The following is a 72,089-nucleotide window of genomic DNA, read 5'->3' as shown; positions in this document are numbered from 1 at the left end:
CCTTGACGCACGCACACCCACATAGAAAAAGAAAAATAAGGTACCAAACAGCGGTATTTTTTTTTTCTCGCTATAGATATACAGTATCAGAGACAATTAACTGTTATCGGATGCATGCACCCGCCACAATGCGCACGAGCTCGCCAGAGGCGGGCAAGGGCCACACAAAACAAGTTCAAGGTGCATTTGCAGTTAGCAATTTGTATAACAGCAATAATAATGGCAGGAGTAAACAGCTCGCGCGGCGTACACAGGTTTAGTGCAAGCTAAGCGCTCTTGTGATACGGCTGTGAAACTAGTTAGGCAGGCTTACCTCCGAGGGCGACGACGAAAGAGGGTAGTAGCCTTCAACGTTTCCGTCTTCACTGATCCAAAACGCTTACACTCGCTTTGTTGGAGTGAAATCCTCTTCGGGTTTAGGTGACGACCCTTTTATGAGATTGATAGGCGAAATTGCCTTGAGTTTGTTTTCATATTTAATGTATGCTAGCATCTTGAACGCCGTGGTGCACGTAGCTAGAGTGAAATCGCGTGGCTGAACAATTAGGTTACGGCTCTATCTGCTAATGACTCCACTTAGTCGACTTAGTTTTCGGGGCCGAAAACGTTCCTTGTTTTGATTCCCCGTTTTTAATTGTAAAGCAAAACAGCTGCTCAATGCTCGCAGCGCTACTCGAATAAGCAATAATAATAATAACAATAACAGAATTAGATAACTGAGTGCTAATATCGCCCGCTGGTGCAGGAAAATGTTCGGTCATGTGCGAAACGCGCTCGCGGCCAGTGCTTTTGTACGTTCGTCTGCTAAGCTTCAGGACGCGCAACAGCCGTTATCTGCGAAATCTATTTCAATCGCTCCGTCCAACACAGTGCGGTTCGTCCTTGGCAGAAGTTTGCTGACATTCACAATTTCTGGATCTCTTCCCAAGAAACGGCGCAAGCATAATCTGGAAGCTAATACATAATTTGATGCGCCGTGCACAACATTGTACAGAGCGCTAAAGCGCCATTCTACGGCCATCGCTTTAACTACGAACACTCGAGGAGTCTCCAGCAGTCAGCCTAGTGCGGCACCCGCTGAAAGTATTGCGCCTGACAACGTAAACGATTCAGCGAATGAGACGGAGCCGAGTGGTGCAGTGAGCTCTATAAACAGACACACAGACGTTCCACCCATCAAAGGCACTGCGCTAGACACGAGCAGCGACGCAACGACAGACGTAGAGCTTTCTATCTACGCCTCCCAAGTCGAGTTGCAGTCAGAACTCGATGATTTCAGTGACGCCAGCTCAGACGCGAGTGATGACATTAGTATCAACAGTGAGAGTCTCAGTGAAAACTCTGGAAGTTCCCAAGATGACATTCGTGGGCTGCGATAATTCTTTGGTCAGTTTAGCAATGAAAAGTTGCCTAATTCTGGAGCCACAAAGATGAGCGCAATAGGAGCTGTTATTGCATTTTCAGTATCACATGGACTAACACGGACTGCACTAGGCAACCTTACAAGGCTCATCAATTTTATTTTTGGACGTAATGTACTGCTCCAAAGCACATATGCCTTTCGGAAAATTTGGTGCAATGAAACGCATGACATAGTGCAGTACCATTATTTCTGCTAGACGTGCAGGGGCCTAGTAAATGTGGATGGGGATGCACCACAGCGCCCCAAATGCCTGGAGACCAGTGCCTTGCCGACACTTAAAGACTGCGGGTCATTTTTCATTATTCTGAATTTGTGTAGGCCGCTCAGCTTTACAATTGAAAGCACAAAACCTGATCTTCACGCATACCTGGCAAAGCTTCAAGATCCGAGCTCCAGTATTTGTGATAAAACAAGTGCTGAGTGCTACGATAAAATGAAGAAATTGAGAGGACTCTCAAATGACGACATAACCGTAACAATAAATACTGACGGCAGTCCAATTTAGAAGTCCTAAAAAAACTGAGTATGGCTTTTAGAGTTTCTCATAAATTAATTTCCACCACACTTGCGGTTAAAACATCCGGTACTTGCTGGGTTGTGGTTCGGCAAGACATATTCGAACATGCAGCTTTCTTTTTTGAAGAGTTTGTTACTGAAGTCAATGCTACTGGACCGGTAAAGTGGACATACGAGTCGACAACGCACTACTCGAAGCCACTTGTGTTGTGCTGCTCAGCTGATTCACCAGCAAGGGCAGCAGTACTCAATATGGTCTCCTTCAATGGTTACTTCGGATGCCCATGGTGTTACGTACGAGGGGAACATGTTGAAGGTGGCTGCTACTTCATGGTTCTTGATGCATTGACAGTAGTTTGGGAAACTGCATAATGGTTAATGACTATCAGCAGAGCCAACATCTAAAAAGTAGAATGTTTAGAGAAGTAGAAGCACATGTAGAAGTAATCTTTATGTATACCTTTTTGCCTGAAGGGAGCATGCGGTACATAATGAAGGAACAGCCAGAGGCCAGAGCCACGCACATGGTGAAGCAAAACATGAACCTTGATGCGGATTACGAAGACATAAACCATGGATTTAAAGGGCCCTCTGCACTCATCAGTTTGAAAGGTAAGGATATTCTTCTCCTTTCTTCTTGTTAAAATTTCTCTTTGGGTTTCCTTAGCTGGTACGGACTGATATATATGGTAGGATATGTTTGAGATGTGGACAAATGACTTGCCTTGTAAGGTCAAGAGGAAAATGAGGACAATGGTCGTATTGTCATGTGGTGGTGACCCTCCAACCAGCACCTCCACCAGATGCCACGTGATGGTGACCAGGGTCGATGACACAAATGAAGACACAGGCTTGATAGTACGGAAATTAACTCATTATTGGGCTGACTTGCGCCCGCAAAAGAACTAAGCAACTCGGCGGCGGCGATAGCAATAAACGTGTTGGTCGGTCGTCGAACAAAGAATGCCCGTCACACTCGGCAACGCTCAATTTAAAGGCTGCACAGAACAATCTAGATAACGTCGCAAACAGCTACCAGCACGGGCTGGAACATTGTGGAAAGACACACGAGTGGCCGGAATCTTCGAGATAGATCTCGGTGCATCTTGCGCTACAACGAAACTGATAAAGGTGTGACTCGCGACATCGAGCATTAGCAAACAAAGATTACGGAACTGATACGCGATCCAGAACCAGAGTGATAAGCCTGTATGCCGGCGGCTGTTGAAAAACAACAAATACAGTTTTGAAGGTTTCGCGGCATTATGTTGAAGTACCTGCATAATCATATTTACAGCATTACAAACATTGATCAAAGCACATCAATTTAGATAACTGGAACTAATATGTAACTCACGTATTCCTGTCTGTTTATTTGTAGAAACTGGTTTGAGGGATAGTACTTCACTTAATGTGCGCGGTTCTTCGATGCTTTTCTGCTTGGTCTAGCGGGGATTAATATTGGAGACAGCCAAGCTAGTTGTATACCTAGGCCATTTACTTTCTGGTTTTAACTGGAAAAACGGTAAGAGAAAGTTAAATCTATCCGTCGAGGACGGCGTCGAGGTCGGCAAGGAAGCGCCCGATGATCAAACCAGCACGATGATCTGTGCGATCACAATTCCACAGACTGCTTCCTCTTCATCAGCGTCCAGCAAAACGGGCTCATCTTCTTCACAATGCCCCCCAGAGAAAAAGGAGCCATCCTGGCTACTTACGGGGACGAAGTTACAATTGGATCGTAGAACGGCTTAAGACGCTGCACATGTACAGTCTCGCGGCCACGGCGTCGCAAATCGGAAGATGGCTTAAGCGGCTCAACAATATAGTTCACTGGTGAAGTGCGCTTGACGATACGGTAGGGCCCGTGATACTTTGAGATCAGCTTTGCGGGGAGACCGGAGCTACCGGATGGAACCCATAGCCACACAAGTGAGCCGGGCTCACAGTGGTGCATTCTCCTGATCGGTGTCATGGCGATATTTTTGGCGCCACTGAGAGTCGGTCGTAAACGTGCGGGCAATCTGGCGGCATTCTTCGGTATACTTTTCAGCTTTTGTCACTGTAGTGTATTCTGATGGATCAGGGTTGTAGGGGAGGGCAGTATGAAGGGGAGCAGATGGATGCCGACCGTAAAGCAAAAAGAACGGAGAGAAGCCCGTGCTAGATTGCGTAGCAGTATTGCACGCATAGATGATATAAGGAAGGACAATGTCCCAGTTCGTGTGGTTGGATACGACGTACTTTGCGAGCATGTCGCCGAGGGTGTGATTAAATCGTTCAACAATTAGGCCGTTCGGTTGCAGGTGGTAAGCGGTGCATGTCCGATGAATGATTTTGCACTGATCGAGCAGGGCTTGAACGACTTCGGATAAGAAAGCACGGACTCTGTCGCTGAGCAATTCAAGTGAAGCACCGCGACGGAGAATAAAGTTCTTCAATAAGAAACCGGCCACATCTCGGGCTGTTGTAACTGGGAGCGCGGCGGTTTAGGCATATCGCGTCAGGTGGTCGACGGCGACAATGACCCAGCGATTGCCATCGGGTGTGTACGAAGAGGGCCATATAGGTCAATTCCAATGCGGTCGAAGGGTCTAAGCGGGCATGTGAGAGGCTGCAACTCACCAGCCGAACGGGGAGAGGCAGGTTTGGCACGTCAGGCACGATCGAATGTACCCGAGAACCGAGTTGTACATACCGCGCCAATAGTAACGAAGACGGATTCGTGTGTACGTCTTGAAAGCTCCGGCGTGTCCGCACTGTAGATCGGCATGAAAAGCTGTACATATTTAAGTCCGGAAATGGCGCGCAATCACGAGGAGCCATTTCCGTCCACTTGAGCTGTAGTTGCGCCGGTAAAGGAGGTTATCCCGAATCTCATAGAGCTTGGCGGCGAAGGGCGCGTGAATGGGTAATCGCTGATTGGTTTGAAAGGCAGTCAATAAGAGAGGCGATCCATGGATCCTTCCGTTGTTCGGCAAGCATGTCACTGACGTCGAAGATGCCACGGTGTTTAAGACGGAGAGGCTGGCAAGGTCGGCTAGAAGCGGTGAGCGAGATAAAGCGTCGGCGTCTTTATGTTTGTGAGCAGATCGGTAAATAAAGCGTATACCGTATTCTTGTAAACGCAGAGCCCACCGTGCCAAGCGGCCGGATGGGTCCTTGAGCGATGAAAGCCAGCATAGGGCATGATGGTCCGTGCCTACGTCAAAAGAACGGCCGTAAAGGTAAGGGCCAAACTTTGTGATTGCTCAGACAATGTCCCAAAATGGTCAGATCACGAAGAGCGAAACACTTCTTCAAGTTGAGCTGCAGACCGGCGTTCGGAAGTCATGTCAAGACCTGCTTCAGTCGAGAGAGGTGGGTCGCAAAGTCCGGTGAGAATACCAAGTTTTCGTTAAGGTAACAGAGGCACGTCTTCCATTTTAGGCCATGCAGAATTGTATCCATCATACGCTCGAATGTAGCAGGAGCATTGCAGAGACCGAACGGCATGATGGTAAATTCAAAGAGGCCATCGGGGGTGACAAACGCGGTTTTAGGGCGATCGTCCGCAGCCATGGGCACCTGCCAGTAATCGGATCGTAAATCAAGCGAAGAAAAAAGTTCAGCACCTTCTAAGCAGTCCAATGCATCATCTATACGTGGAAGAGGGTAGGCGTCTTTCCTCGTGATTTTGTTTAGGCGACGGTAGTCAACGCAGAAGCAAATAGAACCTTCTTTCTTCCGAACTAGGACAAGAGGGGAGGACCAGGGACTATTAGAGGACTCAATCACTCCATTCTGTAACATTGTTTGAACTTGGCCTTCAATTATTCGGCGCTCGGTGGCCGACACTCGATAGGGGCGCTGACGCAGAGGAGCATGGGAACCGGTGAAAATGTGGTGGGCAACAGTTGATGTGCTGCTCAAAGCAGGCTGGTGAGAGTCGAATGAAGAACAGAACTGATGAAGCAGCGCGAGAAGTTCAGAGCATTGAAGTTTAGGAAGACTGGCATCGATGGAGCGGAGGAAAACGTCGGCAGAAGACTGGTTCAGCGCAAGAACAGGCGGTGTGAGTGCAGCCAAGTCAGCGGGTTGTGAAGCGGGTGTTGCGTCACCAGGGAGAATAGAATCAATGAGCTGGATGGTGCCGAGGCATTCACCGCGACGCAGGGATGCGGGAAATGAGAACGGCTTACAAATCCAGAGCGCGGTGAGGCCAGCTGACACAGAAAGTACGGCGTACGACAGGAGAAGATTTTTCGCGGCTTAGGAAGATAGCGATGGGATGAAAAGTACATCAGTACGGCGGGAAAAAGCACAAGCGGTGGGCACAAGAACGAAAGAGCACGCAGGGAGATCAGTATCTTTGACAACGAGGACTTTGGGTAAAGGAACGTCCGGCGACGGCTCGTCTAGCGCAAAAAACTCCAGCTCGGCACGTGCACAGTTGATCACAGCATTATGACGCGACAGAAAATCCCAACCCAAGATAAGATCATGAGAGCGGGACGCAAAACTACGAACTCTATTGCATACAAAACTTCTTGAATGATGACTCGAGCGGTGCACACGGCTATAGGCCCTACAGGCTGGCCACTTGCCGTGCATAGCGAGAATCCTGAAATAGGTATCGTCACTTTGCGCAGTAAACGGCAAAGACTTGCAACCATGGCAGCAACAGCAGCGCTGGTGTCGACAAGAGCCAATACTATAACCCCCTCAACAGAAACTGCAAGCAGATTTGCAGGAGATACATGAGGCCTTTTACAGTTCGCTCGTTGCGCAGTTCTCGCCTCAGGAACTGCGGTATTCAGTTTTCCTCTTGCGCAAGATAGGGACGCCGACGCAGAGGAGATAAGGAGCAGCGACGCGGCGAGGTTGAGCGGCGAGTAGAAAAGGTAGTACGGTCATTCGCAACGGAACCTGCAGATGAATCGGCGGCTGCGTACTGATCCCGGGTTGGCTGCCAGGAAGGTGATGTTCGGCGCGATAGAATTAAACTCATCGGGAGTGCGATTTCGGCAGTACTGGGCAATATGGCCAGCACATCCACAAGAATAACGTATGGGACGGTTATCACTTGTTCGCCATGGATTGCAGCGCTGCGGTCGAGGCGGAACGAAAGGCTGTGGCGCCTGAAGATATTCCTGTACAGGCGCTGGAGGCGTAGCGTACACCACAGGGTAGCTAGGTAGCAGCGGTCGGGCAGCGACCGCAGCGTAAATCAGAGGTGCGACAGGAGGGGGGGGGGGGGCGCATGTCATTGGTGGAGTGACAGGTGGAGCGACGTCGGCGTATGCGAGGGTCTCAATGGCTTGTGCGGGCTGAGGAATGGGCGCTGGCGGATGGACAGGGGGAAGGGCGTCCGCCACGCGGTCGGTGATGACCTGTCGAAGGGGCGCCAAATTGCGGGACAGCTCGCAGTTTGTGGGCAGTAGTGCTATTTGGCGGGCAACTTCCTTTCGGATGAAATATTTGAGCTGCTGCAGCAGCGATGAGGTCTCAGATGTAGTGGAGAGGCCAGAAAGTGATTCCACAGGCGCGGAAGGCTGTCGAGCGAATAGTCGCTACTTGCGCAACTCATCGTAGCTTTGACAAAGGTTGACAACTTGTGCAACAGTTGTCAAATGCCGGGATGTTAATATGAGGAAGGTGGCATATTCGATGCCCTTCAGGATGTGCTTGATTTTTTCTGCCTCAGGAATCTGGGCGTTTGTGCGACTGCATAGATGGAGCACATCTTCAATGTAGCTGATAAACGTCTCGCCGTGCCGCTGCGTTCGATCGTGCAAGCGTTGCTCGGCGCGGAGCTTCGTACAGTAGGACGATCAAACACAGGGGTAAGGTTCGCCTTAAATGAGTCCCAATTCGTGATTTCGGCTTCGTGGTTACGATACCACAGGTTGGCGACTCCGGTCAAATAAAAGATAACGTTCGTTAACTTTGTTGCATCGTCCCACATATTGTACGAACTCACTCGCTCGTATGACGCAAGCCAGTCGTCACAGTCGGTGTCGTCTGTCCTACTGAAGAGCGCAGGGTTTCGCTGGCGCAAAGAGCCAGAGCAGACGACCGGCGGGGTAATTGGGGCAGTTGGTGGGTGTTCGTCTTCGGCCATGTGAATTACCGGTAGCGTACGGGTGCGAAGCTCCAGCGTGAGGCAAGGGTATCAGGCCGCACCTCAACCAAGTGTAAGAGACGGTTTATCTATACGTCAAGAACGGCGTCGAGGTCGGCAAGGAAGCGCACGATGATCAAACCAGCACGATGATCTGCGCGATCACAATTCCACAGCCTGCTTCCTCTTCATCAGCGTCCAGCAAAAAGGGCTCATCTTCTTCACAAAACTGATAAGAATCGACCAGTGAAAACATTACGGAGTCGATTCAAGCCAAACAATGTCACTTTTTGGTATGTTCACTCTAGCCTAGGGCTCATCGTTGATAAAAAAAATCCGCCCATTTCCATCCTTCCCTTCAGAGTACACAAATGGAGCATCGGGCACTAAAAAAGCATCCAAAGTGGGAAAGGGGGGGGAGATACCATATTGCACCCGCTAGCATTTTCCTTGCAGTAGCAATGTAGCATTTGCGGAAATTTAACTTGGCTTCCCCCCAAAGCTTGGTTTGAAAAAATGAATTCGTTCCCAAACAACATTCCCGCATTTTTCATGGAAGTAGTAGTAGTAGGCCTGCTTTGGTTGTAGCTTGTTCGTCCGGGGTGGTGTATGAGATTCCCCTGTCATGTGGCTCGAGGTACATCAGCCAAACTGGCCGATGTGTCAATGAGAGATTATTGGAGCACAGGAGGAACGTGGGCAACTACAGGGATGGTAATCTATCTGTGCATTGTCACGATTGTGCTGGAAAGAATAAAAAAGCGTGCAAACCATTTTTTTAACGCGTGCAAGATAGTAGCCAAACATGTATGTAAAGATGTCAGGGAACTAATCGAGGCCGATCTGATTATAAAAGCGGGTGCATCCTGTGTCAGCACACCATCTGTTTCTTTGACGGCCAAAGAGTTAAATTTTTTGTCCGGGGCCACGTGATGTCGGCGTTTATGTCGGGTGACGTCATGATGCAGGTTGTATTTAATGTGCAATGGTGTCAATAAATCATCAGTTGAAAGTTAGCGCTCGTGTTGTCTACATCTCTCTCGTCCTCGTTCATATGAGCTAGAACGTATCTGCAATGCACCAACTCGCCCAACAATCTGTGCTCTTCTGCTTTGGTTACTGTCCTGCGAGGAGTGGACAGTTCGTTGTTAGCTTTTGGTACCAAGGGGTAAAGGGGGAATTTGTTTAGGAGAAAGGTTTAAGAAGGTTTTGTGTGGTGTAGGACCACACATCCTGGATACAAAGGCCATTTCCCTCGATTTCCTGCCTAACATCTGCTGGAAGCCATACTGCAGTCAAGTGGCCGTATTGCCGAGTTTTTGCAGAAAGGGAACCTGCCTGTTTGTTATTCTGTGCCTTTTTGCTTCTATGATCTTTTGTGCTTTGGGAATTTCGTTTTCACTCTTAATAGCTATACTTTGCAGTCTCCATCATGCAACTAGTCGTAAAATAACACAATAATTTCAAACAATTATATAAATGCCAAAACAGGCCTACCAAATTTTAGAAAACTAAGTGCTGGAAAATACACAGCTTATATACGCATGGCCTAGACGTACACTAGCCTGTGTCGGTGTTGTACTTATATAAGCACAAGGACTTGGCGTAGCAGAGGGCAGCAAGAAATAGGCAGCAAGAAAATAAGCGTAGCAGAGGGCAGCAAGAAATAGGTGGGTGGTTAGGTTAACAGCCCTGCAAAAGTCAAATGGATACAGCTAGCACAGGAGTGGGTGAAGTGGAAGAATATGAAACAGAAGAATATGAAGATTATGGAAGAAAATGCTTTACCTGATAATAACAATGACACGTACGAATATTTATGTAGCTTTTAGATTAATACTATTTCCATTCATTTGTTCTCACTCATTTGTGACGTTTATTGCCATAGTGTATTCTCAACTTAGGTCATTTTCTCTCTACTCACAACAAAAGCATGATTTTTTTACAGGTTTTTTTTCTCTTTACTTGAAAGAGTCGAATCCCTGCTTTTGGTTATCAAGCCTCCGCCCTGTGCGACAAGACTGCCTCGTTCAATAAAATATGGGGCACACTGGAAGGCATTGGAGTGGAGGCAGTGGATATTCTATGCTCCGCATTGTTTACATGGCATCCTGCACCCAGTCTACTGGAGACACACCTCCAAGCTGTCAGAAGCCCTGCCCATTCTTTTGCGAGAAAAAATCCCTCTAACTGATATTGCGAAAGTAGGGAACATATCACAGGTGTCGTCATTGCTTATAGCATAGCTGTCAAGTATCTAAGGTAAACATGTAAAGAAGATTTTGACTTGTTTATACTGTTATACAAATGTTGGAAAATAGTGTGCTGAAACACATTTAGAACTAAAGATGGCAGCTCTCCAGAGTGTATTTGGGGTGGTTGATGTCATGAGCTGGGCTACTAAAAACTTAGTATGCACCACTTGGTTGCGACAAGACAATGCAAAAGTGTTTTCACTCTTGCATCTCTTTCATATTATGTTTCACATGCTGTGACCCCATAGTGCCTGTCACCTGTTAAGTGCAGCCCTATTCTTGGGTCGTTTTTTTTCTTGCAGTTGACTATAATTCTCCTGAAACAACTACTATTGCTTAAACTAAAATTGTAGGAGTGTAAATTAGATAATTATTATGCTTAAGAATATTGTCATATGCCTTTCCAGGAATGGAGACATTACATGTTTTAGAGAATGGATCGGAGTTGTTTATTTTCAATGAACCTCAATACAGAAGCTTAAACAAAAAATTTTGTTACTTGCATTGGCAGTGCCTCTGCTGAATTAGCTGATGTTTTTTTTTTGGTTGCCCTCTTATGTAATAATATTTATTCTCTTTATTTTCAGAGCTGCTTCTGGAGACTTTTGTCGTTCAGTGACAGAGTTTGTATGGTGTTGCCAGTATGATATTTAATGTTCATGTTTTGCTTCAGTTGGCCAACTGTGTTCGGTCACTTGGGCCATTATGGGCGCATTTCGCTTTTGTGTTTGAAAGTGGGAATGGAAGCATAGTTCGGCAGGTGTCAGCTACTAAAGGCATCCCTCAGCAAATAGTCGAAACAATTGTCATGTACCAACAACTGCAGAAGGTGATGAACAGCAGCTTGCTACCTCTCCAGGAGAAAAGTTTGCATGAAAAGCTTTGGCTATCCCCGTTTACAAAATGCTACATATGTAGAAAATTTGCGCCTTTTAGGTAAGGGAAAAGATGTTGCCCTCAGTACTGAAGAGCAGGATGCTCTAGACAGTCGCTTAGGTGTCATTGCGTCGACAGCACTTCAGTATGAGCGCTTCATAGAGGCAAAGCAGGTTTTTCACAGCGCCACATACAAGCGACCATCGCGCTCTGATACAACATTCATCAAAATTTGCAGTGCCGCATATGAGCGTATTGAAAAAATATTGCTACTGAAAGAGGTCAACACTTGTGTCTTGATGTGCAGACCTATAATTATTGCACACACAGCTGCTATACCACTGCACTTCAAAGAATGCTTTGTCTTATTTGGCAGAGCACCTAATGTGATACTGCCAGATGAAGCAGCCGACTGCTGCTTATTCATTGAATTTTTGGAGGAAGAAAAGACATTTATTTGGTACCTCCCCAATAAGATAGAAAGGGACTAAATCCAGCAGCAACCATTTAAGCCTGTGATATGATACTTATGTGGTTAGAAAGCCTCAATCCAACGTAAAAAGATGTGTGAGCATAACAGAGCTGCAAACTGTATGGTATATAATTGGTCGTGAATGGCTATCTTGAATGTTTAGGCCACCAAAGGCAAGATTCACTGTGCATTAGCGGTGTGAAGCAAAACGGTACGTAAAGGATTCATCACTTTTCATAGCTTGTGTTAGTTTTCACCCATTAAATACAGGACAGCTTTACCGAGGAGGATCTGTTGCGCAAAAAAAATTATTTGCTTCATAAAAATCATTTTAGCTCTGTGTGCAATTGTAAGAGTGATGCCTTGTCGTTGGTGCTTATTGGCAGGAGGTATCAGTCATAGTCCAAGCAATATCAAGAAATAGAAACTTGAATGCTGTCTATTTATCTCTTGTCACTAAGGGGGATCGACGGGATAAAGAGACAGGCAGTCTGCATCCTGGCGGAGCCGACTGGGTTTGCATAGAACGGAAAAGGTATACTCTTGCAAGCGCAGTGCCCAGCGGCCGAGGCAGCCAGCAGGATTCTCGAGGGAAGAGAGCCAACATAAGTCATGGTGATCGGTAATAACAATCAAAAACGGCAAAACAAGTAGGGTTCAAATTTTCTAGTGGCCCAAACGAGAGCCACGTACTACCGTTCCGTAATAGAATAGCCCTGTTACGCTGACGACAGGAGACGACTGGCGTAGGCAGTTCCGCAGTGTTGACCGCGTTGTCGCTGCGCAAGAATGGCACCAATCCCGCGGTCGCTGGCGTCGGTGCGAAGTTCGGTTGGGGCAGACAGGTTGAAATGGGCCAACACAGGAGGATTGGTGAGAACAGCGATGAGGGTAGAGAATGAGGTAGCCTGTTCTGGTCCCCAATAGAAAGGAACGCCTTTCTTCAGCAGACTGGTGAGAGGGCGAGCAACGGCGGCAAAGTTTGGCACTAACCGGCGAAAATGAGAGCACAGTCTTATAAAACTGCGGACATCATGGGGTCAATGGGGAGATCGAAAAGCACTGACAGCGTGAACTTTGCCGGGATCGGCTTGCACGCCGGAGGCATTCACCAAATGGCCAAACACGTTAAGTGCGCGGCGAAAAAAAAACAAGTCTTTTTTAGTTCAGTTGCAGTCTGGCACGGCGGAAAAGTGCCAAGATGGAAGAAAGGCGACGGGGCTGGCTATTGAACGAGGGCGAGAAGACAATCGCGTAATCCAAGTAACAGGGACCAGCCGTCCATTTGAAGCCGCGGAGTAAGGAGTCCATCATCCGTTCAAACGTGACAGGGGCGTTATAAAGTCCAAAAAGGCATAACTTTAAATTGGTAAAGTTCATCGGGTGTGGTGAAAGCTGTCTTCTCGTGGTCTTGTTCGTCAACAGAGGTTTGCTAGTAGCCGCTACAAAGGTCGATGGAGGAAAAGTAGCGGGCTCCATGTAAACAATCCAAGGCATCGTCTATCCGCGGAAGAGTGCAAACATCTTTCCTTGTAATCTTGTTGAGATGATGATCGTCGACGCAAAAGCACCAACTGTTGTTTTGCTTTCTAACGAGCATGACAGGAGATGCCCAGGGGCTGTTGGAAGGTTCGATGATATCGTTGGTCAACCTCTTGTAGACCTCGCGCTGGATGAATTGGCGCTCAGAAAGCGGCACACGATAATGCCTCCATGTACAGGTCTTACAGCGCCGGTGTTAGTGCGGTGGGTCACAACTAATGTTTGGCCCAGAGAACCGGTGGCAAAGTAAAAAGTGTCGGGGAAGGACAACAAAAGGTTGTGCAGGAACTAAGCGACTGTTGGAGTTGCGGAGGTAGATGGTGCCGCGGCGGTTGTCATCGTGATGGTTCCGAGGTGACGGCCGCTGCGGAGATCCAGCGTCAGATCGTGTTGAACCCTCGACCTCTGCCAAGATATTATGGGGATCTATTTAATGTAACTGGCGCTGCGATGGGCGGAACACGGCGGAAAGACTTCAGGCGCCGTGCAGCATCCACTCTGTCAGCGTCGTCGTCTTTCAGAAAACTTCGTCGTCCACGCGTTCCTCCGTCGTCGTCGTTGACTATGAGCACACCATTTCGGTTACGCGTTTCCCTGTAACAATATCATAAACCAGCCCATCATCATACTCGGCGGTGTAGAGATAGACCGCGTCCTGTCGTTCCTGCTTTTTTCTTCCTTCTTTCCTGTGATGCTCTGGATGCCTTTTCTGGGGTAGCGGGATGATTTCTAGTCGCTTCCTGACTTCCATCGGGACATCCGTCTTCTTGTACCCTTCGCTTTCATAAATAATACCTAGGCTTAGCAGTATGCTTCTTGCCGTCTGGTCTTTGCACGTTTTTCGTAATGGGAGATTTGGTTGGCCTCTATCACTTCTGCCAGCATATTGTGCACCCCTAGCTTCATTATCTTGTTCGTAGACATAGTAATGGGGAGACCAAGGGTTATTTTTATGCTCTTCTTGATGATTGCTTCTATCGTACCTTTCTCGCGGTTGGACAGGTGTAAGTGCGTCTAATCAGTGACGCGTCTAATCAGACGCATCGTTTATTGAGTGCAACCTTCGTGCTTCCTTAAGGCGTCTGCGTGACGAACGTTTACCGGTAGCCACATTCCTAGGATCCTAATCTATTCAAAGTTGGATATTGATCATTCGTCTGCCTTTAGTTTGATTCTTCGTTGTTTTTTGTACAATCTGCGTGTGGTGGCTGGTACATGAGCATCTCGGACTTTTCAGGAGCGTATTTGAGGCTGGGATAACGTATTCTTCTACCATTTTCACAGCTGCCTCAAGAGTGCCTTCAATGTGCTCATCACTATCGAATTTCAGCCCTGACTTCTGTTTCTCGTATGGGTCTATCCAGGTCCTCGTTTGGCGGTTCATAGTAGTCCGGGAGCACAAAGGGCAGGATTCCCCACATAGCGTGCCTCCATCTCTTTGAGGAGTTCATTTTCCGTCCCAAAATAGGAATGACAATCTTTTGCCTGCTTTGCTTTCGCGCTACGTTGCAACTTTTCGAATCGAACAGGTAGTGTATTAACTGCCAGATGTGCGCTAGGCCTATAAATCTTTCCATCTTATTGCATATAGATTCCCAATTGTGTCTAAATAGATGAAGCGCATATTCTTTAATTTCTTTGTTGAGGCTGGCCAGTCTGCGGCGAACGGTCCTGTTAAATTCTTGTTGCTTTAGCTTCTTCTCCAATCCTTTTTTGGCCTGTCATAAGTGCACAATACGGCTGTCTATCTCCTCCAGACCTGCATCTTCGGGTACCTCTGTGGTGGCTTCTATAACATTTACACGAAGCGTTGTTGACCACTGTGCTATATTTGTAATTTATCCACGTTTTTGGCTTCAGATTTCCCTGAAGGTTTCCCGCTCCACTAGTATAGCTTTCTTGCTTTTGACTCTTCACGGTCCTTCTTCCACCACCGTTTCGATGACATAGTGGTCACTGCCTGGGGTTTCGTGAGTAGAAGCCACCATGTGGCTTCTTTTACATGGCTGAGAAAGGCTCAATCTGGAGAAGTGTCTCATCTTACGCTGTTTCCGCTTCTGTGGATCCGTTAGCAGCGTTAGACCTGCCTGTTGCGCTTCTTGGCAGAGTTCCTTGCCCGATATATCTTCTTGCCTGTAGCCCCACGATGAGAGTTTGCTTTTTGGCGATTTTTAGTTTTTGGAAAAGTGTTTCGAATTTGGCCTTTTTTGCAGCGGACGGTTGTAGACATTAAGAATAAAAAGGCATCCTTCTGTCATCTTGTTTGGTATGAGTTCGACAAGAACATGGTCAATGTTTTCAACCCCCGCGTCATGCCTGACTGCTGTCATGCTTCTCTTCATTAGTATAGCCACCCGCGGTTTCTCCAATTCCGTACAGAAAGCTCGATACCTGCTTCACTTGCATTCTTGTTTCTTGTAACGCGATTGCTTCCGGTCTGCCCTTGTCATAAAGGAGTTGCTACAGAAGCGGCCTTTTACGGCGGTATCCGCGACAGTTTCAGTGCCAAATAGTATTCTTGTTGTTTTTGATGGCCATGATTAATATGTATCTGTTTCTTGGCGTCTTTTCCGAATCCAGCGAAATGAAGCAAGGATCTGTTTTATTAAATTTGACTGTGAATGAGTTTAGTGGAGCCCTGACTGCCGAAAATTCTGCAGCCATTTCCATGATCAAGACATCGACGTTCTGCTCTAGCTTCTGGTCGACAATTCTACTGACCTTCTCTAACATTATGTGCTCATCGTTCGGTTCTTTCGTCTTCATCTCTACCATCCTGCACTTCTTTGGAGTTCGGGCTAACCTGAGTTCCTACGGCGTTCTGTTGCTGTGATGCATTAAGGTTTTTTAGTTTTTCAGTCTGATTTTTTAGAGTTTCGTTTTCTCGGAGTAGTCTGTCTACTTAATGCCTAAGTTTATTATCTCCTCGGTATACTGCTTATCCTTTTGGGAGACTATCTACCCAGCTCACCTTGTTGTCTTTTGCCGTCTCATGTGGTTTTCCCCTGGATTGGGTCCTACATCTAGTGCGACATCCGGATTGGTTCCTGGAACTCAACCGACCCGCGGATTGCTTCGTCTAGTCCGCGAAACTAAATATGGATTGAGATCCGCTAAAATGCTTATTCCAATACACTGTGGGAAGAAACAGCTTGTCACGGCGCATGGGTTCCCACTGAAACCACGACAAGAAATTTGGAAATATTCTGATTATAGCCTGCACTTTATGTCTGGCCACTGACCTAACCCGCAACATTTTTCGAGAGGTGTCATGCTCTATCGGTCAAAATATATACCGAAAAAAGGATGCGGGGTTTTTTTATGACACCATATATCCCCTCACCTCCCCCTAGCCATGTCCGGTTTCAGCACAACGCAGAACTTTCAGGACGTAGGCAACGTTTTCAAAAAATAACACTGTGCAGATTTGCTTGCGACAGGACACAGAAGATTCCTCAGCCATCCAAGCCTGAGTTTGTCGCCTCATAGCTGGGGCTCCTAAATATCAATATGCTCTAATGTTATGCACCTGATGTAGATGAACCGCTAGACGGTGTAGAGGACACAATCTGCTGCCCTCACAAAAGGTTCAAACATTTTGTGAGGGCAGCAGATTGTGTACCCAATGGGTACCCAATGCACCCAACCAAGACATTTTAGATTTTTCTTAAGAGCCGCATCTGTCGCCATGCAAAACTGTTCCGTTAAATGCAAAGCCTCATGCCGGGCTCATGAAAAACAGGTCATAATTCTCCTTATCTAGCGCGAGATTAATGGCAGTGATGAAAATGGCAATGCAATCCGTAAAATGGCAATAGCGATGACAATAATGGTGCATTTGGTTATTATTGATGACTGTAGTGATATTGACGATAATGACGCTTTTCAATGGAGCCGAAAAGCAAGGTGCCTGTGTGCTGTACGATGTCAGTGCACGTTAAAGAACCCCAGGTGGTCGAAATCTCCAGATCCCTCCACTACGGCGTCTCTGATAGCCTGAGTTTCTTTGGGACATTAAACCCACAAACCAAACCAAACCAGACGATGATGATAATAGTAGAGATGACAATGACGATACAGTTATTGAAAACCGTCCTGTAAATAAGATTTGCCGGACTAGGTGGTTCATATTAAAATTGGGCTAACTGCGCGAAAAAGTAGAGCAACAGGAAACACATACGACACTCTCGTATGTGTTTCTTCCCGTTGTCCTACTTTTTCGCGCAGTTAACCCAATGTCCTGTAAAGTAGTTTTCGAGATTGCCGCTCTTAAGAAAGCAAGCGCAATCCTGTAATTTCGTAATGCTTGCTTCTCTTTGTTGTTGTTGTCCAAATAACTTATGGCACATACCCACAGAGGGGGATCGGCCAAGAATTGGGTAGCAAAGAATTTTTTTTAATATACTTGCAAAAAAAAATGATTTGAGGGGTAGAGGAAAGGAAACAAAACGGGAAATAAGTGAAATATAAAATGAAAAGTGGCAAAAAAAAATGATTTGAGGGGTAGAGGAAAGGAAACAAAACGGGAAATAAGTGAAATATAAAATGAAAAGTGGTAATACTCACGGGAGATTGACACTATAATTGTAGAACAAGTGATGTTTAAATATTTAGCAAGGCAAACGATTTGAGTCCAGTAAAAAATTTTGCATGGCGGTAAAAACAGACCTGTGACTGTGCCCAAGGATGGTGGCGCCAAATGATAACAATGTCGGGCTGTTTAAACTAGGGCCAAGCTGTTGCAATGGCCTTTCCATCAACTGTTTTCTCAATGTAGTAAAGCGGCGGCAAAACAATAAAAAGTGATCTAATGTTTCTTGTTCACCGCAAAATGTGCAGACAGGAGACAGTGCCAAACCAGACCTGTAAAGATAGAAATTTAAAAGTGGGATACCGAATCGCAGCCTTGTTAGTGAAACCTCAAGTTGCCGTGAATGACATAATTTTCTATTCCAAGAATAATTTAGATGCAGGTAGTCATCAAATCTTAAAAGATGTCCATTTTTCATATTTAATAGAACGTTTCTTCGAAACCTCGCTGCGGTGATGTACGCGGTCGCCGGAAGGATAGATAATACGGGGCCATTAAGGGACTCTTTTGCCAAATTGTCAGCATATTCATTTAAAGTCACATTGCTGTGGTCTGGTACCCATACCATGTGTACAATTTTCAAATGTCTAGGGATCAGGGAGAAAAAGGTTTTTGCTATTGCAGAATCCACCGATGAAGAGAGAGATGAACACAAGGATAGAGAGTCGGAAATTACAGCTACTTTAGAAAAAGAGCAGTCAAATTTCCTTAAAGCGAGTACCACCGACAGAAACTCCGCCTCAAAAATTGGGGTGAAGTCCGGAAGCCGGACAAAAAAAGACCAGTCTAAATGTGTCCTCTCATGCGGCCCGCACGCATCTTCTTCGTCTTCAACCCTCTATATGTATTATAGACCTTCATTGCGTTCTTCTTGTAATGCTCAGTAAGGAATCGCAGTTTTACACACTGTGAAAACGTTGCTTGGAGGTACAAACTGCCGCGTATGAAAATTTAGGAAAGCAACTCAAGGAATGCCAGACACTAGAAACGTTTTGTAGGCAGCATAGCTTTCACGTAGCGTCGAGTCAGTAGCTCTTTTTGCGGCTGTTTTATATCCAGCCTGATAGCCACGTGCCTTCTGGATTTTTGAATACGTGAGTCAAGCTGCGAGTGAATGCTCTCTTTTTTGATATATAAAATGCCTCCCTGACCATGTGTGCAAGGGTTGGGTAGATAAAGAGTACTAGTGTTGCGCGAACATTTACCTTCTCAAATCCACCGGAAACGCTAGAATAGTGCCAGAATCCATCTGTTTCCTGTACTTGCATTTCTGCACAGTGAGCTGTATTCTGGCTATCGACAGAAGGGGTACTAAACTTAAAAACACGCTTACTTTGCTGATGAGTGGTAGAAGAGCCAGCCAGCATCCTGAAATCAACGGTCTTCTTGCTTGGAGAGGTGAACGCTGTTTTCATTAGTCTCCTAAGCCTTTAGCCTGTCTTGACCTACGTCAAGGTGTTAATAGAGCATTTGCTCTAACTATTGACCTCTTTCTAGCCTTCTGAACGGTGAAATACTGTGAACAGGTATTTTGATTTCTATAGTGAGCAGGGGCAACAGGAGCGCGGCACAAGGCTTGGTCTATATCTCTGCTGCACTAGCCTTGGCATGTTCCTCAGCATAAGTTGCAGCTAGACAGTGAAGTTAGGTGGCTAACTCATGCCAATGTACGAGAAAATATAACTAATAGTAATAGTTTTTTCCCCGGGAGTGAAGTTGAGAACCACCATTATCTAATGAGGGGCAAAAATGAAGAGATCTTCGCTCGCTTAGTACTAATCACAAAGGCCGTCGCGTAATGTTTTTCTCAGACTATTACTATAAAGAAGACGCGAAAGGTTTCCCATCCATCCCGATGGCTGTCGCCGCAGTCGAAGCTGGTATTCCTGACGTCTTCCGGCAGACCATATGGACAGTTATATGAGAGAATGTTCAAAAACGCTTTTCAAAGGCAACAACGCCAAAAATATCCTGTCTTTCAGAGATAATTCGCGATGTCCATCGAGCGCTGACGCAACTCGAACTTTTTCAGCCACGACCGCCACAGGCCGTGACATAAGCTGCAGTGACTCATCGTGCCAGTTCACTCAGAATTAGGCGCCAGTAGGCTCCTGCATACATTCGTGCAGCACCTCTCGATCTACGTGTTTAGGTGCCCCAAAGTAGAAAAGACGTCTGATGCACTCGCGATTACCGCCAACTACCTTAGGGGAATGCTGGTGACTTGCACCACAAATTTACGGATGAAATGTCTGCCGAGATTTAGTGCTTATGTCCCAATACCACAGCGTGGTCAAAGATGTACTGTCATATACGCGTATATAACCCAAGGGTTCGGATGGCCATAACGCTACTCCTGGCCGTTGTGACACTCAAGTACTCCTCCCGAACAATTCATACTCCGGTGAGTCTACCACAGAGACGTTCGTTTAGCCACCATGGGGAAAATTAGAAGCGAAGCAGCAGCCTTTGTAGTGAGAACGGCTTGCCGCTGAAATGCTAAAAAGATGTTCCACTATTGAAACCGGATGCCTACATCATATAAAGGCGACACGGCAAACAAGACCCTGAACACAGCTTTGATGCTCTTGTTTTCCGACAACACGAAACCATTTAAAGCACATCGCAGCTCTAGCAGGACCCCGCGAAGCTTTTGCGCAATCCCAGCTGTAACCACCGACTTCAACATTAAGGTAGACGAGACCCACGTCGCAGTGCTCGTGGATACAGGCGCAGATCATACAGTACCCATTCGGCTATTTGGCGCAACTTTCAGAGTTGACTACATCCTGAACGGTGTCGCAACTTTGTGCTCCCGGAGGTTACTTCATCGGACCGACAGCACACGGACATCCAGGGAAACGAGACAAGAAGAAACGTGAGCAGCAACCATCGTCGTACTTGGCCAGCGTTTCTGTGACGTAATGCTTAGCATAAAATTCTTGATAGAAAATGGCGTAGTTATTGATCACAATTTTAAGTCAGTGACCTTCTCGGCAGAGAACGCAGAGCCCATCGCTTCAGAGCGACATACTGCGCTGTACATCTTAGATCATCACTTCATCGTTCCGCCGATTTAAGCGTTTGTTAGGTGTGTTGCAGTGAAAAGAGTGCACACATTTCAAGGCTTCGTAGCAGCAAACAGATCCTGCATTTAGAATGGAGCCTGCCTGTCGCAGGTCAGTTATTCGCTGCAAAAAAGGAAGCCTCAATCAGGGAGCGCTACTTATACCCGTGTGCGCGAAGAGCAGATCCGCCGATTCGCTACCGCGCCTAACGGTTGTCCTACAACGCTCGCAAATTGGCGGCGCTCAATTTGTGTGCATGTCTTGGCCTATAGGCAATTTCCCCAGCCCTCTTTTACATCAAAACATTTCTCTTCAGTGCTTCATGTGTGTTACAATCTATATAAACGGCTTGTATACAGACGGCTATACAGACGGCTTGTATACAATGCTGTGCTCTTTTCAGCCATTTTATGAGATAAATGTTTTCCTTTGGTTTGTACGAACTAAAATCATAAATCTTCACAGGCTATGAAAGACGCAGTGCTGATAACTTCGGAAATTTCAAACAACCGGGGTTTTTTAACATGCACTGACATCGAACAGCACACAGTCGCAATTTCTTTGTGCCTCCCCCGAGACACAGCAGCCGGCTGTCTGTGTAGAACACGAGAACTCTGGCACAGTTATCGGGTGAGATAAATTTGTCAGCCGGGTTGTGTGATTGTGCAATACGCCTGTCGGTCTGGTTGTGTGATTTGCGCAGGAACAGTGAAGAATAACTTCACTGTCAAATGCGTTCCGCTCGGCCTAAGTCTGGTCGAGAGGGTTAATCAGTAGCACCCCGCAACTACCAACGCCTAAGCGAGCACGTGTATGCGTCTAGAAACTGCCTGTCATGATTTTCGAAAAATCGAAGTACATCGCTATTAAATTGCTACTACAATATCGCGGCGCAGTAGGTGTAGCGCATGAAGTTAATTTGAGCTTCATTTCACACAATTGTGGAATGATGCCGCAGAACTTCTAAAACAAATATTACGCCTAGTAAAATCTTCCCGTGTGCTCTTGGGCTAATGCCAAACCATCGAAAGATGAATCCCTCGGGCGGCTGGTGTAGCATCACTGTCAAAACCTGTCACCTAATCCCTACATTTTCGTGATCCGTCTGAGCTGGAGGCAATGCACCTATATTAGTAGCATGCATCCTAGTCGAAAGACTACAGAACTGTGTCAAAACTACGACAAAATATCCTGTAGTTATGTCGTAATCATCAGATTATTCTGTAGTTCTGTAGTACTTTTCTGTAGTTGTGTAGTTTTTGTGTAGTATATTTCTGCTGTTTGTAGTTTTGTAGGAAATTTCTGTAGTATCTACAGAAATTTCTGATGTTACTACAGAATGTTCTGGTGTCACAACAGGTTTCCCGTCGAAAACCGCACAGAAATTCTGTCGTAACATAAGAAAATTTTCTGTAGTTTTTTCCGACTGGGCATTGCTAGCCTTTGCTGGATGCTGCAACCTGATCAATTGCACATTGTTTGTATCCAAGAGTAAAACATCTCGTAGAAAGCATTGAAATCGGTACATTACGAAGACGATGAAGTGGGAAGTGGCATCGGCGAGGGAGAGTTCGTGCATGGCTGTCTGAGCATCAGGTTTAAAACTGCACTGAATTTGAACTAGGACTGTGTCCAAGCCTGCGTTGCTTGTATCGATGTGAAACTCCTTGCCAGAGTTTTCGTCCAAGTGAGCTGTAAAGCGAGTCCTGATAGGCAGTGTTTCCTGGTAGGCACTTTTTCGAATGCTTGGACCAGCACTGCGTCTCAAGTTAAAGGCGTGTCGGCCCTTGTCAGACGCGTAAAAGGCTCGGCAAGTCTAGCGAGATATTTCACGAAACGCAGGCAGTAGGCAAGAAAGCCAAGGAACCGTCGAACTGCTTTCTGGTCGGTGTTACAGCGGCGGGAAGTTGGCAATAGTTTTTCCTTGCTCGGGATTCGACAGAAAACCAGTGCGCCCCAAGAATAAGCTCGGTGTGAGCAGAACGATATTTCTTATCCTTCAAGCAAGCCCATGTGTTATGGCTGGCAAAACTGTTTCGAGGCGCCGAAGTTTTTCCTCGAACCTCGGTGTGAAAACGATGATGTCAAAGCAAACGAAACTCATATGCAACTTGAGGTACGAAACGACGTTAACCACAAGTCGATGGAAAGTTGCTGTTGAAGAGAACAGACCCAATGCCAGAGCCTCAAACTCATAAAGTCTATCAGGGATTCTAATATACCCTATTTTGGTTTGGTCCCTCTGATCTGCCTCTATCTGCCAGTATCTGGATATCAGCTCTTCGATGAAAAATATTTCCCTCAGCATAGGTGATCTAGTGCACCGTTGATATATTGAGGGAATAAGCGTCATGTCAGTAATTTTGTAGCCGGTGATGTTCCACATAAAACATTCACTGTGCCATCCTTCTTTACGATAACGACAGGCCCCACCCACGGACGACAGGTGGTCAAGTTAAGGTCGTCGCGAAACCACTCTACAATTTTGTCGTCAATAGCAGTGTTTTCAGTTCAATACACAAGGTAATGTGATTGTAAAATGGGAAATAGTGTTCTGTGCATTAGGACAGGATTGCCTAAATTTGTTCAGCTAAAACGGGAAGTAGAGAAGATAGCCCCAATAAAACTGGATGCCCTATATAGATCGATGCGGCAGTTGAAGAAGTGCGGGGTTTATTGTTAAACAGTAAACAGATTCGTTGCCTATCCAGCTCTGCCGGCATCTCCGTGCCAAGAACAGTGATGTTTTTAATGCACGTGATACCATTAAAGAGGGCCACTAGACCAAAAGTGTAGATGTTTAGTGCTAACCGTCGAAACTCTGGTGGTGTACTTTGACTTTTGAAGTTTTCGTAACTGACTGCTCACAAAATCTTCGAAAGTAAACTTTATAATTACGACAATACTGTTCTCCACATCTAGCGATGTTCTCCACAGCGCACACAACTTATGCGGACAGTTGGGTTACGTGCATGGTATATTTTCATGAAAAACGTTTGTGACTGTGACTTCTGATTTTCACGCAGAGCATTATGCCATGTATACTAGCAAATAGCTCAACAGTACGCAAGCCTTTGCTTGGTGTTTGTAAACATCTGTCGCAGCTCGCACATCATGAACATGCGGTATGCTTCAAGTGTAAATACAGATGTTATATTTGTACTGATTCCCTGATACCTATACATTTTTTGTCATCAGATTAAAACGAGGGATTGGAAACCTACCGACATGGCATTCCGTTTTTTTTTTTTTTTTTTTTGGAGTGACTGGTTGATATTACGTATAATAGCAATGTCACGCTGGCGACGGTTGCTAAAGAACGACACCTCGTCTTTTCTTTACCTTGGCTGATCTAATGCCAATTAATTTTTATGCCTTGTTGAAGCAAAAACAGAGAAACCAGGGAATCAGCTTAAATGGAACGCGTTGACTCACACTTGCGGCATGACGCAGTGACATAGTTTTGCAGACACCATGCGAAGGTAAATAAGATTGCGTACTGCAAATGTTTGTCACCTAATCGAATATTATTGACCCCATAAATAAAATAAAACGTCATAACCGCAGATGGTTTCCATGAGAAATTATGATGCAATTACCGGAGCCATTAGATTAACTTGAGTATGCTCTTCGCTTGCGCATGCTATTGGCAAGCACGAAAACTTCAAAGAAATGTAAAAGCTCTAGCGCTACGTATACCCATGGCTGCCGCGTTTGACAGTCCAGAGCCATCATTTCGCTGTGGCGCCTATAGATGGTGCTACAGCGCTCTCTAAATAGGGTGTTCAGGTTTCCTTCCATGTTTTCATGTATAGATAATAAAACACCTAATGCACACCTAAATATTAGTTGTAAAGAGACGCACACGAACCCCATATCCGCGGAAGTGAAATACTCTTGATTGGTTTGATTTGTTTGGTTTGGTTTGTGGGGTTTAACGTCCCAAAGCGACTCGGGCTATTGAACATTTGTTTACACGTAAATGTTTTGAAGCAAAAAGCGGATCGTAAACCTTAGGTTTGATGTAGGTTGGGCCGACAACCTGAAAGACAGACGTTTTTTTTTTTTCCAAAACTAAGCAATGAAAGTGGGAAATCATTTTCCTCCATTTCCGGGATTAGGATTGCTGCGTTAACAGTGGTTTAGAAAAACTATTGTCCCGTGATTTTTCTCTATTCCTGAGATGAGATATTGCTGGCAGCATTAACAATGTTTCAAAAAGCAATTATCAAGTAAAATTATTCCTGATAAGCTTATCTTAAGTACTAAAAAGAATACATTCTTCTATTAAGAATAAATCAGCCCGCTGGGGTGGCGCAGTGGTTAAGGAGCTCGGCTGCTGTTCCCAAGGATGCGGGCTCGAATCCCGGCCTCGGCGGCCCTTTTCGCTGGAGGCGAAAAGCAAAGGCGCCCGTGTGCTGTGCGAAGTCAGCGCACGTTAAAGAACCCCAGGTGGCCGAAATTTCCGGCGTCCTCCACTACGGCGTCTCTCATAGCCTGAGTCGCTTTGAGACGTTAAACCCAACAAACCATTTAAGTTTAAATACCGTCAAATAATTACGCTTTTACTGAACGTTTTAAAGAATTCAGTAATAATGACTTGTGAAATCTTAGTATATCGGATAAATTAAACTCAAAGAACTCAAATACACTGGTTATTTATCCAGGACAAAGTATATGCGCTCTCTTTATGGATGCGATTTTTACTTTTGCTTTGTACTGTATTGGTTTGCCGCTCTTTGTTTATTTTTCGTATCATGGCATGAATTGCCTGTATTTACCACAACTGCTGTTTAATTTCAATATATCTACTTTAATAGAGTATCCATTTCATAAAGCAACTTTACTGTTGCTAAGATATATCTTTTTTCTGGATTCACGTGGCCTGAGTGGTTGGGTTTAAAACTCGTTCGTTATATTTTTAGGTACAATGACATATAAAAATGAATGAAAACTGTCCACGCAGTTCTATTATGACTCCTGGGGAGGACAATGAACGATTCGTTCAGCTGTACCGACTAGCGGAATGACGCCTCGAAAATTCCGTCTCATAGTTTTGGTAGCCCTACACGCCAGCCCAAATGCCTCCTTAGCCCAAACATATTAGCTTTCACGAATCTAGTCTTTCATCTAGAGGAGACAATTAACTTGCATTGTTATGCTAACAACAAAGCCATTGCTGTACACACTGTTTTATTGGAACACTACTGCCTTTCCTTTTCCTTCTCATCTGTCCCCTCTCCTCTCTCTCTCTCGGTTGTGCATCTAAAAATCATTTTCTTTTCCAACTCGGTGAATCCGCTGAAACAAGTTTTTGGTCAGCATACGCTGGGTTGAACACATCACTGCTGATGCATAGAAGTACTGAATCCTTGGATTTATTGCATTCTAACGACATATTGCACATTTATATAGAAATCTTGCAAACCAAACCTAAAGTAAAGCTGCGTCTTATACTCGAGCTTCGTACTGACAGACTACAGCGCAATACAATCACCAATGCCGAATAGATTCCATTATCGTCTCTGTCACTTTTATATTGACCAGAACGCCTGTTTCAATAAAAAGCGTCAGCATCTGCTTTAAACGCGATTTTGAAAATATACATGAATTGTGTGAAAGTCGAAGTGAATTATTATTTAAGCACATTGTGAGGCTATGCACAAAAACGGCGAAATTCAGAACATCAATATGGAATGAGGACTACACCTGCGAGGCCACGAACCGAGGGTGGGTACTGTGAATTCATCAGTAGCACTTGAAGCGAAAACGTGACTACGCCACGTAAAGCGAAGGCACCTTGCCCATCTGGAGCCACTACGGCGCATGCGCCGAAGAAAAGGTGCGCCGCGCTCATGACGTCAATGTTGCGCCGCCGCCGCCGCTGTTTCCAGGGGCTATATCTGGTGATTCGTATGCATGCCACAAAGAAGAGGAAGGTAGCGGCTTCCCAGATGTGCGCGGCAGTGTAGAGTGAGTTTCCGCACTGTGCATGGGCGCGCCGCCCCGGAGAACTGACGGAGTGGAAAGCGTCTCCGACATCGCATATGCTGGAAGTGGGCTCTGGATAGAGCTCCGGTAACTTTGATGCGTTTGAGAAAAAGCTGGTTTAATGCAACGCTCGGTATTGAGCGTTCAAAGCTTTCGCTCCACATTAGGCTCATCAGGGTCGACCCATCTAATTTTTTGTTTACCCCAAATGAATACATTCAGAAGTACGCATTTCTCTCCATGCATTACCATCTAAATTACCGCATGGCCGTTATTCAAAGCAAATCAATAAGGGCTTTGTAATACACTACTTCAGTGTGAGTACATCGAAACACACCAAGGTACGATCGGTACACTTCATCGAGTGTTTTAAATTCCGAACATTTTATTTGCTTCTAGTCTGTGAAACTCTTCACTTTCTATGATTTTTCTGTGATTTACATTTTTCTTGGTGGATTTCCAATCTCGTAAAATTAAATATTAATTGCCTTACCTTCTAAGTAGCATTTTTTGTTTTAGACTTATTTCGCTTCCGTTGCATTTCTTGTCATCTTAGTAATAAATTTGTATAAAATTTACTTTTTGCCACAATGTGCTTTATTTCTTTTGCATGCTTTGTGCTGATTGCACGCAGTCTGTAATATGTCGCCTGTGCGCCGCTTTGCTACACGCAAACCCGCAAGAGTGGATATTGATGCCGAAATAACTGGCTTCAGTATTAGAAATAAATTTGTTCCTTCCGCAGCTGATGGCGTGTTTGCTGTTCTTGGTGACATCGGTCATCTGTGCAGCGATATGGGTGGCGACGAAGTATTGGCTACGCCAGACAAAGCTACCACCTGGTACAAAACTTCCGCCCATGCCTCCTGTTCGATCGATTTTTGGTCACGTGGAGTTCAAAAAAAAGGACTTTTACTGCAACCAAGCACTTGAGTGGGCCAAAGAGTATGGCCCAGTGTATAGGTAAGAACGGCAGACGTTTGCGCAATATTCTTTAAAGGATTAGGGTCCTCAGTATTTTGTTCTCTGGCGCAATTAGTAGTCGCGCGGTGCAATAGAAGAGCTGCGGTCAAGGAAAACATTCGAAAAAAGAAAAAAAAAAAGCAAGATGCAAGCGCTGACCGCTCTAAACTCGCATGTAGTGCCCATGGACTGGATCTTAGAAGCGCCGAAATCGCGGTTGGCCCAGCCTTTTTTACTACGGATGTTTCCAGAAATTTTGCAATGGTTTACATTCCTAGCGTGATTAACTAGAAGGTGCACCCAGTAACAGTACCATCGTAAAATTTCCAACCATACCTACGGCAATACAAAAGTCTCTCTTGCGTCCCTACAATTAACCTTCTTATGTGCAACCTGCTTTCTAGTAACGGTAATGTTCTCGGCTCATCCGCCCTCCTGAATGTCTGCCATAACCAGGCACGTGTGCATCACCTCGGAGACTGCTTCAATATCCCTAACTGCCGCTGGCATGGCCGGTGACAATTCTAAATGCACCGTTATCTATAAAAGCCGGTGTCCGCGCCATGAGAAAAAAATTGTGGTCGTGTCTTAAGCTCAGAAAGTTGGCAGCTGAGAAGGCCAAGAACTGAATGCTCGTTTGGTAACGTGAAGTCGCAGCACTACGTGACAGGAGCTGCAACTTATTTTCTTTTTGGTTCTGGAGGTGACCAGTATCAAACAGTACAGAACCCTTGCAATCCAAGTCAAACATGGCAACCGCATGCCACGCAGGCACAATCTTACGTCTTGGTTACGCCAGGTTATGTATACCTACTGTGATCTGCAACTTTATGAAAACCGTTTTGAAAAATTCTCCCGTATAACCCAGATCTTCATTTGCATAGAAACCGCGCAGGAAGTTCTCGCGTGTTTTAACACTTTCGCTGCGTACCAATATTTGTCGTAGTGCTTATCCTGGATTAGCTGCGTATGATGAAAAACAAGGACCGTCATTGAGAGATTGAGGGGCAAAAGGCGCCAACGCCGAGTTTCGGGCAAAAGGTGGCTGTGTCGCCAATCTTCATCGCTGTTGGAAAGCGCCACGATTTTAAAGAGCCCGGGATCAAGCGCTCTGTTTTTGTAACGATGCCAGATGGTGCCATCGCTACCTTGCACCAAAAAATTGGCGTCCGCGTTTTTCGCTGCTGCAGTCTTGTCGCAGACAGTTCTGTCTTTTCATCATGCGGGGTGAAACGAGGTAAGCACGCATATAGGACTTACTACTCAACAAAAAGGGCCATCAACTTGAACGCTTTTGCACTGTTTCACTAAAAACGTGCCTACAGTTAAGGCGGTAGACAAGATAGGTGTTTCAGAGATCATATATAATCAATGCTGATGGACTGCAAATGAATAGGTTGGAGCAATATTATAGGTTATTGCAAAATAAAGCCTACTCGATGGATAGACAGCTATGACGAACGAAATACACATCTGCATCTTTATTGAAAAAAATGCAAATTACAAACAAATACGACAAATATTTCTAATCAGTGCGCAGGTTTACACTACGAGACATAGGAATGTAGAAACACAAAAAATGCTAAGTGATACACACGGTAAACCCGAGTGTATAAATTACAGAAGAAAATGATCTACTTTGTTTAAATTTTCATGTGTTTGCTTTGCTTATTTAGACATTTTATCGCGTTATATCTACTACCCGAGTTGCTGTTCGGTCAGTACAAACTGGCTTCATTATACTGAATATCAGACCAATTGCACAGTAAATTATCCGCTTGTTCAAGCATTGGTATTTTGTGAGGCTACATAAATAATATTGCAAGGAACATTTAAATGTGCATGAGACATATGCACTGAAAATTACGTGCATAGGTCATTGAAGGAGATCTTGTTATCTATAAGGCCTAATATTGTATTTAATATCACTCAAATGCCAAAGAACTGACGTGTCTGTATTTTAGATTGACTAGTTTTCTAAGAAGCGCGGATGTATGTGGCAGTGTGAAGTAGGGTTCTTCATATGTACTTCGTTCGTGAACCAGCAAGTTGCTTAGAAAAGGAAACATGCAGTGAAAACATTGCCCCTATGTTGTGAAAGTACACACAATTTCTGCGTAGCGACGGGTGCCCCCTGAACGCTCCTTTGCAGAATATGTGAATGGAAGCAGAAAAAACACTCGACATTTATCATTATATTAGGCCACCTCAGTGTACCATCCTTTTTGTTCAATGTGATGAGTACATAAATTACCGGGCTTACTACTCTGGAGGTTAAGCAGTAGGTTATTATCTGACTCAAGAGAACATACTGTTCATTCATTGCAATCCAAGTGTGACTGCAGATGACCACGGAAACCACAGCTTCTTTGTGACCAGTTTCTCAGCTTCAGGTAAGAGAGTCGTTAAAGAGAATTGCTTAGAGTGAAAACATCGAGCAGATATTTATTTCCAAAGTCAGAAACAATTGTGTGTCGAATGTGGGCATCAGAGATAAGGCTAAAATGTGAATGACAAAAGCAGCGAGCAACGTTTACACTCTTCGAGCACGTAGCATGACCTGAAAGCTGAAACCCCGTACAGCACATACTGTGTGCACACTAATATGAGCGTTTAAATGCTAGGTAATAAGTACTCTTGGTATTGGTTTGCAGATTGAGGGTCAACATGAAGAATGTGGTTCTGCTGAACGATATGGAAAGCATGAAAAAGTTCTGCAGCGGAAACAAGCTTCTCTGGCGGCCCGATACCATGAACGTGGGCGGAAAATACTACACGGGTGAGATGTCGAGAATTAGGATCGGAGTCACCTGCTGTTCTTTTTGTGACGCAAATATTTCTTAACATCTTTTTGTTTTCATAGACCTTCGCTCCTTCACACCATTTGCAAAGGCAGTGTAAATTGAAGAACTGACTTCATCTTTGATACTAACAACTTTGAAACGCATACTCATAACATTTACGAATAATAATCTAGAATAGTCACGGAGCGCAGGGAGCGCAACAATAATACTGAATAAAAAGGCAAACCAAAATGAGCATTCGTAAAGGCATGGAAAGGGATTGTAAAATTTTGCTTACGCACATATACCAGGTTAGGACCTTAAGGAGCAATGAACGAGGACGAATTGGCAACGTTAACTATAAAGCTAGATTTGTAATAACTGATATATTATTGTTTGGTGTTAAAGCCGTAAGATCACAGAAATCATTAAACACGCAGCTGAATAGACGACAATGCACACAAGAGACATATACACACATAAACAAGGAACTATGCGGGTGATTCGTTTCTGGGCATTATTATCTACTCAGCTGCGTGGTTTTTCATGTCTGAAGGACCAACTAGCTCGAAATTCTGCTATATTACCGTACACTGTAACCGTGCCGTACAATGAGACAAACATTGCAGCTCATTACCACAGCACCAAGAAGCGGCAAGGACTGCATAATAATCTCGAAAATTGAAAATTCTATCGGTTTCGTTCCTTTGAAGCGAATTTCATATTTGTGCTTCGCAGCGAGTTGTTTAAGATATTAGACTTAGAAGTCCGTGTCATAACGTGTTAAGGTTGTCGTCTAGACCTGCTATAAAACACCAAGCTTAAGGTATTAACATACGTAATCCTGTGGCGCAGTCCGCTTGCTCGCCCAACCGGACTTGAATATGTAATTGTTTCTTTATTTAGGTATAACTACAATGAACGGGGAGGTGTGGGCGGAAAACAGGAGGTTCTGCATGGCATCGCTCAGAGATATTGGATTTGGAAAGTGCGTCATTGAGAGCCGGATGTTGGTGAGTGATGAGCTGCGTGAAACGTTTTCAGAGAATTCTTCGTTTACTAGAAGCTTACCGGCATCGCTCAAGAAGAAAGTATACAAGAGTTAAACCTTATTTGTACTGACTTAAGAGGCTGAAATGTCTAGGCTAACGAGAAGGGTTCTACTTAAATTGAGGACAACGCAGAGGACTATGGAACGAACAATGCCAGGCGCAACGTTAAGGGATTGGAAGCGCGTATAGGGGGTCAGAGAAACAACTAGAGTTAAGGATATCCTAGTGAAAATTAAAAAGAAGAAATGGGCATGAGAAGGACACGTAGTGCGAAGAGAGGATAACAGATGGTCGCTTAGGGCAACAAACTGCATTCAAAGCGAAGGAAAGCGCAGAAGAGAGGGGGGGGGGTGCCGAAAGTTAGGTGCGCGCATGAGTTTAGGAAGTTAGCTGGGGTAAAGTGAATGCAGTTAACCCAGGACCGAGCTAATAGGAGGAATATGAGAGGGGCATTCGCACTGCAGCCTGATAATCATGATGATGCAGATGAATTGCTGAATAAATTCTACAAATCATAACAAATGACATCCGCATTTTGCATATAGCAGATTTCATTGATTTGAGATATTTACCATAAATTAGGCACTCACAATTCAATATCTGTTTGCTAGCAACTGTGGGTCCGATGTTGGACGAGGGAGCGTTAAATGAGTTTTTTCTGTTACCTCCGCGCTCAGTGACGCTGAGATATAAAGCAAGATTTGTGTTGTGTATTAGGTAAAATATTCTACATGACATTTTTCATTTCAGAATAATGGTAATGTTTCTGATAGTAGAATAGAATGATCACCATGCAGTTCCGGTGGTGCTATACGTTTGACAGGTTTTCCACTAGACAAATATAGAAGGCAGACGGTTTAACCTATATGTTCCACTTAATCAAGCAGGTCAGGGTCGTAATGGATTTAGGCGCCTGATTTTGGTCTAATGTTTGCACTTGAAATATTTTAAAGAGTGCGAGAAATTCTAGCCTTCTTATTAAGACGACGCAGTAGTGTCGTTAAAAAAGATTTCCTTTGGTAGAAACCTATTGCTGGTTAGCAGAGATTCAGTGACTCCAGCATTCCATAAATAAAACACAGACAAATTAAATCGCCACACAAAATTTACGCATCGGAAGTAATGCATTACTCAATATAGGGCGCAGAAGAGAATTGAAAACTGTGCAATTGCTACAGTTTAACTGAACTAGGTACATAATATATATTGCTGCCCATCATTTTCTAAACTGCTCCGCAGCATCAGAAAGAACCCATTTTTGCGTTCACCAGAGTAGCACAAAGTAATTACATTTCTGACAAAATGAGCCCTCCAAAAAGGCCCCTTTTTGATGTATGCTCTTAAAAACTCACAAACGTGTGGCATTTTAATAAGTCAGAGAGCAATGCTGGGCTTTTTCTCAGTCATCGAAGTTGTACTCAAACAAGAACACTCATGTTTAAGTGACTGTTAGCATAAAGCTGTTATAAGGTCATATTGCTTGACAGACAAGAAGTTCAAATGCCCCTCAATATAAAAAAGTTAAGACTTTAGGTAGTTAAGTTGAGTCAAGTATATGAAGTTTCCTAGTCGGTATTGGGTTTAGAGACGTCGAATGCAAAAAATGCGCATTTTATAGCAAGATAAGTTGGCTTAGCCGTTGTGCAATGCGGAAAATAGCAAACTTGCGCGTAGTATCTACTCGCAATTAAGGTAACTTTGCGAACTTGGGAAACCATGCCGATGGCAGCTGTAATTTATTCTTATGGCACCATGTCAATATGAGCACGGCAAGCGCAGCTAAATGTATGAACATTCCTTTAATGTGTCATATCTCGAGAAACGACGTCATTATTAAATTTTAAAATCCGTGTGATCCTTTGCATTTGGCAGGCTTCGGGTACGCACTAGTGTGGCACCCCAAAACGTTAAGAATAAAGTATAGTATTGAAATTTCAATAAATACCCGTACTTCGCTGCTGACTGCTGCATAGTCAATTTCCGCCTTGCCGTACAAACCTCTTGTGCAGTTCCCAGGTGCTTATATTTCATGCCTGTATGAAAAAGAAAAGGTTTTCAGGAATTTTAAACGGCGGGTATATATCAAGCAGTACAGCGGAGTTGAGAGGAGCATCAAATTATAATGTGTGGACATTTTCCTGCAAAACGAAAAACGAGACCTAAGGAGAAAACGCTGCAATAAAAATGCAATGAAATAACTTTAATCACTCACCCGCAATCACATGCACTCAGAAAACAATTGCGGATAACAACCGAAGACATTCGCCGTGGTGTCTCTGTTATTAAGATACTCGAATAGTTACTCTGGCATCCGGTTTCGTACCTGACAAGTTCGAGTGCGGTCCACGTCGATGGAATCTTTTAGCGTGGAATCACTACAAGTGAACTAGCTAAACTATATTGATTTGTAATAAGGAATGAGTTATGAGGGAGTCGTGTATGCGTTCTCGTGAAGCAGTCATGAAAGAAGAAAAACTGTTTATGGTGCGAGCAAAACGCGGTGCCCCTTTCTCATATCGACTGCCCTCTCCACCTAAGTAATGCAGTCTACGCCAGAACAAAACCGTTAAGAGTGTTGAAATAATATCATGACGGTAGCGCTCCAGTTAATCTCGCGTTTTGTTTTAAGCCTTTGTTAACCGCGACCGCATGCGAAAAAACATTTCTCAGCGTTATACTTGATTCGTCGTAATATATTGTGTCCGAATATTAAGGAAAAAGCCTTTGTTGCCTCGAACGAGGAGTGAGCAGAAAATTTGAGCAGAAATTCTGACCACAAAACACCGTTCGCGCTGGCACTTAGAGCGTCTTCACCGGGAATGTCTCCACCAATATCCTTGCGATCCCTAGCCGAACGCGCAGACCATTCCACCGCGCCGGGCTCATACGAATTTTCTTTTTATAGTGTAAAAGTGACAGTTGCGATAAAAATGACGATGTACTTTTTGATAACGACGTTGGCAGCAATGACAATTTGTGTGCATTTAGTTGGCAATAATGATAGTAGCGACGGTGAATTTAGCTAATAATGATAATGGAATAGTGGCGATGCCAATGGCAATGCAGTTAATGAAAACCATGCTGTATAGTGGCTTTCGCTACTTACGCTATTCAGGAGTCTTACGCGCACCACTGCAATTTTAAGGCGAAAAAAGCCATTCTAGCGTCAAGATCAATATCTCACGTCTGTCAGATGTGTCAGCGAAATTCGGCGCGATGTGTCCGCGGGACGTCGCAATAGGTGCTGATGTCAACATAATTTTCCCGTTAAGGACGTCGAAATTGGTTCTGGCGACGAAGTCAAAGAAACCAAAGTAATGCACTTTTTTTGTAATGATATTTATTGCCTCAAGGCATCAGTAAGGTATGAGATGAATAACGAGCTAATGTATAAATGAGCGGAAAAAGGTTGGCTGATTTTATGAAGTCGAAGAGTGAGCGATGATGTGGTCTCTGAGTCCAAGCGAGATATGAGGCAGGATTGTTGGCTGAAAGGCTAGCTTTCGTCAAGTGCCGGATACGTGTTGGTTTCAAAGCTAGGCAGACCCACAGCAAATGGTGAATGTCGGCTTCAACATTTCCGTCTTTACATATCGGACACCCTGGGTGGGGATACAAGTATCGAAAATGAGACCACGTCCGAGTGACAGCTGGTATGAGGGCAACCTCATCTGCACGGGTGAGACCGCGGGGAAGGGATACCGCACACGGAGGGATAAGAGCACGTGTGCGGCGCCGGAGGTGTTCCTTTCTTGATAAAAGGAGGGTAGCGTCGTCCATATCAAGGAGCCGTGGTAATGATCAATCTTGGGTCGCGAGGCGCGTCGCTAAATTAGCTTGACTTTGTGAAGGCAGAAGGTCCCGTGGGAACCAATGAATACGTAATGACTGCGGCATGCGCGCCGCAAGCTGGTGAATGTCTTGACATATTTTTGGGCAACGGCTAACACGTCGGAGTAAACATACCGCTTGAAGTGCGTCAGTGCGGATGACAACTTGGGCCGTAGGGAGCATAATAATGGTGGCCACGCAGCAGAGCGCCTCCTGAGCTGCCACGAGCTCAGCGCAGAAAGATGTAGGTTGTTCCGAAAGTTTAAACGCAGATGTCTGATTCAGGCTAGGTCTCAATGGACAGTAAACTGCTGTTTTTGCTTCACAGCCTTGTATGCTTGCATCCACGTACATTACAATGGAACCTCGAGGCAGGTGAGCATATTGCTCTTGAAATCTCTGGCGAAGGGACGATGCCGAGTTGCCAGACGTTGGTCTGCGGTTATCTGTTTCGCCTAACTGTACAAAATTCCAGGGAGAGAGAACAGACGCACGTGCCTGCTGAATAATATGTGAAGTTTCATACGCCCTCTGTGCTCGCATGGAATGTGATAAGGAGGCTTTAAGTTTGCGCGCCTCATGGTGCTGCTGCACCAGCTCATCGGTGGTGTTCAGCTGCGCATTCTCCTGTAATGCTGCGACCGGAGTGATTCGTGGAAGGCATGTAATGGTTCTTGTTGCTTCTCGGTTCAAGGCTTCAAGGCGATCCCATTGCGCTATTGTAAGATGCTGGAACTGGGCTTGATAAACAATACATGGCTGCAGAACCGTTCTCACTAACTTGCGTGCAACAGACGAGCCAGCGCCACCCGTTTTAGGTGCAATTCTTCTCATTAAACTCATGGCTTGAAGTGCTTGCTTTTTTGCCCGAGAAAGCCAAGCAGTCGCTGATCCTGATTGGTGAATCCTTCAGCCCAGTACTTTTACACTCAGACTTTCCTGTAGTGGGGTGCCTGATAGACAGATACGAATTGGATTTGCAGTACGTTTACGGCGTCCCCAGCGGTTAGCGACACACGTGTATGTAGTTTTACATACGGAAAGCTGAGGGCCAATGGAAGAAGCGTAATCAGAGGCAATATCTAAAGCTGATCGAAGAGCAGCCTCCTGAGTGAGTAGATCTTGGTGAGCGCTCCATACCGTGATGTCATCAGCGAATTGCAAAAACTTGATTTCAGGGATGTCATGTAAGCGCCATGCTAGTGGGATGAAAGCAATATTGAACAATGTCGGTGACAGTAAAGATCCCTGAGGCACGCCACGTAGCGAAACGAATGAAGCAACTGCACTTATAACGAGTACACAAACACGCATAATAGAAGAAGAAGCGAAGAGGTAGACAAAAAATTCAGAAGAGAAGAAGGAGGAAAGCCTTTCATTACGCATCTAATCCATGATTCTGCCTAAATTAGATAATTTCAGGAAAATGAACTCAGAAAACGCATCAAAATTGTCGCATATGCTCAGACATGCCTGGAATATTTTGCCGGCGAGATGGTGCTTCAATGCAGGTTAAGCGCCGCAAGGAATTGTCAGAAAGTGGTGGCGTGAATTGATTGCACGTTTCTAAAGTCTGTCACGGACACTACTATGCAACTATACGTAAATAGGTTGCGGCTGTTAGCTAAGGAAAGACAAACTAAAACCCCCCAAAATTTCTACCTGGATTTTACAAGCAATATGTTCTGTTTGTTTCTGGTTGTTCCAATTGAGGAGATCAGTACACGTGTATGAACAATGATACCGACAATAACAGAGGTTCAAGACGAAGTCTGCTGTAAACACGAGCACTTCATCTTTTGTTACTTGGCGAGGGGTTAAGATTTGGATATGGACGCTAATTTATTCCATATGACGTATCACCGATGAGGTTTTCTAATTGATCACGAACAGTTAGCTCGGAAAAATAAATGCTGCTGCCAATAATAATGTCGCTGCCATTAGCACTCAAGCTCCTTAAATATGATTGCTTTAAAATGCGACTTGATTAAGACATCATGTGACAATAGGCAGCGCCACACCTGGCACATCTGAGGCTAGCAATATTAGATATGAATGCTTTTGTTTACGAACGCCATGCCTATTAATTTCTTGCATCTGCGATTTGCTATTGCCTCTGTGTGTAACATATCGTAATATTAGACGCTTTGAATACGTTGCTAAGAGCAATTTTTAATACCGCTTCAAAATCAGGCTTCTGTTCATGTGCTTTGCATGTATATGTCTCAAGTAGTTATTAAATCAAAATCATGTTTTATCAATAAATTGTGTTGCACATGGTGTATGGTGTGTTAACGTGACGTACTACGTCAATTTATTTTCGCATCTTTTTTATCGTCGTTCCATTGCCGTCCTTTATTCATCTGACATGAACTGCGAAAAGATGCAATTTTTTATCTGGGCATTATGAGGCCTTTAAGTGCCCGTTATCTAATGTTTTTAATGCGCAAGTTTGCCCTTCGGCATAAGGGTCTAAATGTATTGATACAGGCCTGTTGCCCCAATGAATACCAACAGCTCTCGGTGGTGAGGGCCATGTGTCCATACTCCTGTGTCAGGCGGTCTGGTAGGGTGAGAAGAGTGGCTTATAAAGTGTGCTTTGCGGGCCACGTGAAGACCAGGAGAGGTTAGGAAGTGGTCTAGTGTGGCCTCCGTATTAGGAGCTGGGCAGACAGAGCAGTTCAGGGGAGCAGTCTACGTGGTCTAGGAAGAGTTTAGAGCGGGCGTTAACGCACCACCCAGGCGGATTCTCCTCAGCGCCACCTTCTCAGGGCGAGTTAAACAGCCGGTAAGGTTTTATCCACACCGTGTAATTAAAGCACGCCTGGAGCGGCGAAGAAATTCCTTTGCAGGCACTACGGAAGCTCCTGCGGACAACTTTACCATAGTCAGACGATATGTTACTTTCTCGAAACAAGACGCATGATCAGTTTCTGTGAGACGGAGCGTAGTGTGGGGAGCCCATACCACACGCACAGGGCAAGGGAATGTTCGCACAATATTGCCGATATCGTTGATGATGTTGAAGGTATTAGATATACTCCACAATTCTCGTACTGCTTGGCTGAATTCTGTATGTAAGATCAAAATGGTCGGAGGCGCAGCATATAAGCTGTCTGCTAATGTTGACAACCATCGCGAATGGCAACGAGCTCTGCTATTAGACAAGTAAGGTGTGGTGCTTCTGTTCTATATGAACATATCTGGTGTATTTCAGGAAGCAATGGACAAATGAGGGACAAATATGTAAAACCTCACAGTCAGTGCTTGCGTTTACTTAAGCTTGAAGCGCCCCTGTAGTGTCCGTGCAATGATCGGGCTCCGCTTCTTGCACTGAATGTTTTACTTGGCGCTTTTCTCGTAGCGGATGGTTGTTTGTCATCTGTGGCCAATTCCATGGAGGTTCCTAAGGCGCTGCTTCAAGCAGCGTAAAAGATGGATCAAAATATGGCGCTAATGCAGACGCTGCATGAATAGCTTCACGCTTCAGGTAGCGTGCTGCACAACGCTGCTCGACGAGCTCATCAATGGTGTTCAGCTGTACCTCCGTTTGAAGAGTGGGAATGGATGTTTTACACATTTTTATCTGATGTATGCAGACCACGTCACTATACCGTGACGTCGTCTGCATACATCAGATAAAATATGTGCGGAATGGTGGCTAGGGGCCAGGTCAAAGGTAGGAGCGCCATGTTAAATAGTGTTGGTCCAGCATGGATCCTTGAGGGCCATCCCTCACTACGCTGAAGTGTCCTACACGTTTTTTACCAATCCGTATGGAAATACAACGGTCTTCTAGTAAGGGACTTACAAAGTTGCATACTCTGGGTGGGAAACGTAGCCAACGTAGAATGGCTAGAATCGCTGAGTGGCTGACATTGTCGTAGGCCTTGTGGACGTCCATTGTTAAAATGGTTTGGATTTTGCGGGATTTTCCTTCTAATAGCCCTATTATTGAAAGGTGTTCGAACGAATCTTCAGTCCCAAAATAAGGGCGAAAGCCAATCTGAGCTGGATGGTATCAGTTTTATCTTTCAAGCCACCATGACAGGCGCATAGCTAACATGCGTTCTAGTAGCTTGCAAAGTGTGGACGTAAGAGCTCTTGGGCGAAGGTTGCTTACCCTAGTGGGAGGCTTCCGAGGATTAGGGATTGGTACCACCTCAGCATGTTTCCAAGTGGTCGGGACATCTCCAGAGGTCCAAATTGTATTCAGGGCCTCAAGCATTCACTCTAGAGCTGGTTGTTCGATATTTTTAAACACTTTGTATGTCAGGCCAGCCAGCCCCGGAGCATTGCTCGATTTAATTTGGACAATAGCTGCAATAAACTCGGCCATTGTGAAATGTTTTTCAGTACCTTCAAGGTCCTCTTTGCCTGGAGGTGAGCCCGCTTCTGACGGGCGATTATTCGGGCTCATGAAATGAGGTGGAACATGGTCTAAATCCGGAAATAAATTCCTGACCACCACTGATGCAAACTGGCTTGGAGTCTGTCCAGATGCTATACAGGCATTGTCTGCGGGGTCCTTTGAACGTCTGCCGGTTCCCATGGACCGGAATGTGCGCTATATTGATCGAGTAGTATACGTTGCGTTTAGAGGTGCGCACCTGTCCTGCCATTGCTGACGAGAAAGGCGCTTTTCATGTCGCGTGCCGTTGCTGTTAGCTGGTGTACTGTGACTCTGCGTTCAAAAGTGAGTTCTCTAATAAACGCTAATTCCGCAATGCCACGAGCCGCCCACAGCCGAAGAAGGTGCAGATCCGGAGGAAGTCTGTTTCCCACTGCCCAACTGGAATAAGTTGCAGCTTGCGGTGCAGTGCGCAAAGCATCCTGTGGATCGACAGTTGTGAGCAGGATGTTGTTTAGTAGCGTTCTGAACAAGTCACACTGTGTAACCAAGTAGCAGTGTCTACGGCGGCGCTGGCAATGTGGGTCTAAAGCAATGAGTAATGGATAATGGTCACTACCCCAACAGTCTTGTTCTCAATCTCATGAAACAGCACGTGTACCACACCACCATGTGAGGTCTGGAGAGGAAGGCGGTGAACGGGGATCATCATAACCTCATGTTGTGGTGCTGGGGAGGGGCAAGCGAACTGTGAGCAGGTGATTGAGACGTAGTAGGAAGATGATCAGAAGGGCGAATGGACGATCGTACAAGCAAGGCTCGCCTTTGTGAGAGACACTCAATCTGCTCATGCAGAGCTGTACGTTCTTTGTCCAATTCGACAATTTCATCTGTAAGTTCATCTTCGAGCTCTGAGTTTTAAGGTCTTCTAGCGAAGCCTGTTTCGCCGCACCGCAATGCTTGATCATATGTTCGTGTCGCGGATGAACCTTCATTTACAGCAGGTTTTGCAATGGTCTCATCTTCGTGAAGTTGAAGCAGTGAAAAACGGTGCGATGTTTGCAAGGGGTCATTTGGTGACTCTAATGTTGGTTTCACGCAATGTTTTTGGGAGCGTACGCGGCGTTTCTCTATGGCGCGGCGCTTTACTGGGCAGTCTTTGACCGCAATATTATGGTCATCTTGACGGCAAAGGCCACAGCGACATTCTTTGGAATCAGAGTCCTTCGTAGAGATGGGCGCTAGAGATGGGCAGGAAGCTCTCATGTGGCCCGGGCGGAAGCACCGATAACAATGCACCACTCCGCGTTTGTACAGGTGGTGCTGCAAGATTCCTCCATAAAGGGAGGTGTGAGACGCAGGAGACAGAGGCCCTTGCAGCGTAACCAGACATATACAGCTAGAAGCAAAATGAAAGAAACGCGGGAGCGCGTGGCCTCTCTGCTTTCAAATGCGCTGTCAACAACAGGTGATAAGAAGCAGGACGCATCCAAAGTAAGCTTGGACGGCTGCTATTTCTGAGCATACTCTTGGTGCCACCCATTCTCATCTTGTGTTAGTGGCTGCGCTTTGCAAAGCGCGAAGGCCATGCGCTCCCGTGTTCCCTTTCATATTGATTCTAGCTGTACGTCCTTTATACATGTTGCGTGCTTCTACCACCTTATGTGTAAAACAGTCCGGGTCGACTCCTGACACGACATAACGTCAAATGTCAGATGAAGATGCAAGATAAGCTTGTACTGTCAACACGATTGTAACAGGTATGCCAGAGGCAGGCAGAGTTTTCAATTCTCGGAGCTGATCAATGTCGTTAAGGGAGCGCACCCAGACGGTTATAATGTTTGTAGGACGGTGAATAGCGAAGCCTTGAAATCCCGTTGTTCCAAGGCATTTGTCAAGGGTTGGTTAGAGAAGACGATGGGACAAAGTTTTAACATCAAAGCACTCACGCGGCTTCGCCACCACCTTGTAAAGCGGTGACTGTCCAGGCTGACAAGAAAGGCGCCCTTTCTTGTGGGCAGTTCCTTGGAGGCATGTTTCTGAGTCAGATGTCAATTGGGCAGCTCGTTTGATGGGAGACTTCGGGCCTGGGGGACGAAGGCGTTCCATGAGTCCGAGTCAAAGCTTCAGTGAGCGACGACAGCTATCACCGGTGCGACTTGGAGAAGAGCTGGTGGTTTATCAGCACATACAGCAAAGCTGCATCCTTCGTGAAATGAACGAAGCTGATGGACCACACTGGAAACACGTCTGATTCAGGCGGCACATCATCTTCCTTTCGCTTATCTATTGCTTTTTGATCAATTGTCGACACGTGTAGCATCTATTGTTTTGGCATATTAATGTACCTGGTGACAGTTTAGTGGCAGCATGTGTTCCCGTCTGCGAACTGGGTAACAGCTCCTCCCATTAAGGCATTAAGGATAATAAATAAGCGGCCTAACCAAGACACTAACAGTAATTTCATTTAAAACCAGAGTTTTGAGATGACTGCTAAAATATTTCGAGATTATTTAGATCTGTATGAGCAATATTCAAATTACGAGCATCGTCGGCATATATTAAGACTCTCCACTGTTATTTTGCATGGTTCTGCTTCTTTGCCCGTCAGCATGAGATCCAGCATCTAGCCGACCGAATAGGCGAGGCGAATGGGGCGCCCCTAGCCTTGCGCAATGACATCCTCTACTGCGTTGCCAACATCGTTGCCTCATTCTTCTTCGGCGCGTCGGATGCCCATGGCACCGCTGCCAGCAAAGAACTAGAAGCGTTACTGAAGAAGACTACCACTGTGGTGCGCAGTGCAGCGCTCTTCGAGGTGTGGCCAAGCTTTATCAGAAAGCTGCTGCTGCACACACCATCCACTGAGAGCTACAGAAGGAATGCCGTAATGGACGAGATAGATGACTTCATCGAGTAAGTAAAAAATATGTCTTACATTTGCTCGTACATAATCGTACATAATCCAAGCGGCACAATTATGAATGATGTGTTGTGAACATGAAATCGGAAACTGTGACATCAGAGTTCTCTCAAAGCTGAAATTTATTTTGCGAAACAGGTGGCCACTATTAGTGAAATCGAGCTCAGGTATTATTACTCAGCAATCAGCAGTTGCGTTTCCAGGTCGTTCATAAGCGTTGTGGCAAAGTTATGCAGTCACCGCATTTTTTGGTGTGGCTGTAACCGCCTAATAGGGTCATAAAAAATAGGTCACTGGCGTGCTAGAAGAGCAACTTTAAAGCTCTAGCATCGAGGACTGACAGTGTCAAAATTGATCTACGAAAGTATCGTTTCGTATCTCGCATAACCATCTGTACTGCTTTATTAAACAGCGGCCTAAGGTCGCAGAAAGGCTAGCCACATTACGCAAGTTGTGAGGTCAATTTCATCATCATCATCATCATCATCAGCCTGATTATACCCACTGCAGGGCGAAGGCCTCTCCCATATTTCTCCACTTAACCCGGTTATGTGCTAGCTGCATCCACTTGACCCCTGCGAACTTTTAAATCTCATCCGCCCACCTAACTTTCTGCCGCTCCCTGCTACGCTTTCCTTCCCTTGGAATCCAATCCCTTGGAGGTCAATTTATTTTCCCTAAATGCCGTTATTCAGGGGTATTGCATAACCACGTGCAAGTCAAGTTCATAAATGTCATAAACAAATCTACATTATGTATTTTAGGAGCTACCTGCTCCCACAATTAAGTCAAAGTACTCACCATTGCACGGTAGATACCTGTACTTGCTTAATGCAAATTACTTCTATCCATATGCTCCGTTTTGCAAATTTGTGAATGACCCGCAAATGTTTTTCATTCGTCCTTAATGGCGTCAGCTGCCGTTTTGAAGGATGCAAGCGCGTATTATTCCGAGTTTCGCAATCTACTATTTCAAAAAACGTGCTAGGTGTTAGTTTATTTTATTGACGTTTTTTTTTCTTATATCTGTTTACATAAGAGCGGCAAGCTTGGTTTCCATGTGACCGGCACTTTAGTCCCTATTCGCATCCAGCGGAGTCCCTATTCACATGCAGCGGCTGCGGACACCCGGAATGTTTAGGCAGCTATGCGTAATCTTGCTGCCGTTTCTGATTCCTGCCTTGTTTATTTATGTAAGGTTCTTTACCAATATGCATTTGCAGTTCCCTCTACATGGCGTTTTCTAATCACTTTCCCAAATAAAATATTTGACTTCACGAAGTACATGCTCCACTGACAGGCCAAGCTTGCAATAAAACTGAATTATTCACGTGGTAGTATATCTTTATTCCACGCATATCAAGTGTTCTACCTTATTTCAAGCCACCATCGTAGAAATAATTTGCTTTCCTAATCTTGCCTTTCTGCTGCAAATAATTTGTTTGCACTCTATGCCCCAGGCCAACCAAGCATGTAAAATTTAATCTGCCTTTCTTAGGGCTCGAATTTGCCTTTCATCTGTAATGGCATTCGTGTCGACATTTGCGTGAATGCGAACATCAACCAACAATTAGTAATTCACTTGCCTTCTTTCGATGTTTACTTTTGTTCTTTAAATCTGGAATGACATTCGTTTCATTTATCCTAGGTAAATAAGCCATCGTATACGCCATCGGTGCGAGTGCGGCAGAGCCCACCAGCGTAGTGTAGGGCGAATACACCAGGTGGCGTGAGGGAACGAGCAGCAACGCAAAGAGGAAGCAATTCTGGCTAAAAACAGAGATCGCAGTAGTGCCCGAGAGGCTGTCAGAGCTATCAAACAAGAAATCGCTCCATTCGATTAGGGTGAAATTAAGCCGACATCGGAGCTGTAGTACGAACGTGGTACATGGTAGAGCCAAATCTCTTTATGGGGTGGTCTTGAGCCTATAAAAATTTTAGTTATTTTATTTTGTATCTCAACATAAATAATGGCTATGGCTTTTCTTGTCAATTCTGCAACTTCTGTATTTGGTTTAATAATGATAATGCCTCTGCATAATCCCTGCCAATGACTTCAGTTTTAAAGCATTTCAGAGTTGGAGTGTAAATGTTCCCCAAGCTCCTAAAGAAACCTCATGAAGGGCTACCTAAATTGAGCTTACTCGTTTTTCTAACAACAGCTTGCAAAACGCCTACCGGCGTTACGCTGGCCGTGGCCGCTGGCACTTCCCCCCGATGAAGCAGGTCTGCATATGTTCGCGCTGTCGTCCGGCGATGAACCGGTAACGGGAAGTGGACTAGGCGAGCTGTAATCGTGCGCCAGTCGAAACACGACCAGCATCCGATGACAGCACTTCCTCAACACGTCTCTCGCGAGGCGTCCACGCCAAGGACTTTGTGATTTGGCTTTTCTTTGAAAGTTCTGTTTGGGCGCTTCGCCCCTATTTATTCACTGAACTATTGTTATGTACCTGCTACATTAAGGTGTGAGCAGTGGTTTTGCCTTACCTTACTGTTACTACTGTTACTGTTTTCGGGCATTTGACAAAGAGTTCTGAAATATAGGTGCAAGTTCAAAGGAGATGTGGGAAATTTAAATCTAATTTGCAATGAAGGCATTCGATTAGTCATTCCTGAGTGGAGATTGAAATTCGGTGTGCTGTATACCACGGAGCGGGTCAGGTATTTCTACGGCAATCAGGGTATATGCAGCAAAGGAGGAGGACAAAGTAGTTGAAAAAGCGTCGCATGTTTATATATGCGTTTTCAAACTTCCATTCCCTGCTGAACATACATGCGCATTAGAAGAAGCACAAAATATCGCGCCGAGGAGCCAACGTTCTCAGAAGATAAGAAAACTTGAGCTATGCGATAAAAGGCTGTTATTTTGAGCCGTAGTTGTGCGCATGTTGAGGGCGTGGTTCGAGAGGTTCATTTTAGAAGGAACCATGATTCTTGACCTTGTCTTGAAGTGTCTTTCAGTGTATTGTGTCGAATAGCGTACGCCGCATTTAATCAATTGGAGGTGATGAACAGTAGTAATGCTGACAAATATAATCTTGTCAGTAAAGGTGATGGAATATAGCAAAGCGATAATTGAGGGTATTAAAACGGTGACAGGAGAGCAACAACGTATACGTGCAGATCGTATCTTTTCGATAAAAGGGCCATTTCTGTTCATGAAAAAGAACTAAAGTGGTTCATGCCTCAAATAAAGTTAAAAGTTCATTAGTCGTTTGCTGTTTCAAAGTCAATAAATTAACAGCACAAAAATGTCATTTTAAGAGATCGTAATCTTCACCAGTCTAGTAATTTTCCCTAGAGAAGGCGACAATGCTTTACCTGAATGTGAATTGATTTGCAATTTATTTTTGAAGGAGCATAATAATACTAACTTGATGTTGTATAAGGCGTTCGTTGATCTGTTCGCTGCGCCTATATATAAACACAGGGCTGTTTTTAAAATAGCATGCCCTTCTAGGATAAAAAGACAAGAGGGCGTTCAGAATACCGTTGCTTATGCGATATGACTTAATAGTTACGCTGCAAAGAAAGGAATTAATTTGGTTCTTCTATACACTTGGCGATAAAAGTGTAACATTGTTTGGTGTGCCTGAATGTGGCTTGAGAAGCGCGGAAACATTTTTTTGGATTGTTGAATCCGCCAGGTTACCCTACCCAAGCCAGTTCATCGCAGGGCGCAACATCCACCTTTTATAATACAAAGCGCTCGAGTTCGCTTATTTAGGTATGGGGAAATCACCCAGCGGTGAGTGCAGTTTTGTGTTTCATTCTTAAAGACCTCGTTGAAAACAACATTTCTGTCTCCAAAGGAAACAGATTAAGAACTACGTGAAGACCCCCGACGCAGCAGCAGACCGAGACTTCATTCGGAACTACTTGAAGAAGGTTGAAGAATGCAAAATGGATCCTGAACCTAAATACCAATGTAAGTCATCAAAATTGCGTATTACTAATAAACAAGCGATATAAGAACTGCGAGAATGCAGGGGCTATACTTTGCTGCTATATTGCTAACTTATAGGTTAAATCCCAGAAGAGACTATTTCGGTAATTGGTTGACTGTATAGGTAATCCGGAGTTAATATTCATGCTATGACATAACATGAAAAAGGTAGCCACCTGTTCTGCCTTACGTTTTCAATAATTTTAGTTGTGCCAGGATAGTATTTTTGGCCTATATTACTTGCCATGTAGTAAAACTATTTAACATCAGTGCTGAACATGCCCTTCAGAAAACTCGGCGTCTTGGTAGGGGGCGTTGGCGTTGTTAGCGGAAAGCGACCAGCATGACTCCGGAAGGCAGTAACTGGCAGTTTATAATGCCGGGCACTGACTGGTCGTAGAGGTGGGCGATTTCAAAGAATACGTGATATGACTGATTTGGTAACAGCTTCAAAATCGGAATTCTGAATAAAGATGGGAGGGTAATGAAAATCATACATTCTCAGTTAGGCTTGCTGTCCTTGGCCTGCGCAGGCACGTTCGTATAGTTTGGTTAACAACGGCTTTAGAATGCATATCAAGTGGTCTTTGAATAACATAGTAGCATACGATAGTGCGTTCGGGAGTGTGGCGTCTCAGTTTTAGCAGGTCTCACCCGTGCCTCCCCACTCAATTCCTCGCTGGCGCAAAAACACTTTGCCATCCATGTATTCAATAATACCTTAATTTACGCTTCAGGTATCCGCCATATACTCTACGCATCCAAAGCTAAGCTACCACATAAAGTGCCAGAGCACGCATCATACACTGAATCTGGGTCCACATATGAATGAAACTTGCTTAACGCTTATGTGGAACCAGAATGAGTGTAGATATAAAGCGCGTATTTAAGTGTTCTCGACAAATCTTCTGCTCGCTTTACGGATAGCATGTATGAGAACAAGAAATCTGTGTTAGGGTTTAGGTCACCCTCCAATCTCCCAGTAGCTAAGCAATTTGGCAGCGCCTTCCTACTCTGCCATGCAGTGTAGTCAGGCGACGTAAAGAACCCCTGACGAAGGTGTTCTCGCCTACGTCACGTGTCAATTAGCATCTACCAGGAGCATGTTAATCAGTTTTCACTTATGTCGAGGCCCAAATGTCTGCAAAGCGGTTCGCTGTTTTAAAAAAAAGCTTGGCGACAGTCCAATTCAGCTTTAAACGCATGACGCAATAGCGTTAGCCTCCATATGGTTCATTACAGGCCCTCTGGCACATCCTTCTTCTGGCATCCACATGCATGCCCCCATCATATGCACTTTTTAATGTAGTCGAATGTATGTGTCTTGGTGGCGTATGGATAGCGTGTTTAACTCGTGACCCAAGAGCAAAGGTTCTGTTCCATCGATCTACCTACACATTTACATTTAGAGCAGTCAGCATTTTCTAGCGGTGCCGATGACATATTCTTGACGATCGCGACATTTAACCCTATTGCGTTAATAAAGCTTCGCATTTGTATCAGGATTTATAGTTTCTTACTGTCGTTGTAAAAGACAAATTGCTGAAATAAAACTCCTCGGGATCGAGGTGTTGCTGCAGAGCCAAAATAGCCTAAACGGGGCCCAAATCCCCGTTTTTGGGGCCCAGCGGCAAAACATCGGGAGTAAGTACTCAAAACAATAAACGTTGATGGTGGCGCCCTTCACACATATTCCACTGGGCAGCGTGAAGACCGCTGTTAGCACGTCTAGTGAACTGTTGAGAAGTTTCCTTGATGTTCAATGTCCAGGACAGCTCTGCGTTTTAAGCTAGCTTTCGGGGATGTGCTGGTGATGGTTGTGACGTGCTGCCCCCCTTGTTCCAGAGGGGTGGAAAAAATACAGTAACATTGCGATACGCACTGGCGAAACAAATTACATAACTTGATCTCAAAGCTAATTTGTGTGAACGAGTGATGCACAATGCGCGTTGGGCGCTGCACGTATTTGGAAACAGTCTGAAATTACATGGATAAGGCGAAGCTCGTGGCCGAGTTGACCAAGCTGAGAGAAAGCCGATATTTGGTCTGTGGTGAAAGCTAGCAGGTCACCGTGCAAATGAGTACAGAACAAGAATTCCCAACACAGACAGACAGACAGACAGACAGACAGACAGACAGACAGACAGACAGACAGACAGACAGACAGACAGACAGACAGACAGACAGATAGATAGATAGATAGATAGATAGATAGATAGATAGATAGATAGATAGATAGATAGATAGATAGATAGATAGATAGATAGATAGATAGATAGATAGATAGATAGATAGATAGATAGATAGATAGATAGATAGATAGATAGATAGATAGATAGATAGATAGATGGATGGATGGATGGATGGATGGATGGATGGATGGATGGATGGATGGATGGATGGATAGATAGATAGATAGATAGATAGATAGATAGATAGATAGATAGATAGATAGATAGATAGATAGATAGATAGATAGATAGATAGATAGATAGATAGATAGATAGATAGATAGATAGATAGATAGATAGATAGATAGATAGATAGATAGATAGATAGATAGATAGATAGATAGATAGATAGATAGATAGATAGATAGATAGATAGATAGATAGATAGATAGATAGATAGATAGATAGATAGATAGATAGATAGATAGATAGATAGATAGATAGATAGATAGATAGATAGATAGGAAAAGGCATATAGGTTGGCCGGAATAATTCAAATCTGGCCTACTACTCTGCACTGGGGAAGGGGAAGGAGAGAAGAAATAATATCATGATGGATGACGATGTGGGAGAAGGCATAATAAATACATACGCAGGCACAGTTGCTTGCTTTACAAGCGCAAATCAAGTCCGCTGGGGCACAAAAAAGGCAAAGAGCACGCACTGCCTGGACGCCCTTCCCCTTGTCCTGCCAAGCACTCAGCAGCAGTTCCTCCGACCGAGGCCTCTTGTCAACGCTTCAAGGAAGCGGCTAGCACACTTCTTTCGCACGCATACGCTATGCACACCAATAATATATGGTCCAAAGTCTCTGGAATACCACAAGTTGAACATTCCGTCGAGTCCACCTGTCCAATTAAATGTAAGTACTTGCGCGTGAAAGGCCGACTTAAACGAAGTCTATGTAGAAAGCGTGCCTGATGATGCGGAATATCACGCGGAACATAAAATTTCAATGTTTGATCTAGCCTTCTTGGACAACGGTGTCGGGCGTCTGGCTGGGCCCAGTAAGCTGCTGTAGCATTCTTCATACAACTGGTAAGAAGGCACGTCGTATCCACTCTTGAGAAAGGCCCAGCTGATTGGAGGCCATTGATGAGTGCGCTTTTCGAGCCAACATCAGCCTTTTCATTCCCAGGGAGCTCGCAGTAGAAAGCATGCCTGATGGTGCCGAATATCACGCGGAACACGAAATTTCAATGTTCGATCCAGCCTTCGATCCAGACAAGGAGAAATTAGACAGACTCATTAGAAGCACCTACAAGGCTGGGCTAGGTCTACCCAGAAACATTTCAACCGAAATATTTCTCTCTTGGGATACACAACACTGTAGAGGAGCTGATCACAGCACATAAGACAGCACAGCCACAAAAACTAACGAACTCTAAAGCAGGCAGACAAATTCTCAACCGCATGAGAAAAAATGTTGAACCACTAGCCAACCACCCAGGACCACTACCAAGAGGAGTGCGCGACAAAACTATCTCCCAAGCTTTGCCCAAAAACATGCATCCCTCCTTCCATGAATGCAGGAAGAAAGCTAGAGCTAGGGCCCTAGACAGAAAGTACCGAAATCACGATGGGGTATGTATATCGACGCCTCAGACTACAATATGGTTGAAGGTGCCTTTGCCATCTGTAGTACAGTAACGTCAGTAAATGCGTATCAGCCGCTTCGGTCCAAAATCCGCTACTCGGACCAGGAGGAAGAAGCCGCAATCGCTTTAGCCATCGCTACAACAGATGCGCACAAAATTGTCACCGATTCAAAAAACTGCCATACTTAACTTCTCGCGTGGGAGAATATCAAATACTGCAAGAAACATCCTCGCGGATATCAGACTCGACAGAGAGATAGAACTCGTATGTACACCTGCCCACTCAGGGAACCGAGGCAGTCAGGCTGCTCATCAACACGCTCGAGGTTTTGTCTGCCGAGCGGTGAAACCTAATGCCGAGGAACTTGAAATGGAAGGATTGCTCACATACAGCGAACTTACACAACAGTTGAAACTATCTCGGAGAGTGAACCCACCACCACACAAATCACTAACAAGACAATAAGAAATTGTTTGGAGGAAACTGCAAACGAACTTCTTCCCCAACCCTGCGGTTTACTCACACATATTTCTGCACAGCATAAGCTCATCATGCACTAAGTGTGGAGAAAAAGCCAACCTTAATCATATCCTGTGGAATTTCTCAGAGGACCCGCCTCCCAAGGCTCTCGTAGAAGCTCCCTCACTTGAATCCTGGGAGGAAGTGCTGCGTAACGCGAGCCCCGATATGCAATTGGGCGCCGTAAACAGCGCCGAAGAAGTCTCCGCAAGCCACCAGCTAACGGCCACTTGGCTCTTCCACTAAGACCCAGTAAGACTACTACCGACAATAAAGATTTCACTCTCTCTCTTGCGAAAATACTGCAGCATCAAGCAGTAAATTGGTTGGCCTGCGGAGAGCTAAAATATTAGGAGAAAAGACAATAGGCATGACGCTGGTACGCCAAACGCCTGCTTAGTATTTATTTGAAATACCCAAAACCCCAATAGGGCATCACATAGGGGGGATGTGGAAGAAAATCATGGTAGAACAAAAACAGGATAACAGCTGATGTTATGGTGCTAGGTAAGGGAAGTACGTAACTAGTCATAGTAATCTTTATACAAAACTAAGAAAAAATAGTCGGGCAAGCAACATTTCAACATAACCAGAGAACTGTAAAAAGAGAAAAATAAGTTCTTCAAGAGAGAATGAAAAAAGGTCGAAAGGAGAGTTTTAGCTGCAAAGACAAATAGGAAACGAGTAGACCTGAAATAAATTTTAATTTTGGCCTTAACACGAATAATAAGGAAGCCGTATCATGTCAGCAAATGCACTGAGCTTCGAATATTTTCGCAACAGATTGAAGATTGAGAAACAATTCTGCAACCTGCCTGGTTTTTTGACGTAGTGCGCAGAGCAAGAGAACTATAATCTTTTTCCACGATTACCTCCTTGGGTAGAGTATTCTACGCCATTTTAAGGTATTGTTTATGCCCGCGAATATGTAAATTAAACAAAAAAATTATCTCTGCCTCCGAGCTGAAAGGGGAAAAGTGTAGAATAAATTTTAAAATTTGTTTTATGCTTTTTGCATAAGCTGTTTGGCATCTCGGCACAAAATTTACAGCACAATAATAATTTATTTATTTTCAATGAAGTCGCAATTTATATTGTCAGTATCGGCGGGGAGGAAATTTGAAAAAGAAATATTCGTGTTTTCTAAAGGGTGAAAAATCGCCCTGGGGAGCAACCTTTATTTCGCAGAAAATTTATTTTGTTTGTTTCAATACACTAGGAGCTGAAGATTTTATTGCGACAATAAGCAATGTACTTTAACTAATGATGACACCTTAGCTTGATGTACAGGCCGCACAATTATCGAATTAGCTGCGAAAAATCCTGATGTTTGTTCTTCGTCACACTCGCAGACAGGTACCTCGTGGGCAACATCAACTCTTTCATTTCGGGAGGCGTTTTCGGGCCGACCAGTGCTGGACACTTGCTGCTGGTTAACTTCGCTGCACGTGAGAATGATATACAGAGTCGAGTGCATCGAGAGATCGACGAAGTTATAGGCTCTCTCAGGGCGCCTTCCTGGGAGGACCGAAAGAAGATGCCCTTCACCATGGCCTGTGTGTGGGAAATTGAGAGATGGCGTATGCGATCACCGTTTGGAATGCCCAAAGCGTGAGTTCGGGTACACTGTTGTCACCTTAGCTCACATGGTGTACCATCAATTTGAATACAAGCCGCGAACCAAGTGAGGCGGGAAATATTAAGGTACGACAGGGTTACCTATGCGCTTCGCGAGAAGGTTAGAGATGCCGTAGCGGAGAGTCGTGGGTACTTTCGTCTTGTAAATATTTTACTCGCCCTTACAATGTGAAGCACAGAAAGTTCTTCGTATTACTTTCAATCACATTCCACCTAGAGGGGTTCCAACCTGCGGATGTTGATGCGCAAGTTAAAAGCAATATATATCACGGCAAATAAACTCAGCAAAATATGACATTTAGTCGTTGGAATGCGCAGGTTTTTGCTAAGCGTTTGGGAGTCAAGACATGCATTTCCTACGCAATGGAAAATTTGCGCTAGCTATGGCCGTCGCTTACCTGATCACATTATGCCCACGTTGCATCTTTCCTACAATCTTTTGTCCATAAACACAGATAAAGTTAGGTCGCATTTTCTAAGTACCTTGTAACCAAAGGAAAGCTCTAATAAAATGTAGTGTGACTGCACTTTCAGTTGGGTATTCCAGCCTCAAGGATTAAATGCAACTTCGAAAGCAAATCATCAAATGTTTCCAAACATCAGCTTCAGCACGCATCAACAAATATAAGAAAATTAATTAGTGACATATACTACAAAGCCAACGCTCAAGTGAAACTGGAGCTTTTGTACCGGACCACATGAAAAGGAGTAGCGAGAAAATTTATTATACATGATTCGTAAATATTCTAATGTATAGTGCCTTAATTATGCTAATAGAGATAAGGTAGATGGTTTGCTCCCGTCGCCTTATAAGCAAGGTTTTCGAAACAATATTGTAGATTGGTGGAGGTCATTTGTTTTTTATTTGAAAATTTGCATGAGTGTTTCAGGTAGGATGACATCGAACGCAAAAATGTGAAATTTTCAAACTCAGCTAAAATTTTACGAGGAGAAAAATGTAGCCAAATGATGTAAAAATCACAAAGGATAATTTCTAGATCACTGCACTTTTCCTCCCTGCTATCTTTCCTTGCGGGTTGTGCGAAAACTCTGAGACCTGAGAGGTTATTTTCTCATTTTGGTTTCCATGAGAAAGACCTCCTCACATCAAAACTGAGATTTGCGGCTGAATATAAGTCGGTCATGGATTTCCCAGTGAGGAATTTCCTTTATTAACTAGTTTATGTTCCCTTCTTGCCCTGTTTCTCTATCCTCAATTTAGTTTTGTTCCGAAAATGCCCCAAAACATGAGAAAACAAACAACGTATTCGCAAACCTTTAGTAGGAATAGCCCCTCACCAGAAGGAGGGGGGGGGGCCTCCTTCTTCCTCCCGTGGTGCAGTTGAAAGCCTGGTAGTTTTTTCGCGCACATTCTACAGGGTATGTTTCGACACTGCTTAATAATTAACCACCCAAATCACTCTTTCACGCAAGTAAAAACACATTTCCAGCCTCAAGCTGAACCAGCGATTGTAAACGGAAATTCCATGAGGCGAAAGCGTTTACATAACGATTATAAACACACAACACAACATTCAGCATTACCTGTGGAAGCATTTTGATTTTAAGATGGATTGAAAAATAATTTGTACAGTTAGAGGACAATCTGAATAATGCATGCTGAAGCAAGTGCATCATAATAAAATACTAGTTTTGGTCTCAGAAAGGCCATATTTCTTCGTGCTTCCTGTTTTTTCGCTAAAGCGAGAAATCAATACCTAGCTATGTCAGTTCAGTTTTCTCGACCAGGAAATGAAATCAGAATTCAAAAACTTAGACGATATCCTCCTATTGGCGATTGGTGCAATCACGGTCACCATTAATCAAATGATGTTTCACATCTGCCTACATTACATTTTTGTCTTCTCTAAAATCTAAAAAAAAAAATAGAGTAACAAAGCACTCATCCGAAATGTACTAAGTACAACACCTGCAATTACTGAGAATAGCTCTGCGCAGGACATTGCCAAATAGAAAAAAACGTCACCAATCCGGAAGCAAAAGCAGTGCATCAGATTATTTCTCGCAGAAATATTCAACATGAAAATTATAGCCCGATTTGCATCATCTCGACAGAATGTATGTCGAGTTCATTATTCGACAGTATTGACAATCCGTGATGTGTCTAGTCTTCTCATCTCTTCCTCGCCGTCTTCGCCACTTCCTTTCTCAAGGGAGACTTTATTCGACTTAAGCTGCGTCCCTGTAAACGTAGCTTATATTGTTTACCGCTGTGAAATAATCCAAGACCCAATACGTTAAGGAATATAGAGCTTTCGTAAATAATGTAGCATCCGCACAAATACCTCGAGGATTCAACAAAGGACAGACAGGGAATGAAAAGCCACTCTCACCGAAAAGAAAACTATTGGCGATTAGACTGCAGGCTGTCTGGCATGTATGCAGAGGAAGAGGTGCATTTTTGGTCCAATTTCTTCTCTCAACTGAATTCACAGTATTAGGCATACTTGACGTCATGAAGACAGCCACATACTAGTTTTATAATTACCAAATTACCCCTCTGAAAAGTCCACTTCTCAAAACTTTGCCTCGACTTGCTAATTGAGGCTTCCCCCTCAACTATTGTTCAATGCTGCTTCATAAAAATTGCTCTTTTTCATATTTCGTCACAAAAGAAAACCTAATTTATGTTATTTTTCGTGAAAGCTTTGTTTTATTTTCTTCCAATTCGAACAGGAATTTCGACGATACTGTTGTGGACAACTTCTTCATCCCGAAAGACACTGTGGTTCTTTTAAATCTTTATGCCGTCAACAATGATCCGACGTACTGGAAAAACCCGCAGCGCTTCGATCCTACCAGGTACCTGAACAAGGACGGATCACTCGTGTCTAGGAGACCAGACCATCTTGTTGCATTCTCAGTGGGTGAGTTCCAAAGGAGCGAATTCCACGCTCTTGGCCAATAAAATAAGCGCTTTATAAAGAGAGACAATGTTTTGGAGATAAAGCGTGCAAGATTAGGGTCACAGAGCACAAGATGGCATTCCATTAGGGAAATATTACGGCTTCTTGTGCGTAGCACTACTAGCCGCGATCACGGATTTCGCCGCTGTCTGTCTGAAGCCCCCCACTCTCTCTCTTTGTGAATTTGTGGTTAGGTGGCTACGCGCGCGTCTCGCGGCTCAGCATTGAAGAGGTGGAGCGGCCGCAGAGCCCTAGCAGAAGCCGCTCTCTGTCCATCCATCTCTCCATGAACCTCAAGAGGAAAAAGGGAAAATGGCGACGACCGCATCACGCGACTTAACACCGAGGGGGCGGTACGACCGCATGGAGTAAGTCGGTGAGAGAGGGGCGTGTCAGTTGCGGATGCGGCGGCCGTCGCTGAGCATCGTTGCACAAGCGTGTGTGCGCTTGCTTCGCGTCGCAATGGACGAAGCCGGGCCATTTGGCACCGCGGCGCAGATTCGCCGCGCTCGACGTGCTGAAGTACAACGGTTACGAAGGCAGAACCAGAAAGCCGGAGGCCCATAAATCGACAGTTAAGTTTGTGTGCTTCTCCCAGAAACGAAGAGTTCACCGAAGGTCCACTGTCACGGGGGAGATTCCGAAGGGGCGGCCAAGGTCAAGTGGCAGCTTGACGCGAGTTTATTTATGACGGTCTCGCAGGCGGCCGCTCTTCGGAAGTGTTATAGGAACACATAGAAGCGGGTGACGCCGGTTCCGTCCGTTCAGATTCTCGGAAAATTCGCGCTTCGAACGTGCCTCAAAAGAGGAAAACCAGAGCAGTTAAAAAGCACAGCGTAAGCGCAGTGGTTGCGAGGTCCGCCCTAACTACTCTGTGTCTCGGTTTGAGGGGAAAGGGAGCGGAGTCCATAAATAGCGGCGACGCACGGGCTGGGGAGAATGCACGGCTGAGGGAGCTGCTGTCAGTATCTTCTCGGGAAGACGCCTGGACATACTTCCCTTTGAAACCGCCGCCCGCGCGCAACCGACTAAGGGCAGCGATCGGAATGCTTGGGCCTTAGGTTTGTGTTTTGTGTGTTTTGGAAGCGCAACCGTCGGTGCTGTTTGTCTTTGTGACTGCTGGCCACCTCTTGCGTGAGCTGAGGAATGATATTGGAGAGAGTTTAAATCACCGATGTTTGTGTGTGTTAATGCATAAAATGTATAACGGGGATAAGTGGTGCTGCGCACCTACTTCGTATCTGATTACTTTTTCAAATCGGCCATACTTTTTTTCTTTGTCGCGTTTGTTAGTAGATCTGCAAAGGGAGGTCTCTCTAAGACGGCGAATGACTAGTCGGCAGAGTGAATCCGTATACATGAATTGCTCTTGTACTAGACAAGGTGATACATTCCATAAATTTTGAAACTCTTAATTTAAACAGGCGGGTGCTTCTTCTTTGTCATATCCGGTATGGCTATGACGTGCTGGGACACGAACATAGAGCTGTAAAAGTTGATATCCAACGTCTTCTCTGGTTTGCGACACCATGTGACTATATATATATATATATATATATATATATATATATATATATATATATATATATATATATATATACACATATTTAGTGTACAGAGTGAGCAAGAATATCGCTACACGACGTGAAAGAGCAGTGAACAAAAGTAGAGGGAAGTCAGTCCGGAAGTCGAGCCAACGTTTGAATAGTGGACTTGTCTTCGTCTGGACACAGACGAAGATAACTCCACTTCTCGAAAGGTTGGCTCAATCCATTCACCTGTGATCCTCGCAGTCTTCAATTCAGTATATAAGATGGTACTTATCAGTGGTATATTAATCCATGCTATCTTCTATTGTATAAAGATGTCAAATACGGTGTAAACCATATGAGCACAGTAATTGTGTCCTAAAACGGTTCACAACGCCAATCACTCAATCTTTGGCATTGCTCTTCACCCTCCTCAGCGCCAAAAAGGATCCGTAGCTTTCCGCAGTTTCTAGCAGCAGGGCGAAGTACTGGTGCACTAAGCAATAATGCTGGCTTCTGAGGCTCGCACGCGACTACCGGGGCACGTATAAATCGAGAACTTTCCGAGCTTCATTTCTAAGAAAACACGGTAATGATAGTCTCAGCTGATAACACGGCATAGGTGTTATGAGCATGGTATCTGTTTTACGAGCATTCCTCTGATAGTTGGCAGTACTACATAGCCGGGCGGTAATTTGAATGTGGTCCCGAGAGACCATAATATGCGCCACCCGGGAGAATCTGCCAGCTGCCAGCAATAGGGTGGGGTGCAAACTTATACCTGGTACCCTTGAATCCAAAGGCCTACGCCATGCAGGTATGTCTTGGTAAAACGACCTGAAGCCAAAAGGTTTTCGTCTCAGCCGCAAGGTACAGATGTCACGCCATCTATGTACGCCGTAGGGCCTTTAAATAATAGTAAATAATTTCAATTAGCCTGCAAAAATTATCTCATAGCATTTCACGGTTTTCCCTTTCTAATGGGCTTCGTTTTGCGGCTCACACTAAAATTATTTAGCTTCAGGACTTTTGACTAAGACGTGCGCACTGCGTCCAAAACTCCAGGAATTTTATTAAGCGATCGCGCAACTGACTCTTCGGCCGGAAAGGCGTAGCTAACGCCGTAACTGAGAATTCAATAAACGTGTCGGAAAAACTACGCACTGATTACGTATAGAAACTGTATCGCAAGCCGTCATTGTACAATGTTAAGGTTTTTGTTACACTGGTTTTATTGTGATTTAGCATTCGCCTGCTGGTCAAGTTGGAGGATGCTATGATATGCGATGATATGTAGAAGAGTATGCTGTTTATTGTAAATGTAGGTGCTCACCAGAAAGTAAAGATATCGAACACTACCGAACTAAGAGACAGTTTCTCAATGCCGAAAATTTACTGAATGAAAAGGCTGTGCTAAAGGCGCTATCGCATCGACTCTTGAGACGAAGCATTAGCATAGTAACAAAATACTTTCCAGGCTTCTTTTGTCACAATGTGCAGCTTAAAACAACGTACTGAGAGTAGGTGTCAAATAGCGAAGGCAAAAAAAATATGGCTGTCGCCTAACTCGGCTAAGCCTGGTTATCCAAGCGAAGGCATTGTCATGCTTTGTTAAGCTGTGTTTCTAAGCCTGGTTAGACTCATATAGACATTCATATGAATTGCATCGTTTATTCGCGGTGTGTTTTTACGGTAGCAAATACTATGCGATGGCCGGTGAAATAACTTTTCGCTGTTTAGGCTTGGCTAGATAGCAAGTGGAGTTCAACCGCTAGCTCTGGAACACCTTGTCTATAGTAGTTCCTGTTGGGTGCTAGCAACGTCCGAGTCCATCATTGACTACAGTCCTCAGCGGCACAGGCCGAACTGCGAGTTCAGGCTTAAACTGAAGTTCCTTCCTGTACAACACGCACATCTGTTGATGATTGGTACATACTGGAAAACGCGTTGCGATGACACTGATTGTCTGTTAGATGGTTTTTCCCGAAGCCACGTAAACACTTTAACTGGCAATACCTCTGCTTCTAAGTCACGCACAACATGTCATAAACGGCAACTGCACTCGAAATCAAATGGCGAATTGCTCAGATACCCTGCTTTCGTAGACCCCAGAATGTCGGATTATCAGAGTAAACTCCTTGTCTACGTGACCATCCCGATGGCGTAGGCGGGGCCAACCGATTCACTTCATCCACAGCTCTTCATGGCGACACGGCAGTGAGTATCCACACTATAATTTAATTATGTTATCCATCCTAGGTCTCATCCGATGCAGAGTGGTGTCTACGGTACACAGTCGAAGCACTGGTTTCGGGACGTGGCTGCTATCTAGCTTTCAGTGAAAGTCAAGCAAGCGTCTCACGCTTCTATAGGTATATGCAAGCGACGAGACCAGTGATTGCCGTAGATGCGAGGTGAGCGAGCGCTGCTGCGGCGAGGGGCACGTGGCGCCTCAGGTGTTTGACACATCTCTACTCCTCGACTTGAGGGTCAAAGGTACCGCTCCCATCACATTGGCTCGACGGGGCAACTTGAGTTTTCGCTTTAGTATAAAATTGGTTTGGCGTGGAGGAGCAAACGGTCTCAAAATGGCCGACACACCGACCTGCTCGGCTGCTCCTTCCTCTACCACGCTTCCCGCTACCGCAGAAAACGCATTGCGATGTGCTTGTTGACGGGCTTTCAATATAAATGCCCTTGTTGCGGCCTGTCGGGTCTTGACGATGTAGTCGATCGAGGTCATAATGAGAGGCCTACACTTTCCATCGTCGATCTTTGTGGAGTCGCCGCTACTTTGGGAGAAGGAGGGCGCACAATCTGAGCCGCAAAAGCGGGCTACATTAGTGCTTCACGGTCGTCAGCATAAATTTGGCTGGCTAAGTCGAGAATGAGTAAAAGTTTAGACCGGGCTCTTAAAAAGTATTGTAGGTAACATAACTGTGCACTATTCTTCTCTAATTTTGTCAAGGTTCGGAACATATTTTGCGATTATTAGATACCAGTTGGCGTATAAGGAAATAATGCAGAAGGGTGAGGAACCCCGTTCGTATCAAAACCATATCAGAATACTAAGTAACCCTGTGTTCAATGAGGCTCACCGTTTTCTGTGTGTCGTAAAGAGTTTTTGGACGTCAATCTGCACCTGATTAAACTCGTGACAGCGACGAGCCGAGCAAAGGTCCTTGAAATATGTTATAGGAAATACATTACACTGCTAAGAGCGGTCATGTTAGCTTGCTCTAAAATACTGTTCGCATACCAGAAGGATGTCAGTATATTTCTCTAACAACTCCAATGCTGGATTGTCGGCGGAACGTGCGCAGGCGTGTTAAACTCTTCCGGAGTGATCCCGGGGGCCTGGAGTGTAGACAGGCTGGAGTCGATGGACAAATGACTGCACATTACAGATGAGGACAACAAGAATCTCAGATAGCTGAATATTCTGCTTTAGTCAGCGCTCCTCATTGTGCTTCCAAACAAGCCGTAATACATTCGACACAAAAGTGAGCGAAGAAAGCACAAGTTGCGAATTTAGGCTTTTGGTAACGAGAGGATTTGAACACTACCTGAGTGTGCTGGGTCCAGAAACGGTCCGGATATATGTCATGATCACCTGATATGTCTAAAATGAAAGTAGCGCGCCTCTGTAAACTTAAATATGACGCTCTTAACGCAATTTCTCGAAATTATTAGAGATCAGAAGGGGCCGCACACTATGTGCCTTGTAGGGCGTTTTTCTATTTCATAGAATGTTCACAGCTCATTTCGGAGACGGAGGATCGCAGACGCCTAAAGCACCTCTCGAAACTATTTTTGAGGCCGCTAGTGAGGCTACTATTGAATATACGGGCTAACAACATCAGCCTGGTAATTTGAAATATTGCGCAGACGTAAGCCGGCTTGCCTAGAGCACTCGACATTTATTGAACGAAAAACTGAAACAAATTAAAACAAGCGGTGCTTTCCAACAAATAGTCTGCACTCTAGGTCTGCAGTTTATACGAACGTTAAAAGCTCAACCCCGCCGAGTGGTTCAGTGTTTAGGTGCTCGACTGCTGAGCCCAAGGACGCAGAATCGAATTCTATCCACGGTGGCAACGTTTCGACGGAGGCAATTATTATAAAGGCGCTGGTATGCAGTGTTATATCAGTGCGCGTGAAAGAACCCCAGACGGTAGAAATTATCCGGAAACCTCTAATATGGCATCTGTCATAGCCTCAGTTTCTTTGGAACTAAACCCCATAAATCAACCTAAACCCTAACAAATAGTACCTGTAATGCAATGTAACACGCGGAAAAAACAAGCTGCAGAAATATTGGAGACGGCGGAGCCTGCAGCGCGCTAAAACTCTTCTCGGTATTCTTTCTCTGTCCAGTTTTAGCGCTCTGTTTCTGTTGAAAAAGAGCTACCTGCCTTGTGCTGTTTCTTGCAACATCTGATGTCGACTGATATTTTTAAGTAAGAATCTCACCACCCGCCGTGGTGGTGCTGTGGTTATGGCGCTCGACGAATGTGAGCAAGGATGCGGGATCAAAACCCGGCAGCTACGGCCACTTTTCGAAGGAGGCGGAAAGCTAGACGTCCGTTTTCTGTACGGTGTCAGTGGACGTTAAAGAACCCCAGGTGGTAAAAATTTCCGGATTCCATTATAGCGTCTCTACTAGCGTGAGTTGCATTGGGACGTTAAACACTATAAACCAAACCAAACTAGGAAATTTAGCTGCAATCAAGTGTGAACAGGCTGAATTATAAGGCTTCATAGGGCTGCGTCTAGAAACGCAAATATTCGAAAATACATACGGCGCTAATATCCGTCTTCAACATCGTCTGTAGGTCAGTTAAATATATTTATTAACATCGCTGTTTTATGACCTCTTGTGTTTAACGCATAGGTAACGGAACAGGCGACCGCACAGTTAAGCATACTTAGAAGTGTCACGTACTCTAGTACGATTTCTTTCGGCGGAAACGCTAGTGCATACGTGTGTCGAAGAAGGCCAAGGGCTGTTACATTCCGCTATTAATCCTGAAGTTTAACGTGACATCATCATTCATATTTTGTGAAGGTAAGTTCATAAATACTGGAATTAGCAAGCGATGATCAAGCCGATACTTATATAACTATGCAGCTCTCCGCCATAACTGTCATGGAGCAATAATGCCGCTTCAGTGGTCATGTTGTCCAGGAGCAGCACGTCTGTATCAGGCGACGCGGCAGGCCATACCCAATTCTTTTATACTGAGCGCCCGGGGCTTTTCTCATTTATTCAAAGCTGCAGCCTAAATGCGCAAGTCTTCATTCGGTGCTGGCCACGCGTTTTCTTACACCCTCGTTTCTTAAAAGCCGGCTGTTGATTTGTTGCTGAATAGTTAAGAGTGCCAGTTTTGTGGCAGGTCTTAAGGACTTTCGAGCATATTGAGCCGAGCGGCGATAGGAAAGGTTAGGAGACCAACATATTTGCGCAAGTAACTGTCTGACTAGTCGAAAAGAGAGTTAATGCTAAAAAATCGATCCATGTTTAATAAGAGCATACACAGATTAGTTTTCAGTCTTAACTTGGTAGTTTTAAGAGAACAAAGAACGATTCTTAATTTGAAGTTGACTTTGCGAGAGATTCCCTAGTTAAAAAGTCCAATGAGTCACAATACAGATTTCTCATATTAAACTCGTACCAATGTCATACAATCTCATAAGTTTCTCATACGTTGAATGAGATCTGTATGAGATGATACGAGATTTATACGAGTTTATTCTGAGTTTACTATGAGAATTTTTATGGGGTTATTGTGACTCATGGGGTTTTTTTCTAGGGTTACGGTAAATTGCGCTATAATAAAGATCCACTCTTATGTCCAGGAAAAGGCATGTCATCTAGTTCAATTCAGCATACTAATCTAATCGTCCTCAGTACTATATTCAGGTTGTTACAATTTATGAATGGACTCCAAAAGCCGAATACGGTCACATCGTAAAGAGATCTTCTCCAATGCTGTACCGACCATCAGTCTAAGCGTGGATCTGGCCAGTTTGGTGAGGAAAGAAGTATGCTGCTTACTGGAAGTGTTCTCGGCGTATAGTTCTGCAATAACATAGGTAGTGAAGCTTTAAATGACTGGTTTGCCTTCTTCTTATATACAATGCCCCCAATGTCTTTCACTCACCCAGGAAAGCGGATGTGCCCGGCCGAACAGTTCTCGTACATGGAGGCATTCCTGATGGCCACGCTGCTATTACAGAAATACAGAGTCGTCCTTGACCAGCCGAAAAACTTGGACCTCGAAGATCACGTGATCCGCCGTGGACGCATTGATCATGTCAAGCTTCGCTTCATACCACGTGCCATCAAGCAGGCGTGATACGTGTATTCGATGAGAACAAGACCAGGTATCAGTGGCGTCTATATTGACTGCTGTACTTGTTTAGCTTGTTGCGTTCATATATTTAGCAATGTACTATCTTTATGAGAGTAAAGTGATTTTTTAAAGAGTTGTTTTATTTACTGATGAAAAACATGCGTGATGCTGTAACTATTCAAGTCCAACATGCTTACGAGCTGAAGAAGTAATAAAAATGTTCATAGTTCTTGAAGGCTATTAAACAAAGTTCTCAGAAAAGAAGAAATATTCTTCGTGACCAACATAGACTGCTTAAGTAGAAAACATTCGTTTCATGGGATGGCTTTGGCTTATACTCAATTAATTTTCTGGCACTTTGCAGTGATTGTCATTTACTCCTAATTTCTGATCTGTTTAATTCTCCTTACAGCGAGGCCACAACAAGCCCTTTCTGTGAATTGTTTCCGCAAATAAAAAAACATAGAGGCGCGCTGTGACGCATCTGTATGGATTTGCACAGTGCGCTGTTTTAGGAAGCACATAGTTACGGAATGAAGCAGAATACCTGTTACATCTTCCCATTATCTTAAGATGCACGACCATTTGTGTGCTGATGAATGCTTCGCGAAAAGGTGAGCGACAGAAAAATCTACCAAGCATGTCCATTGGCGGAGAAAGCAATGCGAAGTTGGGGGCAGCAGCTGTGTGAAAGGGCACGTACTCACTCGATCGGACCCTACCTTCCTTTTTGTCCTTTTTATTATAATGACTTAAATGTGTACTAGTCAATTTTCATTGACTCGACTTTCCTTGTATGTTTCCATCACACCAGCACTGCGGTGCCGTAGAGCGTTGTTCTCGGTGTGCTGCCTGTTAGGCAGCCGCCCATTTTATTGTCTTTGACGCTTCCTTTGGCAGCGCCATATTTTAGTGCAAAACATCGGATTCTAAGTAAAATTACGCGCACAATCAACACCACCGTCAGAAATTTCCAGTACCATAAACCATTTTAGTCCGCTTAGTCTTCATTCTGAATGGCTGAAGGCAGTAATATTGCCCTTTCTGGCATACATCCTAAATTGCTAGAAATCGAGAAGCTTGGTAGTCAGTAATGGAAGCAATACTTGACCGCACCGAAAGTCAGATGTGGGTCCTGGATGCCGAACGTGAAGCAAATGGCGAATAAAAGTGGGCGAGCGATATATATTGTGAACCAGCGATGACGAACAGTCTCGCTCTGCATATTGTTTTTCCCAGTCTGCCGAAAAAGCTGGAAGCAAATATATGTAAATAACCAAAATCGGTATCACAACTTAAACACGTGGTCCACCTGAGAAGAGGGTTGAGGGATGAGGCACCACAAGCATCTAAGTCCGCCGGTTTGTTCATAAATTGCAGACGTGCCAACTGTGAGAAATGTTACTTTTGCACCAATACGTCTTTTAAAACAACTTCAATTGTGAAGCATGTGTACAATGTTGTGAGCTAGTCTATTGAAAATATTAAAGAGAATACCCAGCTTTTTATACACTGTAAAAGAACATTTGCGAAAAGAAAAAACAGAAATTCTATTGCAAATTTAATGACACAACTTTTTGGTTCTCATTTGTTTTCTGCTTACAATTTCTGAGTAAATTTGACAATATTGTTAGTGTGTTTTCTGTAATTCAACAGAAATTGAAATTTCCTAGTATTTGGTAAAAAAACAGGCTAGTTTCTGATTTCACAAAACTTGCTTTCAATCACTTCTCTGTATACAACATAAATTTTATGTTTTTACTATTTTGTTAAAAAACAGGCGAGCTTGTAATTACACATTATTTTGCTATTAATGCTTCTAGTTTAGATCTACAGATATATACTGTTCCTGCCAGTTTGTGATGAAAGCAAGGTAATGTGTAATTGTATACAATTTTTCGCTCATTGGTTGCCTGCAAGTGTATATAAATATTTTGCCCTAACCTTCTATGTTTTCCCTACGTCCTAAACTCAGCACTGGGCCGGACGGGACCCATTAATAGTCCGAGTTGAGTGCAAACTGTGTCAACAGTACACTGAGCTTAGGAGGGAACACGAGGAGGAAAATTACCAATTGGTAACCTCAAGTTAACACAGAAAATTGAAGGAAATGGTGCCAGCTTCCAAGTTTTACATTTTGTTAAAAAATTCAGAATTTGTATTTATTGCTGCTGTGTTGGGTTTTATAGCAAATAGGCACCTAAGACCATCATGCACCAAACTCAGGGTAAAGCAGTTCCTTTTAAAAATAAGTCAGAGCTTGTTTATTACCTTTACTTCTTTAAAAACATCTAAAAACAGAAGACATTTCGACAATGCCATTCTTTCCTAGCAAGAGAATTGGATGAAATAAGGGGGGGGGGGGAGGTGCTCACTATAGAAACCCGTAAAATGTTTCCTCCTGATTTCCTCTAATGTCAAACATGGTATTAAACCTTAGATTACTGTCAGCTGTTCATTGCTTGCCTCACATGTAGGTTTTCCTTGTCCGAGGAGTATGAAGTTGTGCGTGAGATGTGTACGTGCAATGCGGGGGCGACATAGGATTACTTCAAACAAGCGCTCTTTATGACTGGATGACTTGCATTCTTAGACAATTAGCTTGACCAAGTGTAGGTTGGTGTTTGTTTTGTAATTCGTCCATTACAAAGCCCCTGGTCTTCACCAGTGGTGCTAGTGAAAACGAAAGATGGCTCGTTTCGCTTTTGTATTGATTACCGGCGACTCAACAAAATTACCCACAAGGACAATTACCCCCTTCCGCGTATAGACGACACTCTAGATTGCCTCCAAGGTGCCGAGTACTTTTCATCTCTTTATTTACGTTCAGGTTACTGGCAAGTACCAATGGCCGCCTGTGACAGAGAGAAGACCGCATTTGTGACGCCGGATGGCCTCTATGAATTTAATGTGATGCCCTTCGGTCTGTGCAATGCGCCCGCCACATTCGAGAGGATGATGGATAACATCCTGCGGAAGTTCAAGTGGCACATCTGTCTCTGCTACTTGGACGACATTGTTGTCTTTTCCACCGACTTCGCTACGCACCAAGAGCGCTTGCGGCAAGTTTTGGTTTGCCTTACTGACGCCGGCCTGCAACTGAATCTCAAGAAGTGTCACTTCGGTGCCAGGGAGTTGACTATTTTGGGGCACATCGTCTCTAAGGAAGGTGTTCACCCTGATCCGGCCAAGCTGCGCGCAGTGGCGGAGTTTCCTATGCCGGTTTCGCTCAAGCAACTTCGAAGCTTCATAGGTCTATGCTCCTATTTTCGGCGCTTCGTGCAGAATTTTGCTTCGATAATTGCACCCCTGACGAAACTACTCGGAGGAAACAGTGACTTAACTGCGTGGTCGGTCGAGTGCGACGAAGCGTTCAACGCATTGCGCCGTCTTTTGACTTCGCCACCAATACTTCGCCACTACGACCCGACAGCACCCACCGAGGTCCATACTGATGCGAGTGGCGTTGGCCTCGGAGCTGTCTTGGCACAACGGAAAAACGGTTTTCACGAATACGTCGTCGCGTACGCGAGTCGTATCCTCTCTAAAGCTGAATGCAACTACTCAGTTACGGAAAAGGAGTGTTTGGCAATTGTGTGGGCATTAACAAAATTCCGACCCTACTTTTACGGTCGCCAGTTTGACGTCGTCACGGACCACCACGCGTTATGTTGGCTGTCCTCTCTTAAAGACCCGTCCGGCCGCCTCGCATGATGGGCTCTCCGCCTACAGGAATTTGACATCCGCATTATATATCGCTCTGGCCGTAAACACATGGACGCCGACGCACTGTCTCTCCCGTCTCCAACGAACCTGCTTGCTCTACGGTGGCTGATCCCGTCCTCTCCTCTCTAACCATCGCTGATATGCCTGCGGAGCAGCGAAAAGACCCGTGGCTCGCATCTCTTATCGAGATCGTGTCCACTTCTCCTAACGCTGCTGCGCCTTCTCGGGCTTTGCGCCGTCAAGCACCACACTTTGCCCTACGAGACGGTCTTCTCTACCGCCGCAATTATATGACTGATGGTCGACGGTGGCTTCTCGTCATTCCCCGCCATTTACGACATGAAATTTGCACCTCTTTCCATGCCGACCCTCAGTGTGCCCATCCTGGTGTAGTGAAGACGTTTCAAAGGATCTCTCAACGCTACTATTGGCGCGGCATGTACGGGTATATTCGCAAATACGTCCGCTCCTGCATCGCCTGTCAGCGCCGGAAGTCATCCACACCTCTACACTACAGTTCATTATCCCATGAAACCTGCAATTTAGCTCTTAGTTTAGTCATAAAACGTTTATACAGTCTTTAGGGGTAATGTGAATGGGATTTACTACAATGTCATGAACGCGTGCCGCACATTCGTCCACTCTGATTCCCTCTGATCCTCATGTGGATAATTTGTATCTTGTAGGGCATTTGTTGAGACAAGCATACATACACGTTTGGAGACAAAACACGTCTTTGTGAAACTTTTTGAGTGTCCATGCTTATTTCAGAGTTCATTGCAGCAACGGCCCAAGAAAAAAGAAACAATTGAGCCTAGATTAATGTACTAGAACGCTATTTGGCTCCACCTATGTAATTTATATATTTCAACGTTAAAAGTATCCGCATATTAAGTATTTCAGGGCTTTCCAAATCGTTTGCAACAGTATTGTTATGTGAAGACTCAATCTATTTACAGTACCTTTACAAGATTACAACTGGCATAGTAGCGATCAGCCACCAATCGCAGCAATATCACCAATATGCCATGTGCAGCTAAAGTCACTCGAGAATAAAGATGAATTAATCCACGAGAAAAGAAATGTCCATGACAAGGTACAGTATCTTGTAAAATTTTCTTCATTATCAAATATTCATTGTTTTGCTAAGTAAAACAAAATTCGACCTTAACTTACTCCTAAAGACTTCACATTTACATTATAGCATATTTTTCCTATCTCTTGTGAGCTTAGAAAAAATCTCTGAACTGTCTAAATATGCAGCCTTTGTCAAATCTTTTGACCCTAAGAGCGTGCGTCAGGACCACACTGCACATCTGAGAAATTGGTACCATCCACCCATACACTTTAAGAACGAATGAAACTCTCATCCACAAGAGTTTGCAATTTTACAGCTGCTAAACGAAGATACACGTACGAATGCAGATCACTTGGCTTCTTCACATTGTTAAAAGGCTCTACATTGCATCTTTAACAATTTTAATGCTCTGATTTAAAGTGTTCTAAAAGGCCATCATCATGAACAAGTAGCCTGGAATGCATGGATGGCTGCTTAGTGATTTACGACTGCTACTCCGCTCTCTGCTACTGATGTGAATGTGCTTCTGACCTTGTAATCCGTTACTTACGCCACTATGCACGTAAACGCTGTAGCTGTCATTTGAATGTACTGAGTAAGCAGTGACAAAAGACTAGCAAGACATTAAATTAAAGGAGTCTGCCTCAAATAGAAAAAAACATACATTACTAAGAAATGCACAACATACGAATTCAACCATATGTTAGAAAAGATGAGGACTGAATTTACCATGGCCTCATCTTTGCAAACTCCAGTACCAAAGCAACATCAGATGGTAGCAGGATGTTTAGAGCAAAGCACAAGAAGAGCAAGGCTGGAAGCGGGAACCAGTCTAGTAGTCAATAAGGAAATGGCATTCTCACATACAACAAATGTTTCAACCTCAGATTTCTGGCAACAGAAGAGTGAAAATAAAATACCAATATTACAGCGTGGGAGATTGACAATGATTACAAAACCTAACTAGGCATATATGCGCATTAGTACCATGTCTCGAAAGGCATCATCATGGGCTCACCCGCCAAATGAGAAAATCAAGAGAAGAGCGCACTGGCCAGATAGAACCAGAGCAGAATGCTTGAAACTGGGCTCGGTAATTCGTTACATGAAATCTCGATTCCCTTCAAAGAGGGAAATGAGGAGAACATCTGCACCTTTATGCTCATGCGCCACAAAGTTCCGACAATGATTAGCTTGCCAAACGTCTTAGCTTGCCAAACTTCTTCGAGCCATTTCGAGAGATAAACATTAAAAAGCATCTCCGACTTCAGTTAAAAGGGAATCTTTAGACATTTCTTGTCTCTTTCCTCCACTTTGAAAGGGTGCTGGTCCTCAGATTTTCAAGCCAGCAGTATGAGACACTTTTTAGATCATTTTGTAGGATGCCTACCTCCGGAGGGACCAATAGACATGTTGTAGAAAAGCATGCATGTGACAGCGAAATATGGAAGAAAAATCTTGGCTGGTTCGTAAAAATTAGTGAACAACCAGCAAAAGATCACGCAAATTTCTTCCCGTTAATGAGGTGCTCCTTTGGGTGACGCAATAGGGACTTAACATCTTGGCAAATCTGTATACACATATCAATGCTTCTGATAAGCAAGACCCACCTGCAAGTTATGAAAGCCACCAATTATTACCACACTTGCATAACCTGAAAATATCACACTTTCAGGAGCTCACTTTCAGAAATGCCCTACGGCAGTCAATGAAAGGGCGTCGAATGTGACGGTCGTTTCGTTCTGTGCAGCACTGCATGTTTTCTGAACGACGGCAAAGATTTGATAACTGCTCCGCATAGCTACATATGCATGTCAATATGCAAGAGATGCAGAACTAAGCCACACCTTGTTTTTACAAGTGTAACGAGTGAAAATACCAACAAAATTAGGTCAACTTTTTGGTCATATCCAAGCTGCTTTATGAAACCATCGTAGAAAATAGTACATTTCTCACATTTTACAATGCTTGGCATTGTCGAAATGGGTGTCACCATAAAAATAAAGCAATCCACATTTATGGTTTCTTAAGGCGCAGTAGTTGAACTGCAACATAGCCTAACATAACTAGCATGTTGTCTGCGTGCGGAAATGTAACTGGAAAACTGTAGCACTGATGATATCATTAGCATCAAGTGTACTACCGCTAGCCGACTGCAATAGGCATAACATGCACTAACACAGTGTACTATTAACATGAGTTGCAAATTATTTTGAAGCCAGCACCGCAGCTTCGTCAAATTCTGTGCCAAAGAAGGTAATTAAGAGAGGCAGTTCTTTGAACTGTGAATACAATTTAGTGCTATCTGATGATGCAATGAACCTTGAACTGTGAATACAATTTAGTGTTATCTGTTGATGCAAAGAACGTGGACAGGCCTTTACAAAGCCAATGACAAAATTGTCAAATAGCTCACCTTGTGTACAGTCATCATAATGAAAGTCCGTTAGCCACGAGAAGCGGAATGCGTTTTTTTGTTTCACTAGCATAGAAAGCAAAATGCATCAGCCAGGCCCACTGAGAATGTGGAGTGGGCCATGAACAGGTTGCTACTGCAAAAACGAAAAGGAGAAAATCAACAACAGAGTCACGCATTTGGAACGTGCAATACTGTCAGTTTCAAATAAGTTTCTTTCTTATGGCGCGGGTGCCACACGAAAGAGTCAAGAAATTCAAAAGCCTGCAGGGACCTCTTTTGCATGCCCAGCTACTTTGTGTCACACTTGCCTCCGCAACAACTGATTGATCTGATTTTTTTTTTAACGGGTGCCAGTAATTCGTGCGCTGAATGATCAGATGAAAACAAAAGTACCGTAAGCAATATACTGCACTAGGGCCTGTCTCTTTCGCTGTAAATGCTCTGCGATGTGGAACAGTATTGTAGGGTGCCATCAGTGCACACGAAAATACCTGCGCTGCCTACTTGTGAAGAGCCGCATGACAATCGGGCTCTAATAAGTACAAATTGAAAAGGATACATTGCTTGCTCACGTACGCACTTTTCATGGCTACGCAAATTCGTAGTTGTAACTACGAATTTGAGTACCCGAATCGAGACACCTGTCGTTCTTGGCGCGAGCTGTTACGGGGTTGTAAGCGCGTGCTAGTAGCTAGCCTGGAAACTAACGCGTTATGTGTTCGTTCGCGTTTTTAGTACACGTATTAAACCAAGCGTATTTGAGCACATGAAGAGAATCACAGATCAACGCCAACAACCTTAATTTGAGACATCCCCTGCGAATGCTCGCTTTAGCGTAGCGCTGTGACTCGACCAGGAATATGAGGAAGCCGAGATCTTGTAGTGGAGACAGTTCTCTCTAATCTCGGTCCTTCAATGACTTTCTGCGCCCGGCCCTTTGAAAAGCGCCAGTACAGCCGGTAGGAAACAGCGGAGAACGAGTGGTTGATTCTGTCACATATAATATGAGGCTTGAAACATAACTAAAGTTTAAAGAAGACGAGGATGACGATAAGCATAACGTGTAATAATCCAAGAGTAAAGGTTAAGAAGAAGCATTCGGTAAGGTGGTAAGAGATGGTTGGTGGAGAAGAGAAGACAATGACGACAAGGATGACGTGTGCCAGCGCCAAGGCTATAAAGTGTGGGTATAAAGACCATTCAATTCTTCATCAGCACCAAACAGTGAGCACGAACGCCGAAAGCTAGTAGACTCTGTGTTTCCAGGTAGCGCGTATTGGTAGTCTTTGTGTTTTGGGTTACTTGTGTCAGTTTTGTGCGCTAGTGTTTGTGTCTCGTAGCGTGCAATAAAGGTGCGTCTGTGTGGGTATACCTGTCT

At 44.5% G+C, this 72,089-nt stretch overlaps 1 protein-coding gene across 1 annotated transcript; it reads left to right on the top strand.

The window, feature by feature from the left end:
- The first annotated feature begins 20,551 nt into the window (after positions 1–20,551).
- Positions 20,552–64,199, top strand: LOC146177103 (cytochrome P450 2A13-like). The gene is made up of 9 exons (XM_084581466.1): positions 20,552–20,656; positions 27,583–27,800; positions 30,455–30,579; positions 31,490–31,596; positions 42,429–42,733; positions 46,556–46,671; positions 52,391–52,649; positions 55,374–55,564; positions 63,301–64,199. The coding sequence occupies exons 2-9, from the start codon at positions 27,586–27,588 to the stop codon at positions 63,489–63,491; spliced, it is 1,509 nt and encodes a 502-aa protein (XP_084437592.1). The 5' UTR covers positions 20,552–20,656; positions 27,583–27,585; the 3' UTR covers positions 63,492–64,199.
- Positions 64,200–72,089: the final 7,890 nt, after the last annotated feature.

This window comes from Amblyomma maculatum, chromosome 10, assembly GCF_055883805.1.
Source record: "Amblyomma maculatum isolate TAMU_Amacu chromosome 10, ASM5588380v1, whole genome shotgun sequence".
NCBI lineage: Eukaryota > Metazoa > Arthropoda > Arachnida > Ixodida > Ixodidae > Amblyomma > Amblyomma maculatum.
This window is presented reverse-complemented; position numbering and strand designations above follow the sequence as displayed.

Bases quoted from the DNA above. Each gene is read 5' to 3' on its own strand.
- LOC146177103 (XM_084581466.1), top strand. From the start codon at position 27,586: ATGGCGTGTTTGCTGTTCTTGGTGACATCGGTCATCTGTGCAGCGATA. The intron at 27,801-30,454 runs GTAAGAACGGCA...ATTGGTTTGCAG, and splicing joins GAGTATGGCCCAGTGTATAG to ATTGAGGGTCAACATGAAGA. The intron at 55,565-63,300 runs GTGAGTTCCAAA...TCACTCACCCAG, and splicing joins TCTTGTTGCATTCTCAGTGG to GAAAGCGGATGTGCCCGGCC.